Consider the following 72,089-nt stretch of genomic DNA (forward strand, 5'->3'; position numbering starts at 1 on the left):
GGAGCCATTGACTGTACACACGTGAGGATAAAGGCTCCAGCAGGTCCAACAGAGCCTGATTACATAAACCGCAAATCATATCACAGTATTAATGTACAGGTAAGTACTGAGAATATCTCACATTTATATACAAGAGGTGAAAGTGTAGTCGTCCAACATTAGCAATGTATGTCATTACCATTTCCTAAAATGTTTCAGATGGTATGCACTGCTGAACATCTAATTTCAAACATTGTGGCAAAATGGCCAGGATCAGTACATGATGCCAGAATTTTTCAGTCTTCACTGGCTCAAAGCCTCAGACAAGGCAAGTCAACTAAAATTCACAAATATACTATAGTTTATTATACTACAGTCTAATGTGTCTACTTTCCATTATAGGAATTTTTCCTGGTGTGCTGCTTGGTGACAGAGGATACCCATGTCTACCGTTTCTTCTCACACCATAATACAGATCCTGCAACACAAGCAGAAAGACATTTCAACCATGCACATTGTAAGACAAGGGCACGCGTTGAAATGACATTTGGACAGTTAAAATCCAGGTTTAACTGCCTGCGGCATCTCCGAGTTACACCAGACAGAGCGTGTGACATTGTAGTAGCCTGTGCAGTTTTGCATAATTTGGCAATACTGCAGCAGGAGCGTATGCCAATAATGACGCAGGATGAGCAATGGGAAGAGGGCCTAGCAGTGGAAGACCACATGGACGGTAGAGCTGTGAGAGATGTGTACGCAAACACATATTTTCTGTTGCAAATGTCATTTATTTATTTTTTTTCACAAACAAAGAACAATTAGAGACATTTCTTCATTTTTATTTAATCTTTCATATCCTGTTGGGGGAAGGGGGAAGCATTTACAACAGTGAACAATAAATGTAGACAAAGTGATGTTAACCACTTACATCTCTCTCCAATTTTTTAATTTCAAGCTTCAGTTTTTTTATTTTCAGGTGTCTATATTCGAGGTCTGCTTTTCAGACTTCTATTTCCTGGATCAAATACCTCTTGTAAACAGCACGGATATCTGTCTCATTAGAAGGAAAAAATAATTATTCATTCATTCTTATTAATTACATTAAGCAGTTTATTACTTACCTTCTTCCTTTGACGGTCTTTGAGTACATGTGCGCTGTGCTGATGAGGGCTGAGAGCGTTGCCCACCTGGGTCTTCAGACTCCTGTACACAGCAAATACTGCATGGGTTTATAAGGAAGAGACAAATGTTATTCACTGCAAAATAGTTTAAAGTTCATACGGCTAGCATTTCTGAGCAAACAAACAGTTTCCTCATCCTCCTGTGTCGTGGATGGCCCCGCGATCTGCAAAAAGGGAGCATTTGTTGGTTATATTTACCATGGCCACAATGCAATCAAATTCAACTTGTCACACACAAAGTACGGCATGCAGTGGTATGCTTATTGCTGTACAATGCCTGACTACAAGTGTTAACAGTACAAGTAAAGCTATTTCCATTAGAAGCGGGGCTTAACTTACAGAATAAACTTGAGTGAACAAAAACCACAATACATGACAGAATTAGCAGCAGATAAAGGCATTGGACTGGAACATTAATACACTGCAATAACTGTGGGTTTTATATTTAAAGTATATGATTAAATACAATACTCACAACAGATTCTAATGACTGTTGTTCAGGATCCAAGAGGGTCAAGACGCCATCCACTACTGTAATGCATTACAATATTTGTTTAAGACATTTAACAGAAAGCAAGGCAGAGAGGAGAAACAGAGTAAAGACCTACCATACCTTTAACATATGATTGCACATTACTAGAAGGAAGAACATCTGAGGATGTTCCTCCCTCAATCCCCTCAATAATAGGCCGTGCATAGTTCTGTGTAAGGGCCATCACCTCGGCTGGGGCACAGGCTGCTGGAGGTGGGCCCCCACCGGTTGCAGCAGCCGCAGCAGCTCTCTTTTTGGTGGCTAAATTATACAATGCAAAAGTGGCCTTTAAATTAATTCTTTAAAAATGTAGTTCTAAATTAGATTTACTTTTTACCATTCTGAAGAATATTTTTGTATTTAATCTTCACTTGCTGCCAGTACCTTTTCGTTCCACTCATGTTGCTCCTGAAACCAAGCATTATTAATAATTATATTAATAATTACAATTATATATCACTTTTTATCCAAGATGAACCCATATAATTAACATGCTGTCCTGTTTATCAATGTGTTAAAATAACCTTAAAGTACCTTACAACTGGTAACTAAATGCATATGTAAAAGGAAATTTTAATGACTATACATTTTGAAGACTTGAAACTGTTCTCATTTAGTTGTTAAATAGTTTGACATCCTTAACACAAGTTACTAAACTCATGTTCTTATGCATTTAACTTGTCAGCTATTTTCTGCCATGCAGCCTCACGAGCTTTGATAATACAGCTCGTGTTCCCCTTTCTAGTTATTATAGCTTTGTACTGTAGTACTCATAGGCTTGTAATAATAATTCTTGCTCCGCCTGCGAAAAAAACGCAGCTCTTTCCTTAGTTTCCATTCTTACTTATCCAGCATCGATTAACAAGGCTGCATTTTATATCGCGTGGACGCAAGACGAGCCTCGCTTATCAAGCTTGGCTTGAATTAGCGGAGATTAAATACACCTGAATTTTGTTCGTGGAACTCAATGAGCCTGAAGTGAACTGTTAGGCTAACTCAAGCGAGGCTATTACAAATAATCCTTGATTTTATAAGCTCGCTTCGTGGAACAGCCCCCCGATGTAATTGTTGACGATTTGGCATGATCCTAGATTTGCCGGTTTTTCGAAACTCTTGCTGGATGTGTCATCATAGCAGCAGATCCAAATCCTCAAACCTGCTCGGAGCAAGTTTGTTTTATGTAAACAAGGATTAGCTCGCACACTTAATCAGTGTCAGTGCTTGGAATTCATTCAGTCATGGCTTTGCCGTTCATGGATGAGCTACGAATTGATGGTGAGCAAATTATAAGAGAATGTCATATAGAGAGGGTTTTGAGCGATCAGCAAGATCGTTTATTGCTCCCGGAGGAAATTATTTTCGAAAGATACCACTTTAGCCGACGGGGAATATTGTAACTCAAAGATTTATTAGAACCCTATATTCGAAGTCAAACTAGGCCAAGTCGGGCTCTCACAACCACACAGACCATATGCATTGCTTTGAGTTTTTTTGCAAGCGGCACACACACACACACACACATATATATACATACATATACTGTAGGCTATACGGAAAATCTATCTAAAAGTGCAGTTTGCCAGGCAATTCGTAAAGTCTGTTTGGCTCTGAAATATTTCCTTCGGGTTTTCATAGTGTTTCCTGGACACCTGCGTGTGCAGACAATAAAAGATGAGTTTCATGCCATTGCAGGCACACAGGCAAAAACACCCACAGTTCCATACAGAATCTCACGATTAGCCTAACATTCTCGTTACCCAGAATTTCCAAATGTGATTGGGGCACATGGGACTGATCAGAGTGGAGTTTGATCAAACATTATTTGGAAATTGTATCTCTCTTCCTGATGAATAATCAGACACGGTGTCTTCATTACATATTTGACCTTCGTCAATATCTCGTTGGTCAGACACAGGCTCTAGGGATAGGACATTCCCTGCAACTGACCCAACAAAAAAAATGCCCTCAGAAACAGGGCGATGGGCATTTTGCTGGAGAGCCAACTCTTCTGCAGGGGTTTGGTCTGGACCTCCATTTGTTTTTTGCTTGTCTGCCTTCTTATTAGCTTTAAAATTAATGTTTATTGTATATGATTGTTTATGTCAACAATTCTTTAAAAAGTTATATACCAATATTTGCCAGTTTGAAGTATATTCTTGTACTTCACTTTAACCTGTTCCCATGTGCTCATGTCTGATCTGGAATTATGACATATAATAATAATTATTCTGACACATAGAAAATGAAACCAGTAAGTACAATGCACACTACTTAGCGTTTAATTTGTCAGCCACTTTTTGCCAGCTGTCTTTTCTGGTTTGGGCTACTTTTGCAGTGTTACCCCTTGTGCATATTAAATCTTGAAATTCTTCATATGCAACGAATAAAAGGTCCTGCTCTGCTTGTGTAAAAAAAAATGCACCCGTTCTTTCGTCATTTTGTTGCAGCCTATCAAAGACTTGCTGATCATGTTTTCTAGACTCAATATATATGGGCTTTTCAATTAGCGCGGGCGCGCGCATTCATCTCGGATGATTAGATCCAGCTAGACTAATCTACTACACGGCTGAGTTTGAAAAACTGACTTTTCCCGGATGCGCTTCACCGGGATTAATTCATCCAAGATGAGGCATCTGATCTCGAATGATTTAAGCGACGTACGGAAAATACCCCCATCTCTATTAACTAGTGAATCTTCCTCTGCATTCATTGCTTCGTACTCCTGCACAGCCTTCCCAGCATCTTCCTCTTTCATAGTCAACATCTGGGGCAACTGGACCAGACCAATGAATTGGTGTTGGCTGTCACTGCACCACTGACTGGCTGTTTTTGCGTGTGCAAGGACAGATACCTTAGACAGGAATACAAATTTGGTGCATTTATGTAAATGTGTTTTATGCAATTATTATTGATATATAAAAAAACTGATAAAAAAAAAATGTACGTGTACTTCTGGCGGTATTGACGCATCCTCCCAGTAAAGTATAGTTACGTATTAAAGTTCTGATATATAAGATTATTAACGACACAGAATTGTTCTATTTGTTTTATTTTCATTTTACTCTTTATTCACACGTAAATACTATGTACATTAAATTTAAATAATGTTAGCAAGTTATGATGGTTGCATAATTGTTTTTTTCCCCTGGGATAACAGCGGGAACACTAAACTAGCACGCTCTAAACACCAGCGCTCTCACTATGCTACCACGGCCATGATGCTAGTAATTACAATAACAGGCAAGCATTTACCTTGGTTAACTTGATCTGTTAAAATGGTAAACCTGTTAATAAACCAACACAGGCCAGCCAAACAACGTGAATATGCACATGTTAACACGATTAAGAATATTCCATATCGTTCATAAATGGTAAGACTATAACTAGCAAACGTACCAATTTAGCAATCAGGAAACGACTCCCCGGTTGCACTTCCTGTTGTGACTGAGCGTGCATCTGTCGTCAGTGGCTGAGCGTGCACGGTCTGCAGCCAGACCCTTCTCCCAAATTCAAACAAATTGGTGTCTTTCAAAAAGGGACTAGATTTGGCGCATGTTAAAATAATGAAACTGGATTTCACAACAGCAGTAACACGCGAAAACGTGCCAAACACTGACGTTACGAAACTGAATCGTATTGCTTACCTCGGCCTCTTCATCTTTTTTTTTTCACTTAAGTCGGCTTTAGCAATTTGCACCAGTGGTCTGCTTTCTCCTTTTATCCTCTTCTGCTCCGAAACCCTCCGGCAAAAGAGTGAGCGTGCAGCGCCCTAAAGAGTCCGTGTGGAACGCTCCGGCATGTTAGTTCCGGTTTCCATGCCAGCACATATCGCCGTAAGTAATTAATTCAAATTTTATCGCTCCAGCACAGGGGCCAGGGCCAGTTTTACAGGGGCACAAGCCCCTGGTGGCCCCCGTCTAAAACCGCCTATGCCAGTTGTTTATTAAAGTTGCTTCTTATATTTTCTCCAAAACATTTTAATTATTTTATTATGTATGATTATCAAATTTAAAAAAAAAAAACAAACAAAACATGCTTTCCCCTTTTCACCCTCTCAGGGGCAGAATTTGCAAAAATAATTTCTTAGTGGATAACTATGTTATAAAAAGAACGTATACTCCAATTTCATGTTTCAAGGACCAATGCTTGAGGCAGGGCATTGATATGTCACCCAGTCAGTCACCTTACATTTTTATATATACAGGTGCCGGTCATAAAATTAGAATATCATGACAAAGTTGATTTATTTCAGTAATTCCATTCAAAAAGTGAAACTTGTATATTAGATTATACACAGACTAATGTATTTCAAATGTTTATTTCTTTTAATTTTGATGATTATAACTGACAACAGTGCCTGACTAATACATCAAGAAGAAACGTCTTTTCACCCCTCAGGGGTTGAATTTAGAAAAATCTCTTCTTCGTGGGTGCCTATGTCACAAAAGGTATCTACTGTCCAAACTTCACGTTTCTAGCTCCAGCGGTTTAGGCTGTGCACTGATCTATTAGTCAGTCACCGTACAGTTTTATATACAGATTCAGTATAACACATTGTGGCTTTGAGCTGACATTGATTCAGATCATATACATTTCAAATCTATTTTTTAGCTTGCTAAGGACAGCTTTCTCTACAACATGGTGGTGAAACCACACATATTGGCAAAGTGGTCACAAAATCCCCCAGTTTCTCAGACTTCTAGTTCATGGCTGATTGACTGTTCAGTACTCAACTCATAAAACCTTGTAAATTTTGCCATGAGTATGTGAAATTTTGTATTAACCAATTCAAGAATGTATAGGCCAGTGTAATCTGTTTCTTTGGCACTGGTTAATTCACCAGTGTAAAACTGCATTGTAGAAAGCCAGGATTATCTAACTTATCTTTCTGGAACAGACCATTGCTCTGATGCATTTGTATTTTTTTCATTTAGGTGGCTGTGGATTCTTTCAGCATCTGTTACTCCAAAGAGTGTCAGAAGGTTGACATGAGAAGAAGAATCAAATGACTGATGAAATTAATGATCAGTGTTACCTTTGGCATTGCTACTAATTAATAAAACAATTCCATAAGGTTTCCATTTTATTTTCCTCACTTCTCTCTGTATATGGGGTTTCTGGCCATTGGATGAATATAAAGGTGACTGAAGTTCACTAATTTTAAGGAAACAGACTTATAGAATTTATTGATAAACACAAGAATTACATTCATCTTTATGTTGTGATTTAAAGCTTTTGTTTCCAATGTAATTAAAAGATTAAACAACAAATACAGGTTGACCTGACACAGTCTTGAGCCCGTTACAGAGAAACAATCAATTATGAGAAATAAGGTTGTTAGCTAGTGGATTACTAACTATTTAGGGTTTTAATTTATAGAATCTTGACATGGATGAACAGTTGTACAATACCAAGCCTTTAAGAATGATGTCTGATGCTTATGGTGTTGTAGTTAAGGGTTTGAGCAGTGAAGTCTGCTTGCCCTGTCCATATTGTGGTGATGCCTTCTTCAGAACACTGTTAGGCTCTTTGCTATGTCCTCTGCAACTTCATAGGGAAAAGCAGAAATCCTAGAACACAAATGTAGGTGAAGAAGTTCCTTTGAAGGGCTGCTGCTGCTTTTCAGTCTGCTCATACTGAGCTCAGTCACTGGCATTGAGTTGGACTAGGAAGTGATGATCTTAAAGCTTGTTCAGGGTGTCCACCCCTAAGGCTCTATGGAGTGCAGCTTCCAGGCTAAAGAACATTTGTCAGTGTTTTGTGCCACAGAGAGTGGAGGGCTTTATGGCTCAAGGAGACAAAGGAGATAGATGTATTCAATTTTAAAAGAAGATGCAACTGGATCAAAGTTACATATTGTCTAATTATGGATGCATTATTTTGTCCATCACATTTAGCTAGATTTCAATTTGCAATTACTAGCCTAAAATTAATGTCCTTTTTTCTGAAAGAGTGTCTGCAGAGGTGTCACCTCAACTCTGATTTATGTCTTTATTATCAGATGAAGTACAGAGCTGACTAAACTTGGTAGAGCTGCAGTTTAGCCATTTACTTTAGTGTTCACTCTAGAATGCAAGCAGATGTCACAATACATCTGATGTAATAACATGCCTTGTTTGTAACAAAAAGACTAGCCAAGAGCTTATATATGGTGGTATGGTAGAGAGGAAAGTTATGAGACTGTAATTTATTGCTGCTTTCATTTAGTTTGGTTTGATGCTGGAAGTAGGTATGTCATTCCTGTGGTGAGTCACTGTGGTGCCACCTGTGGGTGTTTAATTGGTACATATGTTGTTGCAGTGCTGTGAGTTGTTTGAGCCAGAAGTTGGGTATGCCTTCTGGACTGCAAGTCTTCCTCTGTTAGCGGTGGTCCCATGCATGGCTTTTTATTTCTTTAAGTATCTCCTCAGGCCATTCTATGATATTAATTTTCCTTCCATGTGTGTCTGTAGTTAGCTTAACACAATAAAATTTTTATTGTGCTCTTCTTTCTATGTTATTCTCCAAAATTAGTGTGGTGTAGTTACTTAAAAGGTGCCCCATTCAATATGTTGTAAAACTTTTTTTGAGTTGTACCTAAATAATTATGTCGTACATCTTCTCATTGTGATTTTGTTTGTTTTCTCTTAACTGTTGAGCTTCTTCAAGGATTTGAAGTTTGTTATTTGCTATTGTGAAATTCAAATCTTCATTGGTTAAAAGGCAATACTGTGATTTCTGATGTTGTATTTTGGCTTGAAACTTGTGCAATTTCACTACTTTCATGGAGGCCTTGATGAACGACACTTCCATACATAGATTATTTTTCTTCAATTCATTTCATCCATGGGGACCATACTTTTGTCTATTTCTCCTTACTCTAATTTTCCTCAGTTACATTATTTTAGAAATGATGAGCTTTGCTACAATGTTTTGATCCGTTTCACTGTGGTTATACCTATTATAGACTGTTAGATTGGCTTTATTTCAGTCATGGCCTAGTTTACCATAGGTACTGGATATGATAGTTTTAAGAATATTCTCACTAACTTCTCTCTGTATTTTTTGTAGTTATCTGTATTGATCAAGTGCAGAAGCTCCCCTTTTACCCCTTCTGGCCTAAGGCATTTTCAGCATTACTGTGCCTAAGTTATACACCCAAAAATAAATACCTATTATTCTGCTTGTGTAATAAAGGAGCTGCAAGTGACTGAACAATAGGAAGTATCAAACTCCATATTTTTAAAAGAAAGTCCTTATATGAATGAAACTTTGTTTCACAGCTATATTGACTAAATACAACATAAAAATTAGGTGTTTTAGTAATATTTCCCACAAAAAAATATTTTGCAGTAAATAACCAAAATAATTTACAACGCACTGTGACCCGACATTTGCGCGAAAAACATATGAGCGCTGACAAAATAGCGCCGATTAAAACGCGGAGTCAAAATCGCACCGACAAAAATCGCACAAGTTTCATTAAATATGCATTTCTAGTTTAAAGCATATAGTGAACTCTCGTTTATCACGGTTAATCCGTTCCAGACTCTACCTTGATAAATGAATTTTCGCGAAGTAGGATTCTTTATTTATAAATCGAATATTTTCACAGTTAGAGTATAGAAAACCTGTTTACGACTTTCTAAGTATGTTTTTTAACATTATTAGAGCCCTCTAGACATGAAATAACACCCTTTAGTCACCATTACACTCGTATTACCCAATATATTAGACAAAATAAGAGAAAATAAGACATATTAGATGTTACAAATATCATATTACTAGGCGCACTCGCCTTTTAAGGCGACCGACTTTTATCCTCCTTTTTGTGCGCTCCATGTGTACATCAGGCATGTAAGTGTAGGGAATGAGAACATCAAATTGCCCATTCATTAAATCTCCTGAAAACCTAAGTATTTTTTATCCCCTCAAGTGTCTGTCCAAAGTCGTACAATGTCAGCCCGAATCTGTACCGCTAAAGACGGAGTTTCATGCACTAAATAAGCTATAGATGAGAATAAGCAAGCACCATCTCCCCTGATATTTACTACGCAGTAAGGCATTTGTACTGCATCAACATTATTACCAGAGACATAATTTTGTCTATTTTTCCAGCGCATCGCGCATAAAAGCAAGGGAATGATGACAGCACCAGAACTCTGCTCACATTGCGTGACTTCATACCTCACGCCGCAAGTAGTAAGTCTGTAAAAAGCGGAATACCGCTACGCTTTGCACTCACGGGATGGAAGGACAATCCTGAATGCTTTTATATAGTAGGTTATTGTACTGTACATTTAATTACACACAACCACTAACCTATGAATGCACAACCTCAGTAGGAGAGTCTTCAGAGGTGGTGCAGTATCTTCAGCAGGTGCGTTGTTGTCTTCAGTGAAGAAGTACTAGGCAGTGGGTGTCTGGATGCGAGGCTGAAGAACATCTTGATAGGCAGTTGCTGGCACTGACTTTTCATATGCGTGAGGAGGCTTTTGTAGGGTATTGCCATCTTTAATCATATCCAAGAGTTTCACCTTCTCCTGGATAGTAAGCATCTTCCTCCGGCGCTTAGTTTTATTGTCAGAAGGCTTAGAAAAAGCAGCACGTTTAGGAGCCATCGTAGAGCTTAGATAAAAGTTCTCAGAAAGCGCATGCGTAGTGACGTAAGCGTGTATGAGAAAAAAATCACGATAGAGTGAAGCCACAAAGTCGAAGCGTGATATAGCGAGGGATCACTGTATAATAATGTTTATTTTAGAAGTCAATATTATGAGACGCGGCATGCCATCAGCATGGCACGCAGATAGTCCTTAAGATCACGCCCTGCATATGTAGGAAGAATTGCAGCAGGACGTCTTGATAGTTGAGCGTATTTAGACTTGCTGGCTGCCTGACTACTGGTAATTCCGCTTTGTATACGACGCGTTATGCCAACCCTCGACTGAGTTATTTATTCGCGACATGCCATCAGCAGTTATAACAGTTATAACCTAGCACATAATATGTACATAATGCACACATACGCATCACCCTCTCTTGGCCTCTCTCGCTCATTTGTCCGTCACGGTTTTGTCGGGCACTTTTGTCGGTGAACCCAATACACAACCATGGAATCAAATTTCTTGAGTGCTTCAATCTGCCAACTATCCTTGTACCAAGTTTAGTTTGCATATTTCCTAGCATTGCAAATTTCCATTGTTTGCCACAAGGAACCCATCCTGCACTCCCCCTTTTGGAAACATTTAGTCTCTTGCACCTAAACAAGCCCTCCTGTTTTATTATCCTTTATTTGGAAATTCTGTATTTGTCTAAAAAAAAAAGTATCAGTACAAAACCTTCTCTTTACCCTCATCTGAACACTGGACTGTGTCCATTTCTCTTTTTTGTCTTGCTCCAGTTGCACTTTTAATATAGGTTTAGCCAGTGACACTGTTTATCTGGACTGACACCATATAGGTCTTCTTTTCTTCATTTAAAAATGTTGCAATATCTAAATAAAAATCACCTAGCTGAATGAGTCAAAAGGATGGACACTTTTTAATCCAGGGAAACAAGTGCTGAGAATTGATTACTTTTTTTTAATTCTTTTTATTCCATAAGAGTAGTTTGGCTTTGAAGAAATTGGGTATGAAACTTAATCAATGAAGCCCACCACATGAAGGTACTTGTCAAGATGTCAGTTGTTCAGAGGGTTCAATTTCTCTCTTCTTCCCCTGACAAATTTCTCCTTCAAGGCATCTTCCTTCTCTCATATGAACTGCAGAATGTTTCTTAAGACTGGTTACATAAGAAAATTGTCTGCCGCATTTAGAACAGCAATATGGCTTCTCTCCTGTGTGAATTCGTGAATGTCTTTTAAGACTGCTCATTTGTGAAAACTGTTTGCCACATTCAGAACAGGAGTAACGTTTTTCTCCAGTGTGAATTCCTTTGTGGCCCAAAAGATTGCCGATTTGTGAGAACCGTTTACCACACTCAGAACAGCAATATGGCTTCTCTCCTGTGTGAATTCTTGTGTGGATCTGAAGAGTACTTCTCAGCGAAAATTTTTTGCCACATTCCAAACAGGAATATGGCTTTTCTCCTGTATGAATTCTTGTGTGGCTTCGAAGATAGCTTCTGTCAGAGAATTGTTTGCCACATTCAGAACAGTGAAATGGCTCCTCTCCTGTGTGAATTCTTTTGTGGCCCCGAAGATGTGTGGATCGTGAAAATTCTTTGCCACATTCAGAACAACTAAATGGCTTCCCTTCCGTGTGAGTTTCTGTGTGCCTCAAAAGACTACTCCTGACAGAGAATTGTCTGCCACATATAGAACACACAAATGGCTTTTCACCTGTGTGAATTCTAGTGTGTCTCTGAAAAGAACACCTACGACGGAATTGTTTACCACATTCAGAACAGCAATACAGCTTCCCTCCAATATGAATTCTTTGGTGCCTCTGAAGTTTACTGCTGCTACAGAAATGTTTGTTACATTCAGAACAGCAATACAGCTTGCCACCAGTTCGAGCTTTGTTGTGGTTTAAAAGACTACTCCTGTCAGAGAATTGCACACCACATTCAGCACAACAAAATGGCTTTTCTCCCGTGTGAATTCTTTGGTGGGTCTGAAGATGGTGTTTTTGTGAAAACTGTTTGCCACATTGAGAACAGCAATATGGCTTCTCTCCTCTGTGAGTTCTAATATGTCGCAGAAAATTACTCCTGTGACAGAATTGTTTGCCACATTCATTACAGCAAAATGACTTCTCTCCTGTGTGAAGTTTTTTGTGGTTGTTAAGATGGCTTTTTTGTGAAAACTGTTTGCCACATTCAGAACAACTATATGGTTTCTCTCCTGTGTGAATTTTTTTGTGGATCAGAAGGTTACTCCTGGTAGATAATTGTTTGCCACATTCGGGACAGCAGTGAGATTTGCTTCCTGTAAAAAGTTTGAAAGAAAAAATTAAAGAAACATTTTTAAATTCAATTTTCTAGTACTAAAATTACATCACAGCATTAAATAAATGATAGTTAAGCATCCTTTGATAAGCATAAGGAATTGCAAAACTTCAGTGGCATGTGGAAAGACACTCACCTTGTTCATGTTCTCTTCTATATTACAACTACTCATCACATAAGCACAATTGTTGTAGCCAAGAAGGTGAAATAGTAGCATAAAGTAGATCACGTGTGACAAATCAAATTGAGAAGAATATTGGTCACATTTTGCTAACTACGTTGCTAACTCATTTTGTCATCATATTCATTATTCATAAATCATACCTATTGCAACACTGAAAAGTGTTTAATTTATAAAAACATCCTGTCATGTCAATCATGTGAAATGTACCCCTTATAATCAGAATGTGTCCCGATATTTCTCCCCACTAAGACTAAAGACAACTGACTCCAAAATGTCTTATTTAAATCAGCAAAGCAAAACAAAGTGATGTGTTAATGCACATGTCTACATATGCTGCAGTGGTCTGGAAGAAAAACTGGAGAATGAGAAATATTGGATCAGCACAGTTATGTGTCTACTTTCTGCAATGAAGGTGAGTGGGCAGGGGACATCAGAACCGTTCAGGTTTGTGACACACTGGTGACCTTTATAATCTCCATTATAATATTAACGGGTATGCACTGTAATGATTTGTTTAGGCTAATCAAATCAAAATCTGCTGTTTTACTGTGGATTGAATCTTATTCCTGTATAAATACAAAGGTTGTCTGGTTTAATTATTTCCATCATAGCATTGCAACTGGAAAACTCAAGCACACCAAGACTGAGTAATGAAAAGCAGCTAACAAAAGTAAATTAAACCTGAAGGGAGAAATGAGTTACTTAAGTCTACCATTAAGACAAGCCTCTCTAGTGCACTCTTTCAGTATGTTTTCTTTAATTAAATTAAGTGAGTCCTACAAAACATTGTACTTTTAACTTTCAGGTTCTATCCAATTCAGTATTGCAGGTACTTTTCATTGATCCATTGCAAAATCATTATGTGTTATTTTCATACCCCAAAATTAGTACTTTGTCCATATAAAATTCACCAATCTCCAATTTAAAAATGAAAGAAGATTGATACCTCTCTCACATATATCTTATGTACTTCTAGATTAAAATGAAATAAAAAAAAAAAAAATTGTGATATCATCACTCGGCCTATTCAAATGGCAGCACACAGGCTGCATGCAGACAAGAAGCAACCTCCGAGTGGCTAAGCCCATGATACCGCTAGAAACATAGAGAGAAACCGTGAGAAACACACTTTGTGAGCCTTCAGAAATCCGTACAGTAGTACAGACCATGAATGCAATATTCCATGTTACCTAGAAACATTACACCCACATTGCAGCATGCTGTTGTGTGTCTACAAGTGGTGGTAGTAATCTATGATACTGTGAAGACCTATTGAAGAAGCCACTTCTCTGGGGGAATCTCTTCCTGCTCTTTTACCATTCACTCCTCCCTGACCCTGATCCTGTCACTCAGCTCTCTATAGGAAGGTGCCATGAGCCCATGCTTTCCCCCTAGACTCCACCTCCCACACCTATGAAGTAGCGGGACACATCACAATATCAACACACATGTGAAGATTTAAAACAAGTCTATGTTCTTTCAGTGTGCTGAAGATGTTGTATTTGTGTATGTTAGCTACTGTTATCACATGTTATTGGTTTGTACACAGATAGCTTTGATAGCATGGATAGTTTTATTTTATTCTGTTAAATGCACTTGGTGATGTAACTGGGTCATATATATAGGCAGTGGCACAATTAAATCAGTGCTACCTTGCATTAAAAAGATAATGGGCACAGTGCTTTAAGTAGTGAGAAAAACACCATGTAAAAATAAATAATTGCTATTATTAAATGACCAAAATATTAATTATATTTCAAAAGGGAAACAACTGTTATTGCTAATATTGTGCACTATTTTGTTTTATGCACTTTGAGATGTGCATAGGTCAGATATGACCAAAATGTTTATTTTTCTTATTTCAAAAGTGGAAAAAAAAGTATTGCTACTACCTTAGATTCTGTGCCTGTGTCAGATATGACAATTTTAAAAGGGAAACAAAGATTAAACATTACTTGTTTTCAATGTATTAATTTGTGCTGGTTTAAAATTTGGCATTTTTAGAAGCTTACCCACCAGCTAAATTTCTTTGTTTGAAAATCTGGTCCGACTGAATTTGTAACTGAATAGCCCTGATGTACACCATTACATAAAGACCAAGTAAACCCTGAAAGATGTTATAAATTGATAAATAAAACGAGACCAATCTAAACTAAAACAACACTAAAGAGATGCACAGAGGTGGCTTGTTATATGAGAAGGGGAACTTAAACAAAACACAAAGTGAAGTGGTGAGTTAGCTGGGACTCTCATTTTCCCTTAGGTGCAACTTCTGAGGCCATAGAGCAACAGACATAGGAGAAGATGAATCTCTGCAGCGGAGTTCCAGAAGTATAAACAGAGAGAGAGAGAATGAATCTCAACATATTAGAAAAGTGTTATAAACACATGAGTAAAGTAGATTCTATATTTTACTAAACATAAAATGTAAGAGTTATGGTTAAAAAGACTCATGTCTACATATTCTTTATTATTCTCAATGAACTAGAAACCAACAATAGTTCATTAAGCCAAAGGTTAGACATGCATGAGGGCTGGAGAAAGATGGGCCCCTCACATAGAGAGGGAATGTGAACCCTTTGGCTGTAAATTATAGTAGCAAGCGCTGAGCTAGTAAGGATAGGCCTTGTCAAACAGAAATGATGGACAGAGAGGGGTTTTGACATCCCCTCAGTTAACAAGTATTGGTAGAATTAAGAGCAGTGAAATGAAAGGAGTCAGATGAGGATGAATAATGGCTTGTATAAGAATTGTAGTAAATGTAAGAGATATCTATAGCTGCTCACTCAGTCTATCTGAATTGAGCCTGTATGTACATCTTGATTCTGCTGCCAGTCCTGAGGCTCCTATATCTTCTATGGGGATAAGGGTGCTCATGTTGCCTAATCTGCTTCAACAGAAACAAGCTCAGGAAATATAAAATAGAAGCCATCTACTGGTAGTTGTTCACCTCAAAATCACAAGACAGATGCCTTTCTGAAGTAAGGACTTTACTATTTCATGGTAGGAAAGAACATATTTCTTATATTTGTGGTGCCTGAACGGTGATAGGCTTCTGGTAACTTAGTCCTTATTCTGAACTCCATCCATCCTCTTCCGCTTATCCGAGATCAGGTCGTGGGGGCAGCAGCTTGAGCAGAGATGCCCAGACATCCCTCTCCCCGGCCACTGCTTCTAGCTCTTCCGGGGGAATCCCGATGCATTCCCAGGCCAGCTGGGAGACATAGTCCCTCCTGCATGTCCTGGGTCTTCCCCGGAGCCTCCTCCCGGTTGGATGTGCCCGGAACACCTCACCAGGGAGGCGTCCAGGAGGCATCCTGATCAGATGCCCGAGCCACCTCATCGGACTCCTCTCGATGCAGAGGAGCAGCGGCTCTACTCTGAGACCTTCCCGGATGACTGAGCTTCTCACCCTATCTTTAAGGGAAAACCCAAACACCCTGCGGAGGAAACTCATTTCAGCCGCTTGTATTCGCAATCTCGTTCTTTCGGTCATTACCCATAGCTCATGACCATAGATGAGGGTAGGAACATAGATTGACTGGTAAATTGAGAGCTTTGCCTTACAGCTCAGCTCCTTTTTCACCACGACAGACCGATGCAGAGCCCGCATCACTGCAGACGCCGCACTGATCCGCCTGTCGATCTCACGCTCCATTCTTCCCTCACTCGTGAACAAGACCCCGAGATACTTTAGCTCCTCCACTTGGGACAGGATCTCGCTCGCAACCCTGAGAGGGCACTCCACCCTTTTCCAGCTGAGGACCATGGTCTAAGATTTGGAGGTGCCGATTCCAGCTGCTTCACACACAGTTGCGAACCGATTCAAAGAGAGCTGAAGATCATGGCCTGATGAAGCAAACAGGACAACATCATCTGCAAAAAGCAGTGACCCAATCCTGAATCCACCAAATCGGACCCCCTCAACACCCTGGCTGCGCCTAGAAATTTTGTCCATAAAAGTTATCAACAGAATCGGAGACAAAGGGCAACCCTGGTGAAGTCCAACTCTCACTGGAAACAGGTTCGACTTACTGCCGATAATGCGGACCAAGCTCTGACACCGGTTGTACAGGGACCGAACAGCCCTTATCAGGGGGTCTGGTACCCCATACTCACAGAGCACCCCCCACAGGATTCCCTGACTGACATGGTCAAACGCCTTTTCCAAGTCCACAAAACACATGTAGACTGGTTGGGCAAAGTCCCATGCACCCTCCAGGACTCTAAGGGTGTAGAGCTGGTCCACTGTTCCGCGACCAGGACGAAAATCACACTGTTCCTCCTGAATCCGAGGTTCAACTATCTGACGGACCCTCCTCTCCAGAACCCCCGAAAAGATTTTTCCAGGGAGGCTGAGGAGTGTGATCCCTCTGTAGTTGGAACACACCCTCTGGTTCCCCTTCTTAAAGAAGGGGATCACCACCCCGGTCTGCCAATCCAGAGGCACTGTCCCCGATGTCCATGCGATGTTGCAGAGATGCGTCAACCAAGACAGTCCTACAACATCCAGAGCCTTGAGGAACTCTGGGCATATCTCATCCACCCCCGGGGCCCTGCCACCAAGGACTTTTTTGACCACCTCGGTGACCTCAGTCACAAAGATGGGGGAGCCCACCTCTGAGTCCCCAGGCTCTGCTTCCTCATTGGAAGGCATGTTAGTGAGATTGAGGAGGTCTTCGAAGTACTCTCCCCACCGACCCACAATGTCCCAAGTCGAGGTCACCAGTGCACCATCCCCACCATATACAGTGTTGACACTGCACTGCTTCCCCCTCCTGAGACGCCGGACAGTGGACCAGAATCTCCTCAAAGCCATCCAAAAGTCGTTCTCCATGGCCTCCCCAAACTCCTCCCACGCCCAAGTTTTTGCCTCAGCAACCACCAAAGCCACATTCCGCTTGGCCTGCCGTTACCTATTAGCTGCCTCCAGAGTCCCACAGGACAAAAGGGTCCGGTAGGACTCCTTTTTCAGCTTGACGGCATCCCTCACCGCCGGTGTCCACCAATGGGTTCGGGATTGCCACGACAGACACCGACCACCTTACGACCACAGCTCCGGTCAGCTGCCTCAACAATAGAGTTACGGAAATGGCCCATTCCCCCACCTCCCTCGTGACATGGTCGAAGTTCTGCCGGAGGTGTGAGTTGAAGCTACTTCTGACCGGGGACTCTACCAGACGTATGCCCTCTAGCACCCCCTCCAGGGACTCCAAAAAGGGTGGGTACTCCAAACTGCTGTTCAGCGCATACGCACAAACAACAGTTAGAACCTGTCCCCCAAACCAAAGGCCGGAGGGTGGCTACCCACTCGTCCATCGTGTAAACCCCAATGAACAGGCTCCAAGTCGGGGGGCAATAAGTATGCTCACACCCACTCAGTGCCTCTCACCGGGGGCAACTCCAGAGGGGTAGAGAGTCCAGCCCCTCTCATGGAGATTGGTTCCAACAACAACAACATTTATTTATATAGCACATTTTCATACAAATTTTCATAACAAATAATGTAGCTCAAAGTGCTGTGCGTCGAGGTGAGCCCAACTATATCTAGACGAAAAAACCTTATTCTGAACTGTGAAACCTTGAACCTGGACTGTTATATTTAAACATTACCTCTAGCTGATGTTTAAATTGGTTAATATTTGTGATCTCTTCATATAACATAATTTGTTGGCCTTATGTATTGTTTAGATTATGTATCTGGGTTGGGTGGATTGTATTGTAGGGATTTTTTGTTTGTGGTATTGTTAATACACTTTACATAACTGATTTCTAAGTGCTGGTCTGAGATTATTAGTGTGTGTCAATATGGTGAATGTTTTTCACAAAGCATCAAACATTACTAATCTTTTCTGTGAGTAAGACAGCAGTTTCTGACATAACCAGATTACTGGGGAGAGGTACAACATGAATAGAATTAAACCTCTTTAGTATCAAGCAGACCAGAATACTGTATGTGGTGACCTAACTGAGGTCTTCAAAATTCTGAAAGGCATCAATGGAACTGATCCAGAAAAAATATTTTGATTAAATAGCAAATCACTAATAATATATAATTGAACATACAGCACCAGTGGAAGTTTAAAGATAAGTTATTTATTTTTCAAGTTAAATGTTACTTTACAATCATGGTATATATTAATTTGCCACCAGAACTTGTGTTCTAAAATAAAGCATTTTTCCATTAATTAAAAAATCCTTGTCCTTGTCTATTTTTTCACCTTACAATGTGGCTTAAGGTACTAAGTAGGACTGAGCTGATAGCTGATGATATCATCCGTTGCCTATTGGACAGGCAGAGTCAATGTATATAACATTGTTGTTTGGTTTCAAACATTTGCAGAAACTTCCTCAAAGTGCCAAACTGCTGCCATTACTCTTTTTTTTAAAAAAAATATCACATTGTTCAAAAGAAAGGTTGTCGGGCACTCATATTCACAGCAGGAGGCATGCGAGAGTCCAGAGTTTGAGAATTGCTCATGCAAGTCACACAAGTTGGAATTCGTTTAAAACTCTGGCTGGTTTGCACATTTCAAACGATTACCTAAGACTGCTAAGTTGCAAAATGGAATGTCAGTTTATACAGTGGATTTCCACCCTAATGCAGCTTGACAGCAACGTTGCAATATTTTTCAGTGTTGCGGGGTAGGTGGAGTTTATCTTTGAGGTGTTATCTATACTAATAAAAGGCAAAGCCCTCAATGAATGACTGACTGACTCACTCACTCACTAACTCACTCATCACTAATTCTCGAACTTCCTTTGTATGTAGAAGGCTGAAATTTGGCAGGCTCATTCCTTACAGCTTACTTACAAAAGTTAGGCAGGTTTCATTTCGAAATTCTATGCGTAACGGTCATAACTGGAACCTACTTTCGTCCATATACTGTATAGATACGGCCATAGCCTGCAGCTCGGTCTCCGTGTGAGGCAGAGTTGCGTCTCGCATCATCACGCCTCCCACGTAATTGAGTGCCTGTCCATATAAGGTAAATATTTGCGGGTGAAGGACAGTGCTTAGCATATTCATAAGTGCAGCTACTGCGGAAACCCTCCCTCAGCGAAAGTGCGAGAGAAACTTTTAAGTGCCGGGTCTGAGCTAAAATTAAATAAAGCCGTGGACATCGCAAGATCGCACAAGATATTCGCGAGATACAAGTTTAATCTGATGGTTTTGCTGCTTCCAGGCATGTATTTTCGTATTAAAGCATTTAACCAATCACATTTCAGCCATCATTTGTTGCCAGGCAGAGAGGCCTTTACAATCCGTTCTGCAGGCCCTCTAACACAGAATAAATGTCGATTAAACTGCTGCTTCAACCAATCAGATTTTGAGTTGGTGTCAGTGAGGCCCTCTAGCAGGCGTACGGCAACGTTACCGTATTCAGACCCATTGATTGGATAGAAGCCGATATGAGGAACTCTACGAGGCCACTGAACGCACCGCAGGCGCTCCGAGTGCAAGATCCTCGCACGCACTACCGCCAACTCCATGGCAGGATTCTGGACAATATTATTTGCTAGACACAGACCAGATTTCAAGACCACAAAAAAGTGATGTTTGTCACGCTCCTCGACCCCCAGAAGTTTGCAGCCTTCTCCAGTTTAACACAAGAGCCACGAGGCAGTTTTTGAACTGTCTCGGCTAAAAACAGAACTGACTGTAATGTATGCCATGGATGGTTTTGCAGGAAAATCTCCCACTGATCTCCTTGACTTCCTTCATTAGAAAAATCTGAATGAGAGCATGGGGCAGCTGTGCACATTGTTATATTTGGCGGTAACCATTTCCGTGTACACTGCTTCTGTCGAGCGGACATTTTCAGCCCTAAAGTGAATTAAAACTTATGCCAGAAATACGACAGGGCAGGTTTGACTTTCAGCATTAGCTTCAATGGCGATAGAAAGGGACTTTTTGATGGAACTGAAGCGCATGGATAATCTGTACGACAGAGTAATTGAACTGTTTTTGAGGAAAGAGAGGAGGATGGATTTTGTTTACAAATAATCCGAATTTTTGGTGAGTAAAATGTTGTGATTTTCCTAAATAATATTACAAGTTTATGAGTTATTATTGATGTTTTTTATGTGTTTCGTGGTTGTAGCTGCAGTAGAAAGGAACATGTTCACCCCGGTTTGTCTATTCAATAAAGGCATTTATTGTGGCTACAGGAGTTATCTATCTGCGATGCAGTGGCTCTTTATCCTGTATTTCTGCATATTAAGATGGTTTTTATGATCATAAATTAGTTTTTGAGGGGCGGGTTGATTCAGACGGAGCACTACTGAATACCTAGGTGTGAAATGCACGGTCCGCCACTGGACCAGATGATACGTAAATTTGATGAACATTACAACCGAACATTGCACCGAACCGTTCTTATTACAAGGTCTTCCTTGCTTTACCGCTGGCTGCTTCTTTCTATTCACCTTCCTAGCTCTTTATTTAAACAGTTTTCCTTCTCACTTTTCCGCTCCTTCCCTGTCTTCTCCCTTTTCGTTCAAAATACGCGCCTCCTTGTCTTTTTACAGTCAGCTCCCCTTATGTCACACCATGGTATGTTTAGCACAAGTTAATACCGGGAATGCCTGTTAAACATCTTACATTCACGAGTAGCGTTTTGCGCAGTGAACATTTCCATGAATGAAACCTGTTATCTTTACAATGGTTGACAAACACGGAATGTAACTTCAAAACAACACGTCCTCCAAATACGAACCTGATTGAAAGAAATAATGATAATCAAATCCTTGATGACAGCAACACTCATAACAGTGACAAAACAATTACATTGACAATCATGTTATGTTATTTTTAAAATGTTTCCTTTACTTTTTCATAACTTCTTTAACACACTACTTCTCCACTGCGAAGGGCGGGTATTTTGCTAGTATTTTATATAACCTATGCTGTGAGGTTCTGGTGCATCGCTAGACAAGGAAAATGGCGGTGTGATGGTGCTTGTTTGGTCTTGCGGGCAGTGCTTAAAGTGAGACAGGGAATCCCCCCTGTGGGCGGGAGCCCTCCCTGCAGCATGGAGGTGCCACGAAGACCAGCAGGGAATCATGGACAATGGAGTTTTCATCCAGAGCCCTGCTGGATACCACAGGGGCCATTAGAGGGAGCTGCAGGGAGGAACAAAGAGTCATATGTGCCCTATAACCCGAAAGTGTGTCATAGGCAAAGCGACAGCAGACGTGACGTACTTCCGGGATGAAGAAAAGGACTTTTTATCTGACCCAGAAGTGATAAGAATCACATGAACTGGGGATTGGAACAGACTGTGACAGGTCCCAGACAGCGAGCTGAGCTGGGTGGAAGGGTGGCAATGCGTCTGGGAGTGGAGGATTGATTATTGTATTTGTGATTGATTATTGGATGAGTATAGTGGAGAGGAGGGTGCTTTGTGCACTGTGCTGTGTTAATAAAGTCAACATTTTGACTTTTACTTGGTGTTTGATGTCTTGGGCAAGGGTTCAAGGGAGCGGTAGAGTCCCCTATCTGTCACACCCCTCACTTAGATATCATATACTATACTATACATATGTATACCAACTTCCAAGGGGAAACCTTTCACCCCATGATAGAAAAGTAATAACATATTGGGAGGAAGAACAAGATGCTGACTAAACAGAGTACTGCCAGTAATTTGGTTCCCATTCAAGCACTCCTTGTGGCGCAACAGCAATGTAATTGTAATATGTACACAAAACAAATGTATCAAAAATTGATTTTATTATAAATCAAAGCAGTGTCTTACATTTTTTAATGTATATGGCTACTGTCCTATTCACAGGGTTTATCAAAGCTATTGAGGCCACTCCTCAATAATTAGAATGACTGCAATAAAAGCAAGACATTGTTTGGTTTGTAAGTGTCATATAATCAAAAGATTTGCACTTTTACAGTATGTGTGCTGCGACTACAGTAATAAGAATATAAGTTTAATGTCGCTGTGCTGTGTACAAAAATTTTACAAATCCACTCACATGTACAGGACAGGCCAAAGTTAGCACACGGGGCTCTCAGCATTTAGAATTGCTAGGCCAAGCATAGGACAAGATAGACAAAGACAACTGGAGGAATGTATAGTCAGCAAAAAATCTTCTTTCCTTGTTTGGAAATGGACTATTTGCTGACGTGGAGGCCTGCACGTGGAGGAACCAGTATAAAAGACTTGGACATCAGCCAAATACTTTGAAGAAGATGGACGGATGGGTGATAACGTCATCCATCTTGAAAATCCTTTCAGCGCAATGACAAAAATGACAAACTATACACAAAGTGTTGTCATGGCTTCCTCGTCTGTTATGCTGCGTAAATCGTCATTAAAGAAAGCTATTTTCTCTTATATGATCTTTACAGCCTTATCACTATGGGAGGGATATTGCCTTTTAATATCATATCTATATAGTTTTTGGTTACTTAAAACGCCACAATTACAAAAGAACTTATTCCAACAAGGGAGCTAACGACCCCTACAGGAACAACTACATATGTGTTTGAGAGAGCTGGTGATAGTGAATCCCTATGTAGAGAATCATATGCAGAATATTGTGGGGTGACTGGTAATTGGTACCACTCAAGTCTTTGTCTGTATAGGATTACTGTGTGTGCGTTAATCTTCAAGGATGACAGCAGATAAACCGAATAAACATTCTTAGTAGGTTTCACAAATTTCATGCTAATAAATTTGCATTTTGTATTAATAATTCAATGTTCTTATATTAATAAATTATATTATGCAAATAACTTTGCTTGCATTCCATGAGTTTTGTGTGTGGAACCCCCACAAGAGGGAGGACCACACTGACATCACCGCTGAATGACTTTCTTCAGCCTTTATATATGTTATGGGATGACGAGGTCCTCACTGTATTCTGAGTATTGAAGCCAGCACCCCATTTTGAAGCCTGTCTGTGGAGCTTGAGGTCAGGATGCCTGGAGTTAAGCATCTCTTTAGGAATACTTTTGAAGATCCTGGCCTGGACTTTTCAAGGCCTTTTACCTCTTTTTGCTATTTTTGTGTAACCAGTTAACAGTGGAGGAACATGAATATTGCACACCAAAGATATTGGTGGATAGAACATCATGGTTTAGGGCTACTGTGCTTCCTTGGGGCTTGGACAGGTTGCTTTTGTTAAGGGAATGTTGAATACAAAAGGTTATCAAGAAAACTAATAGGAGATTGTCTTGGTAGTGGACATTTAGTAGAAGGTGAGCCAAAATATACAAAGCAATGAAAAAGTGAAAGGCACACAAAAAAGGAAGCTATTGTCTGAGAATGGCCAAACTGTGTCCAGAGCTAAACGAAAATAGAGATGTTGTGGCCTGACCTGAAGACAGAGGACCAGGAAAAGAATCCCAGAGAAATCAATGAATTGAAAAGCTTTGGAAAGAAGGAATGGACTAGACTGTGAATGTTCCAATGATGTCTTCAGGACTGAAGAGAGGTTGTCTAATTATTTGTATATTAATACTTTAAGATGACCGTGTTACCTGCTATTGGGGTTTAATTTAAAAATAAAACCACATAATTAAGAGGAATTAATGAAGAAATCCAGTGAATCTCAGATGGTTCACAAACATTTTCTTGCAACTGTACTTTTCTGTAGCATTCTATACAGAGGACAGGCTTAGAGCATTTACATAAAGTTAAAATAATAATACGAGAAGAATAAAGAACATTGAATTATTAAACCTTACAACATTATAAAATATGCTTACTTTTTCTATACTTGCTTGTAGGTGGTAGCTGATTTTCCTCAGTTCTAAAAAAAGAAACTTCTGGAGTCGTTTTTACATCAGTTTGTAAAATTTCAGACTTCAAATTGTTGGCAAGCTCTGTTGAGGAGTATTTGCTTTCTGAAGAGACCATTTCAGTCACTGCTCCACCTTGACAACCATACTCTAGCTTGTCTTCTTTGACACTCTGCACACTTGTATGTTTGTGTATCTCATTGTTGAGACATTTCTCTTCAGCTTCTTCTTTAATGTCCACTAATCTCAGTTTACATTCCTCATCCTTAATGCACAAACTCTCTTGTTTAGGGTGGACACTTTCCCACTTACAGTCCTCCTCTTTCTTAACATTTATGGTCCCAATCTCCATAGTGTTTACGTCTGCCTCACACGTCTCCTCTTTCACATCCATTTAAATGTGACAGTAAATATCTGGTTTTTCTTTTAGTCTGTGAAAGAACAAGATTAAAATCCATTAAAACAACACCATCAAGATCTAAAGACGTTTGATTTTCATTTTACATCACCATCTCAGTTAAGGTATACATCTGGTTAGACAATTCATAGCAAGCTGACAAAAATTAGTCCTCTTCATATCAAATTATCAGATGTAAAACAACTTAGGGAATGGAATGATGGTCAAATAAACTAGAAGAATATCACTCACAGTTGTGGGTCGCCAGTTCTCACAACCTGAATTAACAGTGTTTTGTTTTGGTCCCACTATTTTGTTTATTAGTTTTATTGAGAAATATTTATACAATAAGGGTCATTGGATTCTTTTAAGAAACGAACATATGTCTGAAAAGGAGAGATAAATGAGGAACTTAACTTTTCTGGAACATATGGTTGGAGACCTGAGAAAATCGGAAGGTAAAATAATGGGTTTTCTACCTTAGAGTGATAATTTATACAGCTAACCTTTGAATTTTAGTGATAGGCTAGACAAAAGCTATTTCCTGATAACTCCTAAAACCAACTCTAAAAATGTCGCCCAGTCTCGCTATTACTTGCTGAGAAAATCGTCATTTTTGGTTGTAGTAACGGATTTAATAAAACCCCTCGTTTTCATTATAAGTTCCAAAATGCTTTGTTCTGTTGAATTGTGAACTTCCCTCCTGCAAAAGTAAATAAGCACTTGATTTGACTTTGAGATCCTATAACATCCTTCACTGTATTGCCATTAGAGGGATGGCAGCTAATTCAGTTCAAAACTGTTATAAAGGAGACCACTTGATTTGTTTTAAGTATTATTAGACTTAAAATACATTAATTGGTTCTCTGTGAAAACAGGTTGAGCGTTACCAATCCCATCCACTACAGAACTGCAAATTGCACTGGCCATAACAGAGTGGCAATATAAGTAAAGGGTGTCACTAGTATGTACAGTGGTGCTTGAAAGTTTGTGAACCCTCTAGAATTTTCTATATTTCTGCATAAATATGACCTAAAGCATCATCAGATTTTCACTCAAGTCCTAAAAGTAGATAAAGAGAAAACAGTTAAACAAATGAGACAAAAATATTATACTTGGTCATTTATTTATTGAGGAAAATGATGGAATACTGTATAAATATATTTGTGAGTGGCAAAAGTGTGTGAACCTCTAGGATTAGCAGTTAGTTTGAAGGTGAAATTCGAGTCAGTTGTTTTCAATCAATGGGATGACAATCAGGTGTGAGTGGGCACCCTGTGTTATTTAAAGAACAGGGATCTATCAAAGTCTGCTCTTCACAACACATGTTTGTGGAAATGTACCATGGCATGAACAAAGTAGATTTCTGAGGACCTCAGAAAAAGAGTTGTTGATGCTCATTAGGCTGGAAAAGGTTACAAAACCATCTCTAAAGAGTTTGGACTTCACCAATCCACAGTCAGACAAATTGTGTACAAATGGAGGAAATTCAAGACCAATATTACCCTCCCCAGGAGTGGTCGACCAACAAAGATCACTCCAAGAGCAAGGCGTGTAATAGTCGGCGAGGTCACAAAGGACCCGAGGGTAACTGCTAAGCAACTGAAGGCCTCTCTCACATTGGCTAATGTTCATTTTCAGGAGAACACTGAACAACAATGGTGTGCATGTCAGGGATGCAAGAAGAAAGCCACTGCTCTCCAAAAAAAAAAAAAAATTGCTGCTCGTCTGCAGTTTGCATTAGAATCTTATCCCATCTGTGAAACATGGTTGTGGTAGTATCATGGTTTGGGCCTGCTTTGCCTCATCTGGGCCAGGACGGCTTGCCTTCATTGATGGAACAATGAATTCTGAATTATATCACAGAATTCTAAAGGAAAATGTCAGGACATTTGTCCATGAACTGAATCTCAAGAGAAGGTGGGTCATGCAGCAAGACAACGACCCTAAGCACACAAGTCGTTCTACCAAAGAATGGTTAAAGAAATAAAGTTAATGTTTTGGAATGGCCAAGTCAAAGTCCTGACCTTAATCTAATAGAAATGTTGAAGAAAGACCTGAAGCGAGCAGGTAATGTGAGAAAACCCACCAACATCCCAGAGTTGAAGCTGTTCTTTACAGAGGAATGGGCTAAAATTCCTCCAAGCCAGTTTGCAGGAATGATCAAAAATTACCGGAAACGTTTAGTTGCAGTTATTGCTGAAAAGGAGGGGGTCACTGCTGCAAAGGAGGGGGTCACACCAGATAATGAAAGGCAAGATTCACATACTTTTACTCACAAATACGTAATATTCGATCATTTTCCTCAATAAATAAATGACCAAATATAATATTTTTGTCTCATATGTTTAACTGGTTTCTCTTTATCTACTTTTAGGACGAGTGAAAATCTGATGATGTTTAAGGTCATATTTATGCAGAAATATAGAAATTTCTAAAGGGTTCACAAACTTTCAAGCACCACTGTATGTTTGTGTGCAGAACACAAGTAAATACAACAGTACTATATGGCACTGGATAACAATTATGTTTTCCTTCCATATAGCAATAAGCATTGTAATTTAAATAAACAATGAAAGCACTTCATCAGTGCATACACAGGTCAGTAACAATATTAAAACCACCTGTCTAATATTGTGTAGGTCCCCCTCCTGCCACCAAAACACTGCTGACCCATCAAGGAATGCACTCAAGAAGGTGTCATGTGGTATCTGGCACCAGTTTGTTAGCAGCAGATCTTTAAACTCCTGCAAGTTGTGAGGTGAGGCCTCCATGGATCGGACCCATTTTTTGAGCACATCCCACAGATGCTTGATTGGCTTGAGATCAGGAGAATGTGGAGGCTAAGTCAACACCTTGAATTTTTTTGTCATGTTCCTCAAGCCATTCCTGAACCATTCCTGCAGTGTGGCAGGGTACTGCTAAAGGAGGTCACTGCCATCAAGACATATGATCCAGATCTAAACACTAGCGTGGAGAGTAGCTTGCGTACTGAAGAGTCTATAGCTGCAGGTGGAAGCTGTCGTCGCTGTACTTTGTATATAAAAGCCAGACCAAATATTATTTAATTTGATTTATTTACTTACCTCCCACACTGTAAAGTCACAAGCAGACTGTAGACCTTCCTGTGTACATATACAAAGTACAGCAATGGCAAAAGTGCAATGTGCATTCTTTCTCTGATGTAGAACCCTTGTCATCATCTGAGTTCACCTCTGTTATAGGACGTCTTTATGTGAAAACAGCAGTGTCAGATTGGGGAAAGCGTGAACGTAATTGGGTGAATAAAACTGAATAAAAAAAAAAAAAAAACAAAGCTAACCTTTACAAGTATCATAAATTTATACCGGCTATTACAGACTCAAATCAAATGTATGTTTTTATTCTAAAATAGTAAGAATAAGAGCAGCTCACTTCTCAAAACGGAGTCGTCCGGGGTCAAACTCCTGAAGTTTCAATAACCAGTCAACAGTTGTTACCATTGCGCCACCAAAGTGGTTGTATCAAGGGGGTGTCAATGCTGCACCCTAACACGAGTTCTTTTCCTGCAGTTATATTCTTGAATAAAAGAATACTTGTTCTGTTATATTTGTACCTTTTCTGAAAGTATTTACTTGATATTTGGACTCATGTCTACATTTTGTCAATTATTACAAAAACATGACAAACATTTCTATTTTAACGATGTGTTTACATAGATTGAGATAGACACGGAACACACATGAAATGCATGTGATCCAAATAACGATAGTATTTATGATGTAATTTTGCTTGACTTCTCACTCTATACTAAACTCTAATAAACTTAGATGCAGGTAAACAGACTTGAGCTGTGAAAACTGTGCGGCAGTGGGGGGATGTGATAGTAGGCTGCTTGCTGCTTATCGACACATTTCCAAGACAAAAGACGCTGACAGAGACGTGCGAAAGAATTTAAGGTGGGAGGGATTTACAACTTTTTTCGTAGGCTTTGGTAATTCTAATGTTAAGGAGGTACTGAATGACTTGGAAATTGTAGAGTGAGAAGTACTGCTTAGATTAAATAGGCTGAAATCAAACAAATCATCAGGACAAGGTAATATTTAAGGATGAGATAATGCTTTAAGAAGTAAAGTGAGTACATACTGTGTATAAACCCTTGACAGATTTTTTTTTTTTTTTAGAATTCACTGCACACTGGGGAAATTCTAAAGGAATGGAAAAAGGCAAATGTTATCCTGCTATATAAAAAGGATGGTTGGACAGATCAGAGTATATGCTAGTAATCCTAATGTGCATCACAAGGAAATTAATGGAAGGCAAGGAAAACAGTGAGTAACACATGGCAAGAACAAGAGTTTTACTGAACAGTCAGTAAAAGTTTAGATGAAGGAGGTCACATTTTACTAATATGCTGAAATTCAATAAGAACAAGACAAAGGGAAACAATCACAGTAGTGCAAATTATATTCATAATTGTTATTTAAGACTATTAATTATTATAATTATTACACATTATGATGATATTATTTTGACATTCAGAAAGCTTTTAAGATGCCATGTGAGAGGTTGGGCATCAAACTTAAAGAAGTGGGAGTTCAAGGTGTAGTGTGTAGATTGGAGCAGAATTGGTTAAAACACAGGAAGCAGGGGGTAATGGTGTGTGGAACCTTATCAGAATTAGGTAAAGTTAAGACTGGCGTCCAAGTCAAGTCAAGTTGGGGAGTATGTATTGGTACAGTGTGTTGCTGCACCCACCACACTACGAAACAACTTGGGATCCCGGTTGGCAATCTGCCATGTGTGGCAGACACATGGTCCAGTCCCACCCTCTGGAAATGACCCTCTATCTGCCACAGCCAAGTGTTGCATGGGTGACTCTTTGGCCTTGCCCAGCCACTCGGGTCCCCCAACAATGAGGATCCTTCGAGCTGGATCAACCTTGGTGAAACGTGCCACATGGCCGTAGTGCTGTAACTGACGCTCCCTCAAAATGCAGGTAATGTGCCTCATTTGGGACACCATGAGCAACCGCTTATTTGACACAAAGTCAAACCAACGGTACCCAAGGATTTTCCAGAGAGACACGGTACCACAGGAGTCCAGTCTCAGATCACTGGAGAGCGTCCATGTCTCGCAACCATATACCAACACAGGAAGCACCAGGAGTCTAAAGTCTTGGACATTCGTCCTTTTGCATAGATATTAGGAGCGCCACACACCCCTTTTCAATGACCTCATGACCCCCAATGCTCTCCCAATCCATCTACTGACTTCATAGGAAGAGTCACCAGAGACATGAATGTCGCTGCCAAGGTAAGTAAACCTCTCGACAAGGTCGACATTCTGTCCACAAACAGACACACTGCTGATGGCTGTGCCCAAGAGGTCATTAAAGGCCTGGATCTTGTTTTTTATCCAGGACACTCGCAAGCTCAGACACTCAGACTCCTCGCTGAGTCTCTCAAGTGCCCCAATCAGAGCCTCTATTGACTCCACGAAGATCACAGCATTGTCAGCAAAGTCAAGATCCATGAATCTTTGTTCACCAACAGATGCCCCACAGCCACTGGACCCCATGACTTTGCCTAATACCAAGTCCATACAAGCGTTGAACAGAGTAGGAACAAGAACACACCCCTGATGAACACTAGAATCAACTGGGGGAAAAAAAGAGGATTTGCCTCCACTCTGCACAGCACTCACAGTACCAGTGTACAGGCCACTAATGATGTCCAGCAACCTTGAGGGGATCCTGCGAACCCTCAGGATGTCCCATAGGGCAACCTGATCAACCGAGTTGAATGCCGTACGAAAATCGACAAAGGCTGCAAAGAAACTCTGCCGATATTCAAATTTGTGCTCCATGAGAAACCTCAGTCCCAGGATGCGGTCAATGGTAGAAATCTTAGGCGTAAAACCAGAATGTTCCTGTCGCTGGTAGGTAAGCAAGTGATCACGGATCCTATTGAGGACAACCCAAGCAAGGACCTTACCTGGCGCCAAGAGCAGTGTTATCCACTTGTAGTTGCTGCAATCCAGGAGGTCATCCTTCCCTTTCCAGATAGGGACGACAAGTCCCATTTTCCAGTCAGTTGGGATAATGCCAGTCTCCCAAATGGAAGCAAAGATTGCTTGCAATGCCAGGAGGACAGCCTTATGACCAGCCTGGAGAAGTTCATCCCAGATACCAGAGATCCCTGAAGCCTTTCCACCCATACACCCCCATATCTGGTTCACCACCTGTGCAATCTTAGTGAGATTGGGTGGTTTACAGCAAATTGGAGAATCAGCCTCAAGAAACGTGGACCCAGAGATATGCAACAGCCTACCCGGAGGATCAGTTTTGAACAACTATTTAAAGCAGCCAGCCCAGCGGGTCACAACTGCAGTGTCATCCCTAAGGACCGTTCCATCAACCGCCCTGACTTCGACTCTCCAAGGAACAGATTTGGATGTGCGTAATGCTTTGATTCCTCTGTAAGAAGGATGTATGTCGCTAGACCACAGATGGTGTGTCACTTGCTCACAGATTCCTCTAACAAACACATCCTTATTTGCCCCCAGAGCCCTCACAGCCATCCTTCTCAGTTCCAGGTACAGATCACAGTTGTCATTGAGCCATGCGCTGCGACTCCTCTTGATGATATCCAGGATGCCCTGCAAGATGAAACACCTCTTTCTGGGAACACCGGTAACACCAACACAACCCTGAGCAACCTTCCGGGTCTTGACACAGAAGGTCTTCCACATCACATTAGGATCGGCAGCCACACCCAAATCTGCAAGTTCCTCACACAAACTATGTGCAAACGCGTTAGAAACAGCCTGGTGTTGGAGTCATTACAGAAAAACTTGGACAGCAAACAGGCTTGGGTAGATTTTTAGCAGATGGCATTTAATGTAAGTAAATGTAAATAAGCATATGTAGGAAGTAAAAATATTCAATTTGAATGCAAAATTAAAAATTAAAAGTACTGCTTATTAGAAAGATTTAAGGATATTCGTGGTCTTGTCACGATCAACTTCCACAGAGGGTCATACAGCAAGTGCCCCGATGTCCAAGGAGGATCTGCTTAAGCTGTATAACACACTGGTGAGCCCTCACCTGCAGTACTGTGTGCAGTTTTGCACAGGCTACAATAAAAGATATTCAACTGCTAGAAAATGTCCAGAGAACAGTGACTAGGATGATTCCAGGACTTCAGGGGATAAGTTATGAGGAAAGATTAAAAGAGATAAACATTTTCAATGAAAGAAAAAAGAGACTAAGATGTGACGTGATTGAAGTTTTAAAAATTATGAAGGGCATTAGTACAGCGGATAGTGACTGTTACTTTTAAAATGTGTTCAACAAGAACATGGGGACATAGTGAGCAATTTACAGTTAACAAGTTAACTAACATTAGGAAGTTTTTCTTCACACAGAGGACCACAAACACATGGAGTAAGTGACCAAGTAGTGTGGTAGACAGTAGGACTTAAGAGACCTTTCGGAACTTGACTTGATGTTGCTTTGGAAGAATTAAGTAAATAGGGCCTGTTCTTATCTAAATATGTCTAATGTTCTAATGTGTTCTTTTCCACAATGATATTTTTATCAATAAGTATTATTTTTTATTAACTGTGTGTAGCTTTGACTCTAAGTTTGATTCAAATGGTACAATTTTTTGATAACCTATTTATAACACCTCTAATCACATGGTGGTTCATGCTTAGTATGAAATTCAACTGTTTCCAATTCTTAATAACAGAAAAGAACCTGTAATATTGCGTAGTTCAGGGTAAGTGGTGCTTTAATAAAAACAAAGTTGTTATGGGGTAGCACAGTCCTAATCTACCTACAGTGTAGGGAAACTACATTTATTACAGAAGTGAAACATCAAACAACATATCAACACTTTTAAATACTGAGAGCTTGACATGCCACAATATAAACTGCTGAGCCATGACTGTAATGTGCTCTTCATCCAAACCCTGGACTGTCTGATAATTTAAATGATTTCACTGGTGGGCTCAATGGCATGTTATCAAAAGTAAATCCTGAGCAGCGGATTTTAAAGTTGCACAATGAACAGTGACCACAAATGTTCAAGAGTCATAAAAGTGACTTTTCAAATAGCAAAACTAAATAACGAGGGATAGTTGTCATATGCAATTTGCAGGCCAGTTTATGTTATGAAAAAATTACCACTCTTTCTTTTGGACAGGCTCCATAACAACAGGCAATTTTGTTTCTTATATATCAGTGCATCCGGAAAGTATTCACAGTGCATCACTTTTTCCACATTTTCTTATGTTAGTCTTATTCCAAAATGGATTAAATTCATTTTTTTCCTCAGAATTCTACACACAACACCCCATAATGACAACGTGAAAAGAGTTTACTTGAGGTTTTTGCAAATTTATTAAAAATAAAAAAAACTGAGAAATCACATGTACATAAGTATTCACAGCCTTTGCTCAATACTGTTCCTCTATATACAGTTCTAAACCTGGCCTGTCCTAAACCCCTTACCTCCTCTTCCCTAGTTTAAACAATCCTTGACTAACCTACTATACATATAACCTAATATACATTTATATATTATATTTTTTGTAACTACTTTTAATGTACTTATGTTGCTTTTGTAGCTACTTTTACTTACTTATGTTATGTATATTTTGTTATACAGGGTGGGCCATAAGTTTCCATACATATGGTTTTTAACATTTTATTTTTTATATTTCAGATACCCTACAAAATGTGTTTGAATAAACAGCAACAAATCATACTGATGGCCGGGTCAGGAAGCAGTCGCTTGGTTGCAATCGAATTTTACAGAAAACATGGAATGAACATTACATATGACACTGTGGCAAAACCTATTAGAAAGTTTCAAAACATTGGAAGTGTTACAGATCAACCGTGATGTGGTCCCACAAAAAGTACACGACGGTTGTCTGCAGAAAGTGGTGTCAGCAGATCGAGTATCAGGCGCATTTGGAAAGCAAATAAGTGGCATCCATACAAATTGCATATAGCACAGCATATGAGTGAAGATGACCCGGATAGACGGATGGAATTCTGTGAATGGGCATTAAGAAAATTGAACAAGGATGCAAACATTTCAACCAAGATTTTATTTACTGATGAAAATTTTTTTTACGTCAATGGAGAGGTTAATCAGCAAAATGTACGTTATTGGAGTAATGCTAACCCTCACTGGATGAGTCCGACGAAGATGCAAGGTGCCGGTAAATTGATGGCGTGGGCCAGGATATGGGGTGACAGAATTATTGGACCAATTTTTGTCAATGGAAATCTTAATGCCGAAAAGTATCTTAATATGTTGCAAGAAGAGATCTTTCCATCCCTGCTAAACGAGGATGTTAACTTCCCTGTTTACTTCCAGCAAGATGGAGCTCCATCTCATTTTCTGGATGCTTGGATTGGTCACTGTGGTCCTGTGGAGTGGCCTCCCAGATCCCCAGATCTCACCCCACTGGATTTTTTTATTTTTCGGGGCATTTGAAGGCCATGGTTTATCAGGATAACATACGAAACATAAATCATCTTAGGAAATGTATCACCAACAACAGCTGTGTTAATACGTGTTCATCAACAGTGGAGGACACGTATTGAAATGTGTTTTCAATAGCAGTCATTAGAGCATATTATATAAATAAAAATGTTTTTTTATAAAAAAAAAATATTTTTCCTATGCATGGAAACTTATGGCCCACCCTGTATATACTTTTCACATGATCATTTGATTGATATTGGCAATCAAGCACTGCTTAAATGTAAATATACATGCACTTACTGGTTTTAATCATTAATTACACTACAGCTTTTGATATTTAGAAATGATGCAAAATTATGTTTTTCCTGAAGTTACATTATTAAACAGGTAGGCGATAGTGTGCAACTTGAAACTTTGCCCTCAGTGATTTTGAATGAAAAAATTAAAAATCCCCAAGAGATGGACTGAAACAGCGTAACGGATCCCTTCTCCGCCATAATCATCAGATTTGAGTCATTTGGGTTTCTTTTTGTGGGAACTATTTATTTAGGTGATGCAGGTTATTACTGAGATTTGACTGCATAAAGTGTTTAAATACACGATGTAGACGGAAATGTTAAAAATTCACGATCAAGATCATATCTATTTAAAAACATAATTTCACTTAACCTATCACGAACAGAACGGATGTCCTAATAACCGCACAAGGACGTGATCACACAATATATATTTACACATACACAAGATAATGTTACTGATAATGCGTTTAGCCTCATGTATTACGAGGCGTAGCCTAGGTCGTATGATAATCTAAGTACTTTCAGTTTTCAACTTTCTTAGTAAATTTCCTTAATCTATAGGATGATTTAACACTTGTTCGCTATATTTCTTATCTATGTCAATATAAGCCGAATCTCTTTATTTAGTCAGAGTGACCGAAGTAGAACAGAAAGTTCACTTCCTGTATCTAAAAATATTTTGAAAAAGCACACGGTGTAGGGAGCGCTACCAAAGTCTAAAACGTTACACACAACTTTGCATAGTGAAGAGCTCAAATAATGGTTCTATTTTGTAACAATACTTTTAACAGCTTTCATCTTGCTTCGATGAGTACCACAACGAACGATGCAATAGCAAAATTTCAAAAACTCCAAATGATGCGAATAAAAAATATTAAGATCATATATATTGGCATGCAGGCATTAGCTAAAACATTTTAAGTACATTAAATTGAAAAATTGGTTTCTGGGAAATTTCTACTGTCTAAATACGTATCTTAACGGGCGTCCCCAAACAATAAGCACTTACCCTCTCGACAAGAGTCTTCCGCCTTGCGTACTAATAAATGTGAGACATCAGCGTGGCTTCAGATTCTAGTCGCTCCTGAAAGCGTCACGAAGCATTGTCGCTACCCGATCTGCGTGCCTACCCGATTTGCGCGCGCAGGCGTATTGAAAGCCTAACATGCCGTAAAGTGTTCACGCATGCGTTAAACAGATTGGGCAGCACCGTAAAGCGTTTGATGACGTATCTTATATAAAGTATATAGTGTTTTTATTTTCCCACTCACGTAATAAATCATATAAAGTTTCCTTTCCTTTTGATCTATTGTTGCAATTTCCCTCTTATGTGCAAATTGTGTTTGTTTAAAAATATCTTTAGACATCAATTATTATTAATAAAATTGCCATTTGTCTTAAGTCATCAGGTTTACAATACCTAATGTATCCAACCAGTTTTATAGAAATATATGGTCCTTTTTTAAAAAAAGAAAAGAATTAACACAGTGTTGCATGGCATTGTACGGACTGTCCCTGTCCTTAGTGTTAACTGTGACTGTCCACTTGTTAAAATTCTTTAATTCGTTCTCAGTTGTGCAGTCAGGTCAGATGCTGAAGAAATGAAGAGCATAAAGCCACCGGTTCAAATCCTCATTTATTCCAATGGCTATTAATCTTACAGAGAAGTTTAACTTTATACCCACAGACTTAAATTATGTGAGTGCTCTGTTATCACTTGAATCTATCTTTTTGATCTATTTTTTTTTTTTTTTACAGTAAGTGCTTGTTGCTGTAGTTCATATTTGTAATATGTTTGTTCTTAATGATGTTTTTAATTTTTTTCAAGTCGTTTGTAAAACTCGCTGAGAAATGAACTTATCGATTAATAATAATAATAAAACTGAACTGAATTTAACAGCTGTAAAATAAAATATTCTCCACTAACTGAGCAGAATTTAAACAGCATGAAGTAGTTCAGTTTATGATGAACAGCATGTAGACGGAGGGCAGTGATATTCTTACAAGTTTAATTAACACAACGCACCGCTGTTTATGTGCAGACTCCTCATCTCATGTCAGTGATTTTATTCACCCATATTGACACAGAGCCAGTTCATTTTTATAACTTAAAAAAAAGGAAATACAATACACTTCTCATACATTTTTATTGAAGGAATAAATGGTATGTTTAAAAATAAAAGTGAAAGATCTGTGAACAATGTTTCTCAAAAACAAATTATACACACACCCATATTTATATGTATATATATATTATGAGTAGAAAATTCAGTAATCATAAAGATGTATAAATGGTAAATGCATTTAACTAGAACACAACTACAATGAAAATGGCCAACAAGGGGTGGTGTTAAAAACTATTAGGGAAGGAGAACACAAATATATTTACAGATTTTACCTTAGTATTTAAAAAAATGTTAGCCAAGGTTTTGAACACAATAAAAGTGAATCATTAAATTTGTCAAAACAGGAAAAATGCTATTTTAGCTTTATGAACAAGATGCTACTCAGAGTCCGAGTTGTTATCCAGCAATATTCCATAAAAATTCTGTTCTATTTAAACTGACATTTTTCCTGATCTGTCCTTTATTATTTGTTCACTAATAATATTTTTTATATCACCTTTGCTTACAAGTGCAGCTCAAATTGCTCCACAAAAATATACAGTTACAAAGAAAACTGAAGGCATTATAAAAGTAAATGAGAAGCAAATGGAGGGGTCCTTGTCCTTTGTAATAAATACACTGCCTGGTCAAATGGCTGGGGACAAAGACAAACTTGCAGCCTTCAAGGACACTGGAGATAATAAACCTCTGGGGGTCCCAAGCCAAAGCCCACACAGTCCCCTCTGCACATCCCAGCATACATAATTGTGGCCGTCTCAGTCCAATCACAATTCCATTTCAGGACGTCTTGTGAACTTTTCTTCTGTCACAGGCAGTTGGATTTTGATGTAACAGACGGTGGAGGCGCAGGGGGGCACCATTGGAATGAACTGGAAAAAAACAACAGAGAAAAAAAGCAGAGGTTAGTGCCCAGTGCAGAGCTTACAAAGTGTACACAGTGCCATTTCTAATCTATTACAACCAACACAAGTCACTAAGAAAAAGCCAAATTAGAAAAGTGGGCTTGTTGAAGTTTTTTGAAATGCTTGACATTTGTAGCCTGGCACTTCTCTATTGGCAACGTACTCCAGATTTTGTTGTACGAGTACAGAAAGCTGCTGGTTTTTATGGTTGATCTTGGAATAAAAAGCAAAGTAACGTTTGAGAAAAGAAATATTGGGAGCAGACACTCGAAAAAACAGGCAGGGTCTAAAATACTCAAAGCCTTCTAATTATTTAATAGAACCTTAAAATCAATTCTAAGTGAGACAGGCGGTCAGTGTAATGAGACCGAGACAAAAAGGCCAATACCTCGTGATCACTTGGCAAAGGCACAGCAGATCAGACCAGAGATTGAGATGGAGGATTCTAGACGTGTCAGGAGGGCCAGCCGCTACTTCAACATGGCACACATCTCTCTGTCCTTCTTCTTTAACTGCTGCCCCATAACACGACCAGACTCTTCTACATCACTGTAACTGTTAAAAACATCAACACAGTAGATATTCACTCAGGGAGTTTAAACATTAATAAAGTGTACTCTTACTTTTTATTCTGCCTTCTTTCTTGGTTCACCTGTAGATCAATTATTTCCAAAGTAAACCATCACAATAGATAAAGGTCTGCTTAGAGTAAAGTCTAACTAATAATATTATTCTTAATTGTGTTTTTTTTGTTGGATTTTGAAAGACCCCAACTTAACTGTCATTATATGTAACATCATTTTTTCCCATTTACATTATACATACAGTAGACATTGTGTTATAATCTCTGTATATCTCAACTTCTAATGTGATGTGCTCAGGTGTCAGTACTTACATGAAAACATCTTTGTTTTTCACTCCTGCCTTAGTTTTGTATTAATTTAAAATTAAGTCTCGATTCTTTCAAAATCCAACAACAAAGCACAGTAACTTAAGAACATAAATGTTATTTTGCAAAACAGAACAATATCCCTGTTTAGTGACTCCTGTTTTTATTTTCCCACTCACATAAATCATATAAAGTTTCCTTTACGTTTTGATCTATTGTTGCAATTTCCCTCTTATGAGCAAATTGTGTTTGTTTAAAAATATCTTTAGACATCAGTTATTATTAATGAAATTGCCATTTGTCTTAAAGCATCAGGCTTATAAAACCTAACGTATCCAACCAGGTTTTATAGAAATATATGATCCTTTTTCAAAAAAAGAAAAGAACACTGTGTCGCTGACTGTCCCTGTCCTTAGTGCTGTTACTGTCCGCTTGTTAAAATTCTTTAATTCGTTCTGAGTTGTGCAATCAGGTCAGATGCCGTAGAAATGAAGAGCATAAAGCCACTGGTTCAAATACTCATTTATTCCAATGGCTATTAATCTTACAAAGAAGTTTAACTTTATATCCACAGACTTAAATTAAGGAAATGAGCTATTATCACTTGAACCAATCTATTTGATCAATTTTTTTTACAGTAAGTTGCTTGCTGTTATAGTTCATATTTGTAATACATTTGTTCTTAGTGATGTTTTAAATGTTATTTCAAGGCATCTTTGTAAAACACCCTGAGAAACCAACTTACCTGAAATAGTTCAGTCTATGATGAACAGCATGTGGACAGAGGGCAGTAATATTCTTTCTTACAAGTTTAATCAACATAACACACCGCTGTTTGTGTGCAGACTCGTCTCATGTCAATGGTTTTATTCACCCATATACTAACGTCACATTTGTATATGAATAACTCTGCCCCAACCTTTACGATCCACGTGTGCGGTTTCTGTCACTTTGTTTTTCTGACCTGCTGTGGAGGTCACGTGTTTCCGCCTACTGTGGAGCTCCACAGTGGCTGCAGCCAGACCCCTCTCAAAAAAAACACAGATTGGACAGGGTCGTAATGCACGTGCAAATCGGGTAGGCTTGCCAAAACCATAGACATAGAATAACTAGACGCCTCATGACCAGCTAATCATCCATCAACGTCGCCGCCATATTGCGAGTGGCACTTCTGTGGAGTGAAGTAATGGATAAGATGCCTCACACATGTTCTGCTTGCGATTTTACATACCGCTGTACGCTCCAAACCAGATCCCGGGGGATTACATTTCATAGGTAAAGCTGAAAAATTGTTTTGTTTATATATGACCATTTGCAAATCCCATTTTATAATCTTAACTATAGGCTAAGATAGCAAAGCTATGCATTTATGTACTCAAGTGAGCCTCCGAACAACGTTTTGGCTAAACGTATTTAGTCACTAACTATTGTAAGATATGGCCGGCCATGTACCCCGGCCAATACCCCCAAGCCACCAGGTGGAGCCCTCCTTGCAGCATGGAAGTCCCCAGAAGACCAGCAGGGCATCATGGACAATGGAGTTTTTATGCACCGCCCTGCTGGATGCCATGGGGGCCACGAGAGGGAGCTGCAGGGAGGACCGAAGAGTTCTTCGTGCCCTATGACCCAGAAGTTCGTCATAGGAAGAGCGACGGGCTTCCGGGGTGAGAAAAAGCATTGTTTACCCTGACCCGGAAGGAATAAAGACTTGTGGACTGTTGGATTGGGAACACTTCCAGGTCGGGGGATATAAAAGGACTGTGGGAGCTCCCAGACAGACGAGCTGAGTTGGGAGGCAGGCTGGCTAAGCGTCTGGGAGATTGGAGGATTTGGTTTATTGGTTATTGTTTATTGAGTATTTGGGAATGGAGGGTGCTTTGTGCACTTTATTATTATAATAAATATCATTATTGGACTTTTACCTGGTGTCTGACATGGTGTCTGAGGGTGCAAGGGTGCGAGCAAGCGCTGAAACTGTCACAGTATGTAGATTGTTGTTAGCTGTTAATATTTCTCAAACTTGATGATGTTTTTTTGTCAACGAGCACATTAAGGAAACAGTTTGAAATTGACAACCATCATTTTATGCTCATGTCTTTAGTTGTGTCTGTCTTCCACAAAGTAAGGCTGCACCATATTGCCAGAATGAATACTCTCAAAATACAGGATCTGAGTGAGCGAGAGTAGTCTGTAGGAGATCAGTGAAGTAGGGGGGAGCAAGACTATGGAGAGCTTTAAATGTTCAGAGCGGTATTTTGTATTGTATTCAGTAGTGAACAGGGAGCCAGTGAAGTTGAGAGAGAATAGGTGTAATATGTTCAGTGGGTTTAGAGCAGCGGGTTATTATCCTGGCAGCAGAATTTTGGATAAGTTGTAAGTGGTGGATAACTTTTTGTGAGATACCAGATAGAATAGCATACATTAACCTATACGTGAGGTGACTAGGGCATTAACCAATAATTCAGTACTGTGTTGCGTAAGAACAGGACGAAGTCTAGAAATGTTTCGGATATTTAAGAAGGCAGCCCGAGAAATGTTACTTATATGGGAGGAATTATTTAATAATAATAATAATGATAATAATTATTATTATTTAATAATTGCCATTATTAGTGTATAAATGGATATAAATAATTGCATTTAAATGATTCGCCAAAATCTGTTGTAAATGATACTGTTTAAAACATTATTGTTTTTTCATCAGAAAACCCGGTTTCCACGTCTACCTGTATTAGTTTAAATGGCACTTTTGCCACTCGCAATAAGGCTGACATGCAGACGTATCATGTCGACTGGAAAACACAGTGAATGCGGCGTTTATCTATATTTGTTTATCGCTAAAAACTGACAGCTTGCCCTAATGTAGACTGTCGGATAACACGCTCAGCTACTTTGACCACCTTGACTGTACCCTCAGAACGAATCATCAAATCTCCTTTGTTTTTTTTAATATGAGCAAGGAGTAGCTTTGATCATATGATGCTGGTACAGCATCTGTTACCAAACTAGTACGGAACACATCACAGGACAGCTTTCTGAAAATACCGTCTAAGGGCTATACCTCCCACTGCTTCCTGAGGTGGATTTCTTTGGGAAACCAAAGTTTGAGTTTGAGAAATGTTAACAGCTAACAACAATCTACATAGTTAGTGACTAAATACATTTAGCCAAAACGTTGTTTGGAGGCTCACTTGAGCACATAAATGCATAGCTTTACTATCTTAGCCTGGCGTATCTAAAGTTAAGATAATAAAACGGGATTTTATAATGGCCAAATATAACCAAAACAATTGTTCAGTCTTACGTATGAAATGTAATGCCCCGGGGTTTGGAGCATACAGCAGTTTGTACAATCCCAAGCTGCACATGCGTAAGGAATCTTTAACCATTACTTCACTCCACAGCAGTGCCACTCGCAAAATAGCAGTGACGTTGACGTACGATGCTGATGGTCATGCGGCGACTAGTAATTATATGTCTATGGCTAAAACCAATAGAATCTAGCTGGGGACGGACCAACGAAGCTTTGCTCCGGCGATCAAAATGCACATATCTTTGGCGCAAATAATTGATGCCACAAGCGGAAACTATGCTGTCAGAATACTTGTCAATTCAATTCTCCTTTAAATAACACGTAACTACCAAATAAAAGAGCTTCTCTCTACTCCGATATAAGGATAATATCCAGGAAAAAATATTTCCACTTTGCCATTATTTTTTTTTTAATTATTTGATTACTACTATGATCAAACAGTCAAAGTAAAACTTAGAAAACAATGAAAAATAAATACTACAAAGTAAATAACATCTGATTAATTATGTTTCACAGTTTTAACAGGTTTATAGCTTGACCTGTTTAATAAACAGTTCATTTGTCATTAAACTTACATTTGGGAATATTTAAAGAAAAGAGAAAATAATTTAAGACAAACCCCAAATAAAACTGTTCACATAAGGCACTTTAAGCATGGGAAATGTGCTATATAAATAACAATTATTATTATTATTATTATTATTATTATTATTATTATTATTATTATTAAAGGTTCATTCTTAAAATAAATATAACAAAATTTCGTAGGTAAAGTGCACAAAAAACAAACCCAGTTTCAATATTTTCCTTAGCTTAAATCATACTTGTCTTACTTTATTTCTTTGATAAAGACCAAACAATTGTTAATTCTGTATTTACAAGAAAACCTCCCCAATTAGCAATTAGATATGGAATACTCACTAAATTATACTGAAAGAAGTTGTTAATCTTTCTGTTTTAATGGATGTATTTATGTAGTATTGGGTTTGGGTTGGGAACATGCTTTGATTACAGTGCATTGATGAACCCACCAAATGACAAACTACCTGGATTGGGACCCGTGTGCAGTTGTACAATGGGTGACACATCAGCACCACACCATAACAGTGTGAGTGCAACCAAACCCCAAGCTGAGTTTTGGAGGACCTGCTTGCAGTATCATATAAAAAAGTGTTAAAGGCAAAACTGTTAAAGACTTATCATATTCTTAAAAACTGATAAAAATTCAGATTAATTGTACAGCCTTCTTGTTGAGCTTAAAAGCTGAATCTATACTAATAAAAGGCAAATCCCTCACTCACTCACTCACTCACTCACTCACTCACTCACTCACTCACTTACTCACTCACTCACTCACTTACTCACTCACTCACTCATCACTAATTCTCCAACTTCCTATGTAGGTAGAAGGCTGAAATGTGGCAGGCTTATTCCTTACAGCTTACTTACAAAAGTTAAGCAGGTTTCATTTCAAAATTCTACACGTAACGGTCATAACGGTCGATAATGGTTGACAATGTCCACCATGTTGAACTTTCTTATTTATGGCCCCATCTTCACGAAATTTGGTAGGTGGCTTCCCTGCGCTAACTGAAACCAATGAACGTACTTATTTCGATGGTATGACGCCACTGTCGGCCACCATATTGAACTTTCCAACGTCACTAATTTTCCAACTTCCCGTGTAGGTAGGAGTCTGACCCCATCTTCACGAAATTTGGTAGGTGGCTTCCCTGTGCTAACCAAAACCGATGTACGTACTTATTTCAGTTGTATGACGCCACTGCCGACCGCAATATTGAACTTTCCAACGTCACTAATTCTCCAACTTCCCGTGTAGGTAGAAGGCTGAAATTTGGTACTTATTTCGGTGGTATGATGCCACTGTCGGCCGCCATATTGAACTTTTCAGCGGTCTTTGTTACTTATGGGCCCATTTTCAAGAAATTTGGTATGCAGGTTCCCAACGCTAACTGAATCCTACTTATGTACATATCTACGTCCATAGCCTGCAGCTCGGTCACCGTGTGAGGCGGCGTTGGGTCCCCCATTCCAATGCCTCCCATGTTGTTGGCTGCCTGCCTATATAAGGCCGTCCGTCTCTACATTCCCTTCCTTGCTTCGCCACGGGATTCACGTCTCCCTGCTGATAACTACAGCCTTTTTATTTAATCCACGGCTTCTCCACTGTTTTATTGTTCATTTATTACGATTATAGTTATTGTGTAGGTATTTTAGACTTACTTTACATTGTTCAGGTACCCGTTTCCTTTATCATTCCAACCGTACCCCCATTAACATGTCTATCGAGGTGTTCACCATTGATCAAAGAACTGTCACTTACCGAGTGTTTTCAATGCCCGGAGATGGCACCCACCTTTTCCATTTTCTGTGTTACATATTGCACGGCCATATCAGGCTCACTCGTGATATCCGGAGCAACATTGTGTCTTATGTATTGAATGACTGGGACAGGTTAAAGATGTTTGACTGATGATGGTACAGGAGATAATTATACTACACAGGAGCAGTATAAGAGTGAAATGCTTAAGCCCTTCACCTATGCATCTGCATGTGAGTTGATGGCTGCCGCTGAATTGTTCGGTTGTCGCTTTCAAGTGTACCGAAATGGCCAAATATTTTACACCTTTCGACAACCGCCAATGCCTCTTAAACATCTTAGATTCACAGGTGACGATTTCAGTAGTGGACACTTTGATATTTATGAATGTTTAAAATCTCAAAAGCTGGATGTGAAGTTATCGATGAAACCAGTTGTATACTTACAACGCTTGACAGTTGCTGAATGTCTCTTCAACACAAGTCCTACAAATACTGTTGTAATTGAAACAAACCATGAAACTCAAACCGATTATGACAGCAGCAATCCAAGCTGTGAGATTTGAAACAAGATTACTGTTCATATGGCCAACTATACGTTGCATGCTCAAGAGTAAGCTCAGTGCACAGCTTGGTCATATTACAACCGGAGGGCTGAACTGACAATGTGGTATACAAAGAGATCCTTAACAAATAATTATTGGTATATTTTCCCTCAGTTTAAAAAGGTTTAATTTTCTTCTTAATAAAAATTTTAAGGCAGTACTTTGCTGCTGCGAAGCATAGGTATTTTTCTAGTGACTAATAAATTATTTGTACATTAACTAGTATGAATCAAGATACATTTTGTATAGGGTATCTTGGTTATTCTGAGTGAGAAAAAAATTGAAAGAGAAATATTATTTCAACATTAGTGACCAAGATGTAAGCACTTATAAAAATTGGAGTCTTGTTATAATTATATTTCCCAAGTAAACAAAAATCTAAGTGTACCAATTTTAGAGATCAGATTGGGGACAAAATTCCACTGAGAAATTGGACTAGATGGAAATTGCCTAAGTTGATTAATTTTGAAAGTGTTGTTCAATTTGAGATATTTAAAATAATACCACCATATTCATGTAAATTAATTAAGGCAGATTTTCTAATGTAATGAATGTAGTTCTTTCATTTAAAATTTGATACACTTTATTATTCCCTGAGAGGAATATCTTAAGTATTTTTTAAAACAGAATGAAAATTCAAAGAACATCATGTGTTACTGCCATGTAAAATAGTAGTTCTCAAATTAATTTTCCTTCATTTTAAATGTAATATGACCAGCAGATAATATACTGCATAGACACAGTGATCTGAGTCCTGTGCCTGGTTGTTATCTGTATGAAGTTTACCTGGTTCCCCTGTGCTGATGTGTTTTTTTCACATTGGTTTTCCTTTCACATTCCCTAAAGATGTTGTCACGCTTGGGTCACAGATTTGCACAAAGACACTCGGGATCGTGGAAAAAAAGAAGGAATTTTATTCAAGCACTGCAAACAAACATTTGTCACTTCAAACTTGCTCCTTGACAAAGATGGCTGTTTCGCCTTTCAATTAAAGGTTACATGAGTTTCTTCTTCTTCGAATGTAAACGCGTCAGGAGCAGAGGCAGTCTGAGAGAGAGAGAGAAAGCAAAAGAAATCAATAACAAAACCGACAGGTGCTGCGCACGGCTTTTTAAGTCGGCGGAGTACCGCGCGAGGCTTGTATTGCGCGTTATAGTGCAAGGTTAATGAGCAATGCGGGGGTAGTCCGTGTTTCGGGCTCTGTGGTTTTCCCAGGGGCGTCCGTATCTTCTTGGGGTGCGATCAGCCCTCCAGCTCACAATGTGCATGTTAAGTAAATCTACATTGACCCCTGTGTGAGTGTTGGTGTATGCCAAAGTGGGCCCTCTGACAGACTGATCCCTTGTCCATGGTTGTTTCCTATTTTATATCCATTGCTGAAAGGACAGGCTCTGGCTTTTATGACCCTGAATCAGTATGTGTATCTATGCATATTGAGAGGGGAATTATGTTATCAAAAATGAGATAACTTAGTCTTTAATGGGCATTGGGTCATAATTCATTTATGTTCTTATACATACAGGCTACTCTGAAGTAATGTTCTATGACAGGGGTGCCCACACTTTTTCAGCTTGCGAGGTACTTTTAAAATTACCAGGTGAAAATGATCTACCTACATTAAAAATTATATATTGTCACGCACGCGCGAGTAGGAGGCCGCGGACTGATTCGACTGCACCTGGGAACGTGTTCGCCGGCAGGGAATGGTGGGGTACTAACTTTCTCCCTCTGCTTTCTCATAGGAAAAAGGACCTCCCTCCCTCATAGCCAAGTTTGACCGCAGTGCGGCACTTCCGCCCTTCCTCCGCCATCTTGCCCTGACGTCACCCTTCCCAGCCTCCCTCACGGTCCTTCCCAGCATTCCTCCACTTCCGGCTCCTCCCCAATAAAATGTCCGCGACGCCGTTATGAATGTTTATTTTGCTGAATAACTTGACTAAAAAATTATTATTTTCTGTACAATATACGGGGCTGGCGGACCCCAAAACTTTATGCTGTCTCCTGTTGGGTATTTTACTATATATATATATATATATATATATATATATATATATATATATATATATATATATATATATATATATATATATATATATATATATACTGAGTATCAGACGAGTTACTTTTACTTCATTACATTTACTTAAGTAATTTCTAAGAGTAGTTTTACTGCACCATGCTTTTTACTTTTACTTGAGTACATTTGTGAAGAAGAATCGCTGCTCCTTCTCCACTACATTGGGCAACACTCGAAATGCCTTCCAGGATATACAGTATGATAGACTAACATTAAAAAAAAAATTTTTTGAATTCAACACGATCTACCTGCACTACCTTTCCGATCTACCAGTCGATCACGATCGACGCATTGGGCACCCCTGTTCTATGAAGTTTAATGATATAACTTGCTAGCCATTTTTGGAAAAAAATGGTGTCATTGGCCGGTAGCTGATAACTATCTGTTCATTAACCATCTTCTTCCTCTTCATCTCTTTCAACTTCTATGTGGAGTCAATATGCCTGATGATCCCTTTCCATCCATCTCAGTCCAGCACCTCCTCACCATTCTGATCCTCTCCCTTCAAATCTGAGCCACGAAGGGGCAAACAAGCCCGGGTGAATAGAGAGGGTTAGAATCAAGAAGAGCATCCGGCTGTAAAACTTTAACCAAAACATTTAATGTTGGAATCAACAGTACAGGTCTGTAATTTGTATGAGTGACAAATGTAGTGAGAAGCACAGCATTTCCTGTGGAAATTACACAACTCTGCTGAACTTTATAGTTTGGCTGAACTCTTGCAGATGTGCCATTTTCAAGCACTACTCCACTATAAAGTATTGTATGTCAGGAAATGTGACACACTTCAGTTTCTTTTTTGTTGTAATTACTGCCATTTAATAAAACCTGTCCATGTTCAAGTCAAGTCAGGTTGGTGAGCATGCCCAGGTACAGTGCATTGCCGCACCCACTACATGACAAAACAACTCAGGATCTCAGTTGGCAAACCCCCAGGCAGACACACAGTCCAGTCCTACCCTTCAGAAATGACAGCCAGGTTTTACGTAGGCAACCCCTTGGCCTGGTCCAGCGGCTCAGGTCCCCAACAATTAAGATCTCATGAGCTGGATCAATCTTAGGGAAACGCGCCACATGGCCTTAGTGCCGTAACTGATGCTCCCTCACAATATAGGTAATGTGCCTCATTTGTGACTCTATGAGCAACCGCTCATTTGACACAAAGTCAAACCAACAGTACCCAAGAATTTTCCGGAGAGACACAGTACTGAAGGAGTCCAGTCTTTGTATCAGGTCTCTGGATAGTGTCCATGTTTCACAACCGTATAGCAAGACAGGAAGCATCAGGACTCTAAAGACTTGGACCTTCGTCCTTTTGCATAGATATCTGGAGCGCCACACACCCCTATCCTGTGACCTCATGACCCCCCATCTACTCCCAATCCGTCTACTAACTTCATTGGAAGAGTCACCAGAGACATGAATGTTACTGCCAAGGTAAGCAAACCTCTCAACAAGGTCGACAGTCTCTCTGCAAACAGACACACTGCTGATGGCTGTGCCCAAGACGTCATTAAAGACCTGGATCTTGTTTTTTATCCAGGACACTTGCAAGCCCAGACACTCAGACTCCTCGCTCAGTCTCTCGAGTGCCCTGATCAAAGCCACCATTGACTCCGCGAAGATTACGGCATCATCAGCAAAGTCAAGATCCATGAATCTTTGTTCACCAACAGATGCCCCACAGCCGCTGGACCCCACGACATTTCCAACACCCAGTCCATACAAGCATTGAACAGAGTAGGAGCAAGAACACATCCCTGAAGAACCCTAGAATCAACTTGGAAAAATCCAGAGGTTCAGCCTCCACTCTGCACAGCACTCACAGTACCAGTGTACAGGCCTGCCATGATATCCAGTAACCTTGAGGGGATCCTGCAAACCCTCAGGATGTCCCACAGGGCATTCGATCAACTGAGTTGAATGCTTTATGAAAATTGACAAAGACTGCAAAGAAACTCTGCCGGTATTCACGTTTGCACTCCATGAAAACCCTCAGTGCCAAGATGTGGTCGATGGAAGACATCTTAGGTGTTAATTCAGACTGTTCCGGTCGCTGGTAGGTGAGCAAGTGATCACGGATCCTATTGAGGAGGACCCTAGCAAGGACCTTATATGGCACCGAGAGCAGTGTTATCCCCCTGTATTTGTTGCAATCCAGACGATCATTCTTTCCTTTCCAGATAGGGATGGCAAGTCCAGTTTTCCAGTCAGTTGAGATGATGCCAGTCTCCGAAATGGAAGCAAAGATTGCTTGCAATGCCAGGAGGACAGCTTTACCACCAACCTGGAGAAGTTCACCACCCCTGCAGCCTTTCCTCCCCACAACTGGTTCATCACCTGTGCAATCTCAGTGAGATTGGGTGGTTCACAGCTAATTGGAGGATCAGCTTCAAGAACCGTGGACCCAGAGATATCCAACGTCCTAGATAGACGATCAGCTTTATTTATGAAAGTTCTAAAAAGTTATTTATGAAAGTTCTAAAGCATACTTTTACAAATATTTGGCTATTAGAAGAGTTGTATCTACAAATTTAGCTATATTTATGTAAAGTATTCAAGTCTGAAATTTATTGGAAACTTATAACTTGCTTTTGAAACTTATAAAAAATAATGTGTGAGCAAAGAAGCAGATTGTAATTGCTTTTACAGAAAAACAGCAAAATTCTTTTGGGCAGTGTTTAGGGGTACAATGTCATTTATTTTTAGTGTAAAGTTCATAATCAGACATCAGCTTACAGTAAACTATTTCACAAACATTTATTTGTACATGACAAACACACAAAATAAAAAAACAGCATTCTGAACAAAACAATGTAATATTTTATTAGAGGAGAACAATTAACAACACCATCACATTATCTGTAAGTAAAATGAGGTGTCTTGAAATATCAGAGAAAAGCAATTCAAACAGTATATGCATATTTACAACAAAGAATAGAAGGGGAAAAAAGAAAAAAGAAAAGTAGGAAAACAGGCCGAGTGAGTGGGCTGTAGTTACTGAATTACCAGAGTTCAGGTGACCCACCTTTACTTGGACTCCTTTTAGGAATATTTATTGTCACCAATGCTCAGGACTTGGATATGAAGACACAGTCTGTTTTCATCATGTAGTTCAGACAGGAATTTTTACATGTCCCGTTGATGTTTAAAATAAAATATTGAAAGTATTTTGTGTCTTCACACTTCTCCCACATTTCAATGACTTTCTGAGCTCAACTGAATCCATAATCACAAAAAATGGCTCCTGCATGGTACCTTTCAGTTTATCAGCATTATCTATTAACTGCTGACGGGCTTCTGTAAGACTCATATATTTTTTTAATTTCATAAAAGTTGTAATACATCTTCCAAAAAGACCTTCTTACGAACAGTTGCATTATAACTGATACAGTGGTGAACTTATACAGAGTGAACTTATAACGCTTGTTCTTTTAAAACATAACATTGATGTTCTTGTCATTATGCACAAGTAGCAATGATAGTAATATTCTTGCCTACAATCCGAATTGCATAAACATATTTGAAAAGCTGGAAAAATAACAGTCAGTACAACTATACACAGAAGTTAACATATTTACTAAATTAAGCTATAAAAATTGAACTTACTTGTGTTACTTATTTTTTAATGCACCCCTCAAAATGTAGTTGTGTCTGTAAAAAGTTTCCTGGGCATACAGTGGGATGCAAAAGTTTGGGGAACCTTGTTAATAGTCATTATTTTCCTGTATAAATCGTTGGTTGTTACGATAAAAACTGTCAGTTAAATATATCATATAGGAGACACACACAGTGATATTTGAGAAGTGAAATGACGTTTATTGGATTTACAGAAAGTGTGCAATAATTGTTCAAACAAAATCAGGCAGGTGCATAAATTTGGGCACCACAAAAAAGAAATGAAATCAATATTTAGTAAATCCACCTTTTGCAGAAATTACAGCCTCTAAATGCTTCCTGTAGGTTCCAATGAGAGTCTGGATTGTGGTGGAAGGTATTTTGGACCATTCCTCTTTACAAAACATCTCTAGTTCATTCAGGTTTGATGGCTTCCGAGCATGGACAGCTCTCTTTAACTCACACCACAGATTTTCAGCTATATTCAGGTCTGGGGACTGAGATGGCCATTCCAGAACGTTGCACTTGTTCCTCTGCATGAATGCCTTAGTGGATTTTGAGCAGTGTTTCGGGTCGTTGTCTAGTTGAAAGATCCAGCCCCGGCGCAGCTTCAGCTTTGTCACTGATTCCTGGACATTTGTCTCCAGAATCTGCTGATACTGAGTGGAATCCATGCATCCCTCAACTTTGACAAGATTCCTCCTTGTTATGCCCAAATAACTCAATTTTAGTTTCATCAGTCCACAGCACCTTATTCCAAAATGAAGCTGGCTTGTCCAAATGTGCTTGAGCAGACCTCAAGCGGCTCTGTTTGTGCTGTGGGCGGAGAAAAGGCTTCCTCTGCATCACTCTCGCATACAGCATCTCCTTGTGTAAAGTGCGCCGAATGGTTGAACGATGCACAGTGACTCCATCTGCTGCAATATGATGTTGTAGGTCTTTGGTGCTGGTCTGTGGGTTGACTCTGACTGTTCTCACCAATCGTCGCTTCTGTCTATTCGAAATCTTTCTTGGTCTGCCACTTCGAGCCTTAACTTGAACTGAGCCTGTGGTCTTCCATTTCCTCAATATGTTCCATGTTGCTACTCTTCAGAGAAAATTACAATTGACCCCCTTAAGTACACTTTCTTATTATAGGATTCACCTGTGTATGTAGGTCAGGGGTCACTGAGCTTACCAAGCCAATTTGAGTTCAAATAATTAGTTCTAAAAGTTTTGGAATCAATAAAATGACAACGGTGCCCAAATTTATGCACCTGCCTGATTTTGTTTGAACAATTATTGCACACTTTCTGTAAATCCAATAAATTTCATTTCACTTCTCAAATATCACTGTGTGCGTCTCCTATATGATATATTTAACTGACATTTTTTATCGTAACAACCAACGATTTATACAGGAAAATAATGACTATTAACAAGGTTTCCTAAACTTTTGCATTCCACTGTATGTGCCCACGGGATGAGTTGGATACGATGGATTCTGAGAAATACTTTTGTGAATTGGGTTAAAAATAATGTTTGTCTAATTTTGATGACTGAATGGTGAATCTGAAAATAAAATACACAAATATGACTGAACATCATGTTGACCATTGACAATAATACTACTACTACAAAAAAAAAAATCATATCAGATTTAAATGTCAAGAAATTAATTTAAATTGAAAAAGGAAATGTATTTAATTGCAGTTATTTTATAAAGGAATAAATGAGAACAGTATTTTATTTAGTGTTACTGGAATGCAAGTAATTAAGTTACTTCAATAACGTTTAGTTGTTGTCACATTACAATTATACCTAGAAAATTATACTTCTATTAAAAATGTCCTATAAAATCTACACTTTTGCACAGATTGAAAATACAGTTTTTGTCATGTTCTCACATATTGTTCTCCACACATGCAGTTTGCTTTCTCGTGTTTTTCTAAGTCCAAACATAAAAAATGTACAAGCATCTAGAAAAAATTTGAGACTTTACGAGGAGCAAGAGTTAGTGTCCCATATGTTCATGGCTTTGATTTGTCTTTTAATGTCATTTAATAATCTTTGTTTATATTGTTGTTTTGGTTTGGACAACCTTTATTTTTCAACTGCAAACTGTTTAAATTTTAATTATGACCTAGGAATGGGAAATAAGCACTGATGCTGCAGAACCAATTTTGATTAACTTACAGTTATATGAAAAAGTCTGGGAAAACTTTTTAATTCTTTGGATTTTTGTTTATCATTGGATGAACTTTCAAAATAACAACTTCCTTTTAATATATGACTTGCCTTATAGAAACAGTAGTATTTCAGCAGTGACATTAGGTTTTTTGTATTAACAGAGAATATGCAATATGCATCATAACAAAATTAGACAGGTGCATAAATTTGGCCACCCCAACAAAGATATTACATCAATACTTAGTTGAGCCTCCTTTTGCAAATATAACAGCCTCGAGACGCCTCCTATAGCCTTTGATGAGTGTCTGGATTCTGGATGGAGGTATTTTTGACCATTCTTCCATACAAAATCTCTCCAGTTCAGTTAAATTTCATGGCTGTCGAGCTGTCTGTTTCAAATCATCCCATAGATTTTCGATGAAATTCAAGTCAGGGGACTGTGATTGCCATTCTAGAACATTGTACTTCTCCCTCTGCATGAATGCCTTTGTAGATTTCAAACTGTGTTTTGGGTCATTGTCTTGTTGGAATATCCAACCCCTGCGTAACTTCAACTTTGTGACTGATGCTTGAACATTATCCTGAAGAATTTGTTGATATTGGGTTGAATTCATCTGGCCCTCGACTTTAACAAGGGCCCCAGTCCCTGAACTAGACACACAGCCCCACAGCATGATGGAACCTCCACCAAATTTTTTTTTATGATCAAATAACATTTTTTGTCTCATCAGTCCAAAGTACTTTGTTGCACAATGAATCTGGCTTGTCTAAATGAGCATTGGCATACAACAAGTGACTCTGTTTGTGGCGTGAGTGAGGGCTTCTTTCTCATTACCCCGCCATACAGATGTTCTTTGTGCAAATTGCACTGAATTGTAGAACGATGTACAGATACACCATCTGCAGCCAGATGTTCTTGCAAGTCTTTGGAGGTGATCTGTCGGTTGTCTGTAACCATTCTCACAATCCTGCACATATGCCGCTCCTGTATTTTTCTTGGCCTACCAGACCTGGTTTAACAGCAACTGTGCCTGTGGCCTTCCATTTCCCGATTACATTCCTTACAGTTGAAACTGACAGTTTAAACCTCTGAGACAGCTTTCTGTAGCCTTCCCCTAAACCATGATACGGAACAATCTTTGTTTTTAGATCTTTTGAGAGTTACTTTGAGGATCCCATGCTGTCACTCTTCAGAGGAGAGTCAAAGGGAAGCACAACTTTCAATTGACCACCTTAAATACCTTTTCTCATGATTGGACACACCTGTCTATGAAATTCAAGGCTTAAGTAATCAGTATTGAGCAGTTACATGCATTCAAATCAGCAAAATTACAAGGGTACCCAAATTTTTGCTTAGCCAGTTTTTCACATTTGATTTAATTTCATACAACTAAATACTGCTTTACTAAAAATCTGTGTTCGGAAAACACTCCAGAACTCAAATGTTTCTAGGAAATGAAAGACATACCACTGTTATCTTTTTTGTTGAGAGTAGAGTAAATTATTATGCAAACTGAGAGGGGTTCCCAAATTTTGTATATGACTGTAAAACCTGTAAATGGATGGATGCCATAAGACTTAGAATTATTGAATTAGTTTACAGCTTGGGAAAGAAGAAGCACAGAAAAGCACAGAGATACTCAAATTGTTCAAACACTTTGAGTCTTTCATCGTCATCAAATCAGAATATAATATCACGTGTGCATTTTTACATAAATATGACTCTTGGACCAAAAAGAAGAAGATGAACAAACAACAACAATAGGCTGATGTCAGGGATCAAGATATGTGAAATAATTCTTATTTGGATGTCAGAAAACATAACTTTGAACAACACAGAATGGAAAACCAAAAGCTGCCCAGCACATTAATACCATGACATTTATGATTTTCAGTAAGGTTTTTAAAGATTGCTTAGATCCAGAATTTTCTATCTATTTAATTTTCTATTGTTTTCTTTTATATGGCATTCTTATACTATATAATTTGTCTTTAATCTAGAATGATTGAAATAATAAACGGGTACCAAGTGTGGGCTAGATGGCTACTGTTCTATACACAGGGTTTATCAAGGCTACTGAGGTATGTCTTCAATAATTAGGACAACTGCAATAAAAGCAAGACATTGTTTAGTTAGTAAGTGTCATATAACCAAAAGAATTGTGCGTTTATTTGTTTGAGAGACCTGGGGCCTCATGTATAAACGGTGCGTACGCACAGAAATGTTGCGTAAGAACTTTTCCACGTTCAAATCGCGATGTATAAAACCTACACTTGGCGTAAAGCCACGCACTTTTCCACGGTACCTCATACCTTGTCGTACGCAAGTTCTCCGCTCGGTTTTGCAGACTGGCGGCACCCAGCATCAAAGCAATGCTACTGTTCCTGTGTGGTTACACCTTATTTTCCTGACGCAGCTTTATAAATACACTGAAACTAACCGCATATTGTTTATTATTGTAACGCATCTGATTGTAATTAACTTGTAACAATATAATAGTCCAGGGAATAACCATAGTATTCCAAATACCATAACTGCTTTAGTGTTGTTACTCTCTTCTTCTTCATCTTCTTCTAGCTCCTCCCGTTAGGAGTTGCCACAGCGGATCATCTTTTTCCATATTACTCTCACTGCAGCACTCGGAGTATTTATATCACTGTATCTGAGTGTGAATCACAGCAGCAGCTGTTCGGAAAGAGAATTATCGGTATACAGCATCAGGCACACGCTACCTCAGCCACGGCAAAACATTTTAAAGCCTTTCCTGTACGGACCTCGAGGTTCAGAAACAGTTTCATCCCAAGAACTATAAACGCACTCAATCACTGCTCCTTGTTGAACTGTTTGTACTTATAAGTAAAATTACCTCACTGTAAACTTGTACTACAGTTATAATATTGCACAACCTGAGCCACTTTATAAAGTTCGTATTTACATATGATGACAATATCATTTTTAAGATGAAATGCAGCAAAATATGTTTATTATATTATACAGGTAAAACTTTAACTTCATTTAAATAATCTATATTCTTCACTGGGACTGGCGTGAAGGATAGAATAATTAAACATGTACTACGAAGATATTTCAGTGTTCCTTAAACTTTTTAAAGAATCAGTGCTCTAAGTTTACAGATAGCTTAACATCTATTACAGAGCTGATTGTGTGGCAATCGGTTACTTGGAGAAAGAAAAGCAAGAACTGCATGGGCGGCCACATCAATACATATTGAATATAAAACAGAAAGAGAAAATAACGACACAGCTAAAAATGCAGCGGCAAATTTCGACAAAAGTTAAATGCTTGTGTCATGAGCACGAGGCAGCTAGTGTCTGCAACAGATGTGGCCATCCGCCGTGCATAAGCTACCTCACTGACTTTGGCGGACGAAGGAGCCACCGATTCTTTTTCTGCCCAGTGCCACCACAAACCTAGAGCCGCCCCGAGTACTGCTGCAATAAATAATTTCATCGATGGTCGTGCACAATCGCTGCGCTGTAAAACCCATGTTTAATAACGTGCTTTAACTCTTAATGATATCACGTATACATCTTAGTATTTTAGTTATTCAGAGAGCTGTAATATCACGAATGTAATGGATTATGTGTACAGTCGGAGGAAAAGAGCCGGTTTAAGAAGCAAGTAGTGATTCACACACATAGATCACATAGAAGATCAAATATAAAACAAAGCATTTAACGTGCAACTTTAATTACGATGTGATTTGAGAAACTGGTTAAGTAAATGATTTTAAGATGACGTTTATCATGTTCTACTTTAATGACAAAATAAACTACGCGATTAAAGAGGAAATTTCGAGATTGAAGTTGACATTTCGTGCTTTTTTTCCCCACTGTGCCTTTTTTTTCTCTGTACCCTAAAAAGCTTTCATATGACACTCAGACGGTAGGCTACGACTCGCCTTTTCACGGCGACTGATATCTGAGCTTTCAAGTTTCTCCAACACGCTCTGTCACTCGATCAACTTCATTTTGTTGATAATACCACGGTTTAATTAAACAAATAGTATATTTTTCCTTTGCCTCCACTTGGTATTCGCTGAAATCATTATATTTTCCCCTGTGCTTTTCCCATTGTCTTTTCACAGAAGGCTGAGCTTAAGGGTGATTTATATTGGTTTGCATATTCAAATAGGCGTAATTCTGGGAGGAGTTGGGGTGTTACATAAAGCGCGTTCACGAGCGTGAGTTTTCACGCTGATCGGGATTTATATAGTGGAAGGACGTGGAAGTTGGAGTACGCACAGATTCCTGCACCTGGATTTTTCTGTGCGTAAGCACATTTCGGTTTTTGTGCTTACGCAATGTTATAGTGCGAGTTCTACGCACGGCGTTATACATGAGGCCCCAGGTGATTGTGAATCTTAGTTCTCAGTTCTCAGTTAACTTATGCAGAATATTTTAGAGTGACAGGCCATTGGCAGCACTCAAGAGTTTGTTTGGATAAATTCACTACATATGTGTATCTGTGTGTGTTGTAAAACACTAGGAGTCATTGTTGCCCCATTAAAACCAACAGACAGATGCTCTGGACACCCAGTAAAAGTCCTAATAAGTATTTTAATATTCTTATTCTTCTTAATGACAATGCCTCAAGCACTACAGCTATAAATAAATAAGTACAATTTTATCTCTCTCTCTCTTGCTCGCCTGCTGGGTTCCCTGCAGTCCTGTAAATAGTCCTTGACCCAGAAATTCTTCTGTCCTCCCAACAACATGATTTGCCCTCTTGGGTCTAATGAAGAACTGTTTTTTTTCTTAGCCCGGAGTACTTCGGGGCTTCCATCCTCATGGCTACCTTGTACCTCCAGGCTACAGGAAAAGGATGAGTCCCCAGGTCCTTCGACAGCTCCCCTTGGTGGCACCCACAACAACCAAAAGGGCTGAGAAACCGAACTCCGTCCCAGGATGCCCTACGGGAATCCGGGGCACCACGACACTGCAGGGAAGCTGCTATGTAGCATTTTGGGGGAAGCAGTGTCCAAACGTAGCTACCTCCCCCCATCCTTAGGGTATCCCAGCTGGGTTGAGATGCCGGCCGTCTATCACAGTGTTAATCTTCAAAGGCAGGAGTAAATGAACCCAATAAGCATTCTTGGTAAATTTCACAAATTTCATGATAATGTATTTCTGTTGTATAAATAATTCAATGATTTTATATTATGCTATTAACTTTGCTAGTATTCCTTGAGTTCTGTGTGTGAAACCCCTACAAACAGCAGGACCACCCTGACATCGCTGCTGATTGACTATCCCCAGCCTTTATATTTGAGATGGGATGAGGAGGTCCTCACTGTATTCTGAGTGCTGAAGTCAGCAACCCATTTTGAAGCCTGTCTGTTGAGTTTGGGGTCAAAATGCCTGGGGTTAAGTCAGATGAGTGAAGATATTGACCAGGTTTTTATGCTTTTTTAAGGCTTTTCACCCTTTCACCCATGTTTATTCTATGATTTCACAGCATTTTGGAGGGAAATGAATATTGTACACCAATGACATCAGTGGAGGGAACATCATGGTTTAGGGCTGCTTTGCTACCTCAGGGACTGTACAGGTTGCTTTTATTAATGGAACATTGAATACAAAAGGTTATGAAGAAAACTAATGAAAATGTTCTTGGGAGAGGAAGTTTAATAGAAGCCCAGAGGTGAAACAAGAAAATGTGCCATAATACCAGGAGAAATGAACAAGAGTAAGGAAACTAGTGTTTAAGAAAGGCCAATCCGTGGCCAAAGCTCAACAAAAATAGGGATGCCATGGCTTTACTTGAAGGTAGTGGATCAGGAAAGGAATCCCAGAGAAAATCAAGCAAATTCGAAAAAAGAAATGGACTAAAATCCAGGGTTGATAAGCACATACTGGAAATGTTTTGGTGGAGGTTTTTTTGTGATAAAGGAAGGTCAACTAGTTGGGAAAGGCAGGGGTTACAGATTAGGCTATGAATGTTCAAATGATGTCTTCAGGACTTAGCAGAGGTTGTCCAATTGTTTGTATGTTATTTTCTTAAGATGACTTTGTTATCTATTATTGTGGCTTGACTGAAAAATCAGATTATATTGTTAAGAATGATTAACGCAGAAATTCAAGGACTCTCAAAGGCTTCACAAACATTTTCTTGCAGCGGCACTTCTCTACAGCACTTTTACTAAGGACATGCTTAGAGCATTTGCATAAAGTTACAACTAAAATACAAAAATAGCAAATTAAACTTTACATTAATGTCCACTAATCTCAAATTACAATCCTCATCCTTAATGCACGGAGTCTTTTGTTTAGGGTGGTCACATTCCCATTCACAGTCCTCCTCCTCCTTAATATTTATGGTCCTTATCTCCACAGTGTTTATGTCAACCTCAAATGCCTCCTCTTTCATATACATCTAAAAGCTATAGTACATGTCAGATTTTTCTTTTACTCTGTGAAAAGAAAAGGACTTAATTCCATTAAAACAACGTCATTTAAATCTGAAGAGATTTGATTTTCATTTTACAACTCTCTCATAGTTAATGTTTAAGTCTAGTTAGACAGTTCATTGCATGTTGACAGTAACTTAGTCCTCTTCATATCAAATTATCAGATATAAAACAATTTAGGTAATGGAATGATGGTTGAACAAGTTAGAAGAACATCACACTCACAGTTGTGGGTCTGCAGTACTCACAGCCTGAATTAAATTAACAATGCTGTTGTGGTCCCACTATTTTAATTATCAGATAAGTTGAAACAGGTAGGGTCACTGGAATGTTTTAAGAAACTGACAAATGTCTTAAAAGGAGAGAATCACAAGGTAAAATAATAGGAATTGAAACTTTAGACTGAACATCCTCAAAGCTTACCTTTGATTTTAAGTTGCAGGTTAGAGAAAAGGATTTTTCCTGCTAACTCACTAAAACCAACTATAAAAATTCTGCCAAGTCTCATTATTATGTGATGAGCCAATTGAAATATTTGATTGTTGCTACAGATTTTATAAAAGTCCTTGTTCTGATTATATGTTTCAAAATTATTTGTTATACTGAATTGTGAACTTCCCTCCTGCAAAAGTAAATAAGCAGTTGATTTGATTTTGAGATAGTATGACATCTTTCACTGCATTGGCATTAGAGGCATGGCTGCAAATAAAATTTAAAAGTAAAAAAGTGTCATAAAGGAGGCCACTTGATTTGCGAAAAGTATTACTTTAATTAGTTTAACTTAAAATACATTAATTGGCTCTCTGCGACAGCCTACTGAAAACAAACTACAGCAATCCCATGTTATCCCAATAAGCTGTTCCCAAAAAACATCAGAAAGCAAATCTGTAGAGAGAGGAAGCCAACGTTCCATTATCTTCAATTGGGGAAAAAAAAAAAAATGCTCTCGGCACATCTCAATTACTAATACACTTAATCACCTATAGCACAATCAACAAAGGATTATTGTACAAAATAATAGTATTTAGTAGAATCCAATAGGTTGATGGATCTATCAACCTTTGTCACAAGGGAAACATTTAGCTTTATACAGAATCTCAAGAAAAATAAAAGCATTGTTCATAATGGCCATCAGTTTTGTACTGATTCTTTCATCCACTACAACCTTCAACAGATTCACAGTGCATTACATAATTGAGCCTGTCTTTTTGAACAGTTCGGTGGGCCTCTCTTGAAGTGACATAATCAACCCTGTACACCACAGAGTAGCAAATTTCACTGGCCATCAAATAGTGACAAACATACATTCTAGTGACAGTTTTTACATATTTTATGTGCAAAACACAAATAAACCCAATACTATACAGTACCGAATAACAATGATGTTTTCCAACCAAATGGCAATAAACATGTATTGTAATTCAAATAAACAATGAAATTACTTCATCATTACATACACAGATCAGTCACCATATTAAAAACACCTGTCTAATATTATATAGGTCATCCTCTTGCTACCAGTACAACTCCAACACATTGAAGAATGCACTCCAAAAGACCTATGAAGGTGTCTTATGGTATCTGACACCAGAACATTAGCAGCAGATCATTTAAGTCCTGCAAGTAGTCAGTTGGGGACTCCACAGAGCAGATTTGGTTTTCTAAAACATCCCACAGATGCTCATTTGGAAACTGGACTGGAGGCCAAGACCACAACTTGAACTCTGTCTCATGTTTCACAAACCTGAACAGTTTTTGCAATGTGGCAGGGTGCACTATTGTGCTAAAACAGGCCACTACCATCAGGAAATACAATTGCCATTGGGGATGTGGTGTACATACTTTGACATATCACCTACCTAAAGGTTGTTGGAGCAACATCCACACGAATGCCAAGTTTTCCCAGAGCATCACACTGTCTGTTGTATTTCCCTTCACTTATAGTGCTTTTCTTCCCTAGGTAAATGATTCACACAAACCCAGTTGCAGTATCTACATGATCTACAAGAAAACAGGACTCATACCAGGTCACTTTTTACTCCCATTGATATATGGCCCAGTTCTGAAACTCATGAGACCATTATAGGCTCTTGCAGCTACAGGCAGGAGTAAAGATGTGCACTCTGAACAGTGGAACTTGTTAAAAGGATTTAACTTATAATGTAAGACAATAGAGCTGAGCGATAATTATATATACAGTCAAAATATAAAAATCAAGCTTGACAAACTGTCAAGCATTGTGTGATTGTTCACATCAGACTATAAACCCACAGAAAGTACCACATTTTCAGCCAATTGTATGCTACTCTTAATATTGGGGTGGTAGGGGAACACACTACCACCACTTAATAGGAAATGCTCCTGTCTGAACAGATGGGTGGCTCTGAAAATAGCCATTGGTATATACAGTATTTTATTAAACCAAGCCAGTTGCTTAAGCATACAAGTTTGGACACATTTCCAGAGGACAAGGCAGCTCGGTTTTTCCACACAATATTCCCAGAGAGTGAAAACAACCTCTTGCAAGGCACTAATGTGGCAGGTGTTGCCAAGTATTTGTGAGCAAGGCAAGCTAGATCTTTGTATACCGAAGCATGTGTAGACCACCACTTTAGGGGGCAATCCTCCATGATGATGACAGGCTCTAATTTATAGTGCTCCAGATATTTTTAAATATAGTCCTCCTCCACACTCCCACTAATGATCGATGGAGGCACACATTTTTCAATGACAGTGTGCGAGATTGCTAGAAAAAAAAAAAACGTTTGTATTATCTGCAGGACTCGAGCAATGCCTCCAGCTTCTGAAATTTCTCCATCTTAGCATTTGTTGGCATGACCACGTTAGTTTTATGTAAGGCTAGTGCACCTCTTAGTGGCTGTTCGTTTCTTCGCACATACTTCACCATCTCCAGGGTGAAGTTCCATCTAGTCGGCACGTCTTGTATGAGTGTCTCAGTTTTTAGGCCATGCACGACTTGCTGTTTCTTAAGTTCTACAGTATTTGATGAACTGTGCTGAAAACTGTGATGAAATTATGTAATGCACTGTGAATCTGTTGAAGGTTTTAGTGGATGAAAGAATCAGTACAAAACTGATGGCCATTATGAACAATGCTTTTATTTTTCTTGAGATTCTGTATAAAGCTAAATGTTTCCCTTGTGACAAAGGTTGATAGATCCATCAACCTATTGGATTCTACTAAATACTATTATTTTGTACAATAATCCTTTGTTGATTGTGCTATAGGTGATTAAGTGTATTAGTAATTGAGATGTGCCGAGAGCATTTTTTTTTTTTTCCCCAATTGAAGATAATGGAACGTTGGCTTCCTCTCTCTACAGATTTGCTTTCTGATGTTTTTTGGGAACAGCTTATTGGGATAACATGGGATTGCTGTAGTTTGTTTTCAGTAGGCTGTCGCAGAGAGCCAATTAATGTATTTTAAGTTAAACTAATTAAAGTAATACTTTTCGCAAATCACCTTTCGGCATTTGGAAATTCCACCGTCAAATGCACTGTTCTACAGAGACAAAGTGACAGAACATTGAATGCTGTGCACGATGCATGGGAAAGTCTTCGAAAGGCAGCTGTCCCGCTGCTGAAATTAAATTTCGTGCACTATCTGTACTGAGTGTGCTTACTTTATTCTCAACGTTCCACTGCTTTGCTACATCCATAACATGTTCGGCGTATGTTTCAGCATGATATCTCTCTGATGTTTTCATGACCGTCAAAGCATGTGAATGCAGTTTCCACTGTTCATTGATATAACGGGTGGTAACCCCTCGTTAGCTATGATTTCATAGTGATGTCCAGTAGTCACCATTAAGGGCAACTGTCTCCGTGATCTCTAAGTCCTTAGTTAGTTTTGGCCTCTGAGTCATAGAGCTTGTGTATCCTAGTTACAACTGTGGCCCTCTGGTGAAGGACATACCATTGTAATTATGTTGTTAGATTTAAGCGCAGCACTTGACTATTCTGTTTCACTGCACAGGATGAGAAGTAAAATTGGGCTTACAGGCAATGTCCTTGACTCGTTTAGTTCTTATTTATCAAATTCATTCCAGTACATACAGAAATGTGCTGACAGTACTCCATCATTATACAAAGAAGTTTGATATTGTGTCCCACAAGTCTCAGTACAGGGACATTTACTGTTTTCACTTTACATGCTTTAACTGTGGTCTGTCATTAGAAAATATAGCGTTAATATTCACTCATAAGCAGATGACACCCAGTTAAAACTGCCTTTTAGACCAAATAGAGGTTCACCCTGGGTTCCTTAAGGCTCTGGATGATGTGGGGCTGTCCTGGTTGACATGTCTCTGTAACATTGCATGGATATTGGGGGCATTGCTTCTGGATTGGCAAACCGGTGTGGCGGTTCCCGTTTATATGAAGGGTGATCAGAGGATGTGCTCCAACTATAGGGGGATCACACTCCTCAGCCTCCTCAGAAAGGTCTATTCAGGGGTGCTGGTGAAAAGAGTTTGATCGATTCTAGGATTCTTGGTTGTTACGAGCCATTCAAATCCTGTACAGGAGGAGCAGGAGCTTGGTCTGCATTGCCGGTAATAAGTCAGACTCATTTCCTGTTGAGGTTGGACTCCGCCAAGGCTGCACTTTGTCAACGATTCTGTTCATAGGTTTTATGGACAGAATTTCTAGGCGCAGCCAAGGAGCAGAGGGGGTCTGATTCAGTGACCTCAGAATTTCATCTCTGGTATTTGTGGATGACATGGTTCTGTTGGCTTTATCCGACAGTGACCTCCAGCTCTCACTGGAGCGGTTCACAGCCGAGTGTGAGAGCCAGCACCTCTAAATCCGAGGCCATGATTCTCTGTCGAATAAGGGTGGAATGCTCTCTCCGGGTTGGGAACAAGAGGAAATAAAGACAAAACATTTATTTTGAATATAATTATGGGCTCCAGCAGCTGTGGGGCATCTGTTGGTGAAGAAAGATTCACGGATCTTGACTTTGCTGACGATGGTGTGATCTTCGGAGTCAATGGAGGCTCTGATCAGAGTGCTCAAGGGACTTGAGCGAGGAGTCTGAGTGTCTGGGCTTGCGAGTGTGCTGGATAAAAACCAAGATCCATGCCTTTAATTACCTCTTGGGCACAGCCATTAGCAGTGTGTCTGTCTGCGAAGAGAGGGACGACCTTGTCGAGAGGTTTACTTACCATGGCAGTGACATTCATGTCTCTGGTGACTCTTCCTATGAAGTCAGTAGACAGATTGGAAGATTATATGGGTCACGAGGTCGCCGGAAAGTTGCTGTGATCACTTTAGTCTTAAGGGGAGCCACTGTGTGCAAAGTATCCCTCAGGGTCACATTATAATTTGATATTAGCGGAGCTAAATCATTTTCAACAAGTACACTTCACTTACTCAAACTTGTATTTGAGTATATGTGTGATCTACAATAGAGAAAGGATACAATTCAGAAAAACCACTTGCTTGTGTACTGTATTTCTTGTGCCTGTAAAGGGACATTACAATATATGCCTTGCACAGAAGAGCAACATTCACACAAACACCTTTTTTAGATTAACTACTTGCTACAAGGGCGATATATAGGGGGCAGTGAAATATGTACCCGAGTACAAAGTTAGGACTTCAGACCCTTGAAAGTGAGCTTGTGGCGGCTCTGAAAAGAGCCATTTTTTTCTTTCCATTACATTCCACTTTCTTATATCCGAGTCCTTAGGCGCGTTCTCCACGAATGCGACGAGCCAACTGGATGTCCTTGGGCATTATGGTCACTCTCTTGGCATGGATGGCGCACAAGTTGGTGTCTTCGAACAAACCGACCAAATAAGCCTCACTGGCCTCCTGCAGAGCCATGACTGCGGAACTCTGGAAACGGAGATCGGTCTTGAAATCCTGAGCGATCTCCCTCACCAGCCTCTGGAAAGGCAACTTACGGATAAGCAGTTCGGTGGACTTCTGGTATCGACGAATCTCTCGCAGAGCTACCGTGCCGGGCCTATAACGATGAGGCTTTTTCACTCCACCGGTGGCAGGAGCGCTCTTTCGAGCCGCTTTAGTGGCGAGCTGTTTTCGGGGAGCTTTGCCACCAGTGGATTTGCGAGCCGTCTGCTTCGTCCTTGCCATTTCACCGTCTTCCGAACAAATAAGGCACTGTGTGTTTTTTAAATAAATAAAAAAAAAATTAAAGAAACGACCGCCCGATGCGCGTTATATCGAGGCCTAACTGGTTTGTGATTGGGTGGAAGGAAAAAGGGGTCAATGACGTAAGCGTCTGCCTTTAGGCTTGGCCTACAGTTTTTTTCGTCTGGTCGTTCTAAACGTTCAGCGCGAAATGTGAACGCTGCCGTCAACTAGTCACAGAAATCCATCGTGTTCAACACGATGTACTCTCCTATATTACGCTGTTGGAGCCAATCCCTGCAGTCACAGAGGAAGAATTCAAGTAAGAGTCAAGAGAGCGTTAAGTGTATCATCCATTTAACAGCCTCCTGAACGCCCGTTGGTATCAGGTTTCACGTGACGGACGCGCTGCTATGTTCGTGGGATCTGAGCTCGGAAAGTGAAATGCGAATTCAGAATAACCCGCGCAGACAGTTCCTGTCCTGTGTTCGATCAGGTCGTCGTTGCACTCATATCAAATGACAGACTCTGCCTTTTGAATAGTAGTAATCACTTGATTGCAGACATGTCTGGACGAGGTAAAGGAGGAAAAGGACTGGGAAAAGGTGGCGCAAAGCGTCATCGCAAAGTACTCCGTGATAATATCCAAGGCATTACTAAACCTGCTATTCGCCGTTTAGCTCGTCGAGGCGGGGTGAAGCGAATTTCTGGCTTGATCTATGAAGAGACTCGAGGCGTTCTCAAAGTGTTTCTCGAGAATGTTATCCGCGATGCTGTTACTTATACCGAGCACGCCAAGAGGAAGACCGTGACTGCTATGGACGTTGTATACGCTTTGAAGAGACAGGGTCGTACGCTGTATGGCTTTGGAGGTTAACTAACAATCAAGACGTAATAAAGATCACCCAATGGCTCTTTTCAGGGCCACCCACGTTTTCTAGATGGAGAGCTTTCCTTGTGCCAAAGTAATGGTTGAGCGCGTACTTACAACCTATTCCAACTCAACACGCTTAGGAAAAAAAAAAAAAGCTTCATGATAAAATGCACGTTTTTAAGGACACGGATTCCTAAATTGTGTAGCGCAGAGGCTAGAAAAATACCTGGGACAAACTCCTCGACTGTATGCCCCCTAACAAGAGGTACTGTCAAAGTAAAGGGTAAATATTCAATATGCCTTAAAGTTTAAGGTCGTTTCCATGAATTAGATCTCTGAAAGCTTTTTTTTTTTTTTATTACATTTGCGAGAAATATTTAGATGCTGATTAAAGCCAGGTTGGTCAGGCGCTGTTGTGGCATGGAAGATCTGAAGGGCCAAGAACCCCGACCGACAGGGCCGATCCTGGCGACGGGCAAAAACGTGGGCGGCCAAACTCAAAGGCGGCCGTTGAGGAGACGTGCAGCAGCCGGCGATGCTGAAATGTACGTTATGATTATGATATGCTGTTTCATTGAGAATGTACAGATTTTTTTTAACACTTTGAGCCCACGTTTTCACCGGCAATGTGTTTTTACATTTAAAATGACCATCGGTGGGGCTCAAAGTGTTCATGAAATATTTCAGAAAAATTACAAACCTTTACATGTTTACTTATTGCCCAATGCACACTGACATGACATTAGTGTATATGTCACGTGTGTGAATTAGGCCCAAGATTATTACAAAATTATTATTATATTTGAATTAGCCCATTATTCTAACTATTTTGTAGAATGTCCGAGAGAAAGACAAAACGTGAATGCGGGTGGTACTACAAGCAAAATAGAGAAAAGAAGCTAGAAGAGAGGAAAAGTCTACAGGGAGCTCTAGACAAATATATTTTTCATCCAAAAACTTCTGAACTTCCTAGTACGAGCTTATCACACTTCGGACGACCTGCGGCTGATTATGAAGTACAGCAGGGTAACCGTCTACCAGATCCAACCCCGAACACCTCCAAGGAATCAACAACTCATTAATGTCACGAGGAACAGGAAGAAGCAACAGAAGAACATGGATGTGACAACACGGAGAGAGAAGTGGTGCCAGGACGCAGCTTAGAATATTTGAGAGATCCAGGCAAGTGGCCCAATCCATTGACAACCAAAATCGTCGACTCACTTATTGAAATAGGTCCCATACAACCTCAAGCATCGTTCAAATTTCCTGTGGATGACAAAACCGGAAGAAAATTTAATGTTCTATATTTCACAAGAAAGATGGAAAATGGAGAAATAGTGCATGGTAATTGGTTAGTGTACTCCATTCATGCCGATTGCGTATTCCGTTTTCCTTGCAAACTATTTAGCAGTCATAACATCAAACTGATGGGTAGCGGATACAATGATTGGCGCCATTGCTCAGATTATTTCAAAAATCATGAAACAAGCATTGAACATATTAAGTGTACAAAAAAATGGTACAAACTGAAGTTGAGAATTGAAAAAAAATGCACAATTGACAAAGATCAACAACGTCTGTACGAAATGGAGATGGGACGCTGGCGAGCATGATCGCTATCGTGCAGTTTCTAGCAGGCCAATGTTTAGTTTTTAGAAGTACCAGCTATGAACTCTATGATCGCAACAATGGAAACTTTATGAAAGCAGTGGAAATGATTGCAAAATTCGATAGCGTTATGTCCGAACATCTTTTAAAAATGTCGAAAAATCGAAACAGTTAAAAAATCACATGCCCCATTACCTGGGTCAACATTTTCAAAATGAAATCATTCATCTACTAGCAAGTAATTTTGACATTTTGAGTATGAAAACGAAGACGAATCTGTTCGAGATGATAAGGAATCATACAAAATCTCGTTTTTTTTCACAATTTTAGATCGAATTCTAATGTCCATTGAAGAAAGATTTGAATCACTGAATGAAGTAGTGTCATTGTTTAGATGTAGTTATGATTTTTACAATATGCAGCCTGATGAATTGGAAAAAAATGCACCATGGATCTCGACTTAAAACTGAGAATTGTCTGAAATGAGGAGATACAGCGAGATGTGGACGAGGAAGGGCTGTACCACGAAGCTGTTATGTTTAAAGAAACATTTTCAGATGTAGCGGCAACAAAAAATCCAATAACTATTATGAAAAAATAGTTGTAGTCCAGATGACGTCTTGTTTTCCGAATCTCTGCATTGCATTACGCATTTTTCTCACGTTGCCTGTATCATTGGCAGCTTCTGAAAGGAGCTACTCAAAACTCAAGATAATTAAAAATTATCTCCGTTCCACTATCGGGCAACAACGATTGAGTGATGTTGCGCTTCTGTCTATAGAATCTGAAATTTGTGAAAAACTGGATCATTCAAACATAATAGATGAATTTACTACTGTTAAAGCTAGGAGAATCATTCTTTGATGTTTAACTAATAAATTAATGTATGTATGTATGTGATTTTTTATTTTTGTGATTCTTTATTTAGTTTTTATAAAAACTAATCGTTTGAAATTAAATTTTATTTATACATCCCGACTCTAACCCTAACACCGTCTTAATCCTGTTTGAAGTAGTATATTTAATAGTAATATCTGTCATATCATAATAGAAAATAGGTACGTAGGGTAGGGCGGCGAAACCACATTCGCACAAAGGCAGCCGTCTACCCAGGATCGGCCCTGCCGACCGAACTGCTGTACGTACACAGCCCAGATTTACTCTGGCTACACGGACTACATATTTCTCCGATTTGCCTTACTGGACTAGCTAGAAAAACACGAGATGACAGTGAAGTAAACTCAGTCTCAGGGAAACACTTCAGGGTTGGACAAATGACCCTTAACACGTTCACGAAGCACCCACTCGTGTCGAAGCCCTTTTCAAGGTCGCTTGACTCGTGGATTCAAATTTCCTGTCCTATGTGAAATGCTTTCAAGGGAAGGCATCTTTGCGAGCACTTATAGCACTTGGAAGTCAATGTTTCATTGAGAAGCAACTGATTTAAATTTCCTATTCAGAATTTTCGAAACCGGGCTCCTAGAGAGAAACTCTAGCTTGGATGCTCGGGGCCGGCATAGTGTCAGAGTGCCTTGGACCCACAACTCTAAATTTGTACGGCCTCCAACAATTACTGCTCTGATGTGTCGTGAGGGATTTTGGAAAGGGACTGACGGCTTAATATTCTTACCTTCTGCAGAGAAAACTCGGAAGAGTGCTTTACCTATATTTTTGTGATGCACGGTGTCCTTTAATTTGAACCCGGGCATTCGGTACGGGCAAATGCATTTGCTAGTAAAAGAGTCAGGGAAGGACTTAATGGAGCTCGTTTACAGATTAGGTGGGTGGCTCTGAAAAGAGCCGTTGCGGTCCAACAAGACTTGTACAGTTTATTTAGAGCTGGTATATTTGGTGACTGCCTTAGTGCCCTCAGACACTGCGTGTTTAGCAAGTTCACCCGGTAACAGAAGCCTCACAGCGGTCTGGATTTCCCTTGAAGAGATGGTCAAGCGCTTGTTGTAGAGCGTTAAGCGAGAAGCCTCACCTGCGATACGCTCAAAGATATCGTTCACAAACGAGTTCATGATACCCATTGCTTTAGAGGAAATTGGTCGTCGTGGGCCAGTTGAATGGCCCCCAAGTTCTCCTCATCTGACCCCCTTAGACTTTTATCTTTGGGGTCATCTGATGCAATTTTCTATGCTGTGAAGATACGAGATGTGCAGCACCTGAAACTACGGATACTAGAAGCCTGTGCTAGCATTTCTCCTGCGGTGTTGCTATCAGTGTGTGAAGAGTGGGAGAAGAGGGTTGCATTGACAATCCAACACAATGGGCAGCACATTGAACACATTTTATAAGTGGTCAGAAACTTGTAAATAATTCATGAAAGAATAAAGTTACGTTAAAACCAAGCACACCATTGTTTTTCTTGTGAAATCCCCAATAAGTTTGATGTGTCACATGACCCTCTTCCTATTTAAAAAACAAAAGTTGGATCCAAAATGGCCACCATGGTCAACACCCAACTTAAAAAAAAAAAGTTTTCCCCCTCACATATACTAATGTGCCACAAACAGGAAGTTAATATCACCAACCATTCCCATTTCATTAAGGTGTATCCATATAAATGGCCCACCCTGTATATACCAATGGCTCTTTTCAGAGCCACCCATCTGTTCAGACAGGAGCATTTCCTATTAAGTGGTGGTAGTGTGTTCCCCTACCACCCCAATATTAAGAGTAGCATACAATTGGCTGAAAATGTGGTACTTTCTGTGGTGTTATAGTCTGATGTGAACAATCACACAATGCTTGACAGTTTGTCAAGCTTGATTTTTATATTTTGACTGTGTATATAATTATCGCTCAGCTCTATTGTCTTACATTATAAGTTAAATCTTTTTAACAAGTTCCACTGTTCAGAGTGCACATTTTCACCCCTGCCTGTAGCTGCAAGTGCCTACAATGGTCTCATGAGTTTCAGAACTGGGCCATATATCAATGGGAGTAAAAAGTGACCTGGTATGAGTCCTGTTTTCTTGTAGATCATGTAGATACTGCAACTGGGTTTGTGTGAATCATTTACCTAGGGAAGAAAAGCACTATAAGTTAAGGGAAATACAACAGACAGTGTGATGCTCTGGGAAAACTTGGCATTCATGTGGATGTTGCTCCAACAATCTTTAGGTAGGTGATATGTCAAAGTATGTACACCACATCCCCAATGGCAATTGTATTTCCTGATGGTAGTGGACTGTTTTAGCACAATAGTGCACCCTGCCACATTGCAAAAACTGTTCAGGTTTGTGAAACATGAGACCGAGTTCAAGTTGTGGTCTTGGCCTCCAGTCAAGTTTCCAAATGAGCATCTGTGGGATGTTTTGGAAAACCAAATCTGCTCTGTGGAGTCCCCAACTGACTACTTGCAGGACTGAATTGATCTGCTGCTAATGTTCTGGTGTCAGATACCATAAGACACCTTCATAGGTCTTTTGGAGTGCATTCTTCAATGTGTTGGAGTTGTACTGGTAGCAAGAGGATGGCCTATATAATATTAGACAGGTGTTTTTAATATGGTGACTGATCTGTGTATGTAATGATTAAGTAATTTCATTGTTTATTTGAATTACAATACATGTTTATTGCCATTTGGTTGGAAAACATCATTGTTATTCGTTACTGTATAGTATTGGGTTTATTTGTGTTTTGCACATAAAATATGTAAAAACTGTCACTAGAATGTATGTTTGTCACTATTTGATGGCCAGTGAAATTTGCTACTCTGTGGTGTACAGGGTTGATTATGTCACTTCAAGAGAGGCCCACCGAACTGTTTAAAAAGACAGGCTCAATTATGTAATGCACTGTGAATCTGTTGAAGGTTGTAGTGGAGGAAAGAATCAATACAAAACTGGTGGCCATTATGAACAATGCTGTTATTTTTCTTGAGATTCTGTATAAAGCTAAATGTTTCCCTTGTGACAAAGGTTGATAGATCCATCAACCTATTGGATTCTACTAAATACTATTATTTTGTACAATAATCCTTTGTTGATTGCGCTATAGGTGATTAAGTGTATTAGTAATTGAGATGTGCCGAGAGCATTTATTTATTTTTTTTCCCCAATTGAAGATAATGGAACATTGGCTTCCTCTCTCTACAGATTTGCTTTCTGATGTTTTGTTTGGGAACAGCTTATTGGGATAACATGGGATTGCTGTAGTTTGTTTTCAGTAAGCTGTCACAGAAAGCCAATTAATGTATTTTAAGTTAAACTAATTAAAGTAATACTTTTCACAAATCAAGTGGTCTCCTTTATGACACTTTTTTA

The 72,089-nt window shown here is 39.4% G+C and overlaps 3 protein-coding genes across 4 annotated transcripts; 1 reads left to right on the forward strand and 2 right to left on the reverse strand.

Annotated features, from left to right (window-relative positions):
* Positions 1 to 10,604: 10,604 nt before the first annotated feature.
* LOC120533267 (gastrula zinc finger protein XlCGF57.1-like) lies at positions 10,605 to 35,883 on the reverse strand. 2 transcript variants are annotated; one of them, XM_039760073.1, is made up of 3 exons: positions 35,754 to 35,883; positions 24,531 to 24,994; positions 10,605 to 12,598 (listed from the first exon to the last, which is right to left on the reverse strand). In XM_039760073.1, exons 2-3 carry the CDS (start codon positions 24,955 to 24,957, stop codon positions 11,343 to 11,345), a joined length of 1,683 nt encoding a protein of 560 aa, XP_039616007.1. In that variant the 5' UTR covers positions 24,958 to 24,994; positions 35,754 to 35,883; the 3' UTR covers positions 10,605 to 11,342. The 2 variants fall into 2 exon arrangements, with proteins under 2 accessions (XP_039616007.1, XP_039616008.1); XM_039760074.1 differs by lacking the exon at positions 35,754 to 35,883 and adding an exon at positions 28,047 to 28,130.
* Positions 35,884 to 64,881: 28,998 nt separating this feature from the next.
* Positions 64,882 to 65,674, reverse strand: LOC120533338 (histone H3). The gene has a single exon (XM_039760191.1). The coding sequence runs from the start codon at positions 65,331 to 65,333 to the stop codon at positions 64,923 to 64,925; it is 411 nt and encodes a 136-aa protein (XP_039616125.1). The 5' UTR covers positions 65,334 to 65,674; the 3' UTR covers positions 64,882 to 64,922.
* A 194-nt stretch (positions 65,675 to 65,868) lies between these two features.
* LOC120533365 (histone H4) lies at positions 65,869 to 66,259 on the forward strand. Its single transcript, XM_039760219.1, has one exon. It carries the CDS (start codon positions 65,896 to 65,898, stop codon positions 66,205 to 66,207), a length of 312 nt encoding a protein of 103 aa, XP_039616153.1. The 5' UTR covers positions 65,869 to 65,895; the 3' UTR covers positions 66,208 to 66,259.
* The last annotated feature ends 5,830 nt before the right edge of the window (positions 66,260 to 72,089 follow it).

This window comes from Polypterus senegalus, chromosome 8, assembly GCF_016835505.1.
Source record: "Polypterus senegalus isolate Bchr_013 chromosome 8, ASM1683550v1, whole genome shotgun sequence".
In the NCBI taxonomy this organism is placed as follows: Eukaryota; Metazoa; Chordata; class Cladistia; order Polypteriformes; family Polypteridae; genus Polypterus; species Polypterus senegalus.

Excerpts from the sequence above, each read along its gene's own strand:
- LOC120533267 (XM_039760073.1), bottom strand. The coding sequence starts at position 24,957 with ATGGATGTGAAAGAGGAGACGTGTGAGGCAGACGTAAACACTATGGAG. Across the intron at positions 12,599-24,530 it reads TACAAGCAAGTATAGAAAAA|GAAGCAAATCTCACTGCTGT; the intron begins GTAAGCATATTT and ends AACTTTTTACAG.
- LOC120533338 (XM_039760191.1), bottom strand. The coding sequence starts at position 65,333 with ATGGCAAGGACGAAGCAGACGGCTCGCAAATCCACTGGTGGCAAAGCT.
- LOC120533365 (XM_039760219.1), top strand. The coding sequence starts at position 65,896 with ATGTCTGGACGAGGTAAAGGAGGAAAAGGACTGGGAAAAGGTGGCGCA.